The sequence below is a fragment of the Malus domestica genome, chromosome 09, assembly GCF_042453785.1.
Source record: "Malus domestica chromosome 09, GDT2T_hap1".
Taxonomy (NCBI): domain Eukaryota; kingdom Viridiplantae; phylum Streptophyta; class Magnoliopsida; order Rosales; family Rosaceae; genus Malus; species Malus domestica.
Genome location: NC_091669.1, coordinates 14,758,700 through 14,826,264, shown reverse-complemented (window position 1 = coordinate 14,826,264; position 67,565 = coordinate 14,758,700). Strand labels below are relative to the sequence as shown.

Below are 67,565 nucleotides of genomic sequence, written 5' to 3'. Positions count from 1 at the left end.
TAAATTTTTAGTCACAAAATAGTTATTCAGAAACAGCTTCTTGAATAAAATACGTATGAAGATCGTCAAAAAAAAGTTTTAGCGATCAATTTATATATTTTTTTGTAAATTTTATATTAAAATTTTAATAAGTAATGCATAACATGTGTACAATTGCTAATTGACAACCAAAATAATATAGCAAAACTATAAATAGCCGTTTGAATTAGTCAAAGTTGATCAACTAAATCATGATGGAAGTTCATCAACTATCTATTAATTAGTGTTGAAAGAATTCAAGTACAAAGTTAGAACATCCCAATTTTTTTTTTTAAGAAAAATCCTAAAGAGATCGTAAATTAGAACCACATTTTGTATATCTCATGATGTGGAGATTGATCCAACTATCAATTGTCACATTATGATCTATAAAATATAGTCTACAAACATGGTTTTTCTAACATTTTTCTTTTCTCAGAGCAAGTCCACCCCTAAGGACTTTGTGTCAGCACCCAACCCATTTATCCACTCCAGTGAACAGTAACAGTCTCAAATGAACAGTAATAGGCCAATGCATCTCCATCCCTAAAAAAATGCGTTGGCACCCAGTGAAAAAATGCGCTGGCACAAACGATCTCCACCCCTACAAAATGCACTGGCACCCAGCTCATTTAAAATATTTTTAAATTTTTTCTGAAAGAATAAAAAAATAAAATAGTTTTAATTTCGGATAGGATTTGTAACCAATCTTGTAACGCCATGTGTCATTATCTAAACGTACTATTTTGTGAATAGATTTTCGCTAAGATTTTCAACCAATCCTGACACGCCACGTGTCACTTCCGTTTTACAATAATTTAGTCAAGATTTCGATAAGATTTTCAACCAATCACGTCATGCCACGTGTCATTATCCGAACGTACTATTTTGTGGATAGATTTCCGATAGGATTTTTGACCAATCCCAACACACCACGTGTCACTTCCGGGTTACAATAATTTAGCCAAGATTTCGATAAGATTTTCAACCAATCACGTAGTGCCACGTGGCATTGTCCAGAACCTCACCCTTTCTTTTTTTGTCCATATAAAACCTACATCCCTACATCCATCCTCACACCAAGCTCAATCCTTCTTTTTAGCTCAGAATCTTTGTTCATCGTTTTCAAATCTTGAGTTCTTATTACAATGTCTTCTTCAAGAAGAGTGTATAAATAGTTGCAGGAGCAACAGAAAATGTTGTTGGCACAACATGCAGAATTGGCCAATCTCGAGGAAGGTGGAGGTGGAGATGAGGCTTTCTTCATGGAGGAGGATGAGGATGATCACCATAGAAGGTAGAAGGCCTCACATTCTCGCCGTGTCATGGAAGCCATATGTTAGATAGCCAAACCAAGACGTGCTGCAAACCTCGATAGAAAAAGGGAAAAACGAGGTAATGATCTATTGGAAGATTATTTTATTCCTAATAGCATATTCCCTGATCATATTTTTAGACGTCGTTTTAGAATGCAACGAAATTTGTTCGACAAAATCAAGTGGGTGAGATCGCGATGATGGGAAAAACTACTGTTCTGGAGTCCTTGATGCGATTTTGCTCTACAATTGAAGCCCTCTACACCAAAGAATACCTTCGAACACCCACGCCAAGGGACATGAGAAGGCTTCTGAGGAAGGATGAGATGCGAGGGTTCCCTGGCATGATTGGAAGCATCGACTGCATGCACTGGACTTGGAAAAACTGTCCAAATGCGTGGCAATGAGCATATGGTGATAGAAAATGAGCCAAAAACATCATTTTGGAAGCGGTGGCTTCATTTGATACATGGATTTGGCATGCTTTTTTTGGTGTTCCAGGAGCTCAGAATGACATAAATGTCCTTGCCCAATCCCCAGTGTTCGACGAACTGCTGCAAGGAAAATCGCCGAGATGCACATATTGGGTTAATGTTACCCAATACGAGGGATCATACTACCTTGCAGATGGCATTTACCCAAGGTGGTCAACATTTGTCAAAACAGTGCCACATCCACAGACTGAAAAGGAAAAACACTTCGCAAAATGTCAAGAAGGGTGTAGGAAGGATGTCGAGCGTTGTTTTGGTATCCTAAAAGCTCGTTGGGCGATTGTCAGGGCTGCAGCTAGAATGTTTGATGTCGAGGCTCTTCGATCCATCATGATGACGTGTATTATTCTCCCCAACATGATTGTTGAAGATGAGTATGATTATGATGCCGTTGATGAATATGAGCCGGATCCGATGAACAACTCAAGAACACGTATCTACTGTGCTCATGACCGGACCGAAGATCCAGTGCAACACGAGCCATTGGAACGCGATGGACGTTACAATGAATTGATCGTTCAGCGGTATGCTGATGTGCAAGAGCCATACTGGCACGTAACCTGCCAGAATGACTTGATTGAGCACCAGCGGGAATTGCATGAAGGCGAAGATAATTAAAATGAGGCTTGTGGTTGAAGAATAAATTGTATTTTTTTTTAAAGTTTATGTAATTCTATGTAGTGTGTTTTATTTTTAAGTTTATTTGGTGAGTTTATGTAATTCTATGTAGTGTGTTTTGTTTTTAAGTTTATTTGGTGAGTTTATGTAATCTTATTTGGTGAGTTTATGTAATTCTATGTTGTGTGTTTTGTTTTTAAGTTTATTTGGTGAGTTTATGTAATCTTATTTGGTGAGTTTATGTAATAAGAAATGACATAAAAATTACATGAGAAATTACATAAGAAATTAAATAAAGTTCAAAAGAAAAAAAGAAATAACATAAAAATTACATAAGAAATTAAATAAAGTTCAAAAAAAAAAAAAACATAAAAATTACATAAGAAATAAAATAAAATTCTAAAAAAATAAGAAATTACATAAAAATTATACAAAGTCTCTTGAGTTAGGATATGTGGTGCTAGGATCTTGGTTGCCATGACTTGTGTAGCTAGAACCCCCTTGACTTGTTTCCGCATCTCTTGCACGCCTCATTCATATGACATCTCTTTTTTCCGATGCACAAAAATATTTAGAATTCGGAGACAGTCCTACTAGAGACTTGCTCATAGTGTCACGATCTGCTTAAGCTATCCTTTCTTCTCTAAGCATTTCATTTTCTCGATGAAGTGCTTCTCTAACCAGCTCGTTCTCTCGATTAACTACTTCTCTTTGTCTCTCAACCGCCGCATCACGGGCCTCAGTAGCTGCTATTATTGCTGCCAAAGCAGTAACTTTTTCCTCATCTCTAGCCTTTTCCCGTGCCATGTTCATTTCACCTTGGCGAGTAAGTTCCTCCATATATTTAGTGTAGTCATTTTTGGAAGAACTACCTTTTTTCTTTGATGCCTTTTTACCTTGAGGCCTGAGGGACTGATGAGTCGGTTGGGTCTCGGGCACTTGTTCAGGCGTCCCTTCCGTGTCTTGAAATGTGTTGGCTTCTTGTTCGGCCATGTCTGGTTCTGGATAACTATGTAGACCCATACCGTGCATGACAACTTCTGGACCGGTTGCCACAATTTTGTATTTAGGGCAATCTTTGACAATTTGCCAACATTCCCATCTGGTGAATGATTTGTTCTAGTTCTTTGAATTGTAGAATGCTTGAGCTTGTAATGTCTATAAAAATGTGGGATAAGATAGTGTTAAAAAATGTGGGTGTAACACAAATGAATAAATTCAAAATATTGATACGGGTGGAAAACATATAAATTACATAAAAATGACATAAGAAATTAAAGAAAAATTACATAAGAAATTAAATAAATTAAAATTTTGATGCGGGTGGAATGCATATAAAAATTACATAAGAAATAACATAAAAATTACATACGAAATTAACTAAATCAAAATATTGATGTGGGTGGAATGAGTATAAATAAATAAAAATATTATCACCTAATCCGCTAAACTTGTCCCACTACGGAGGTTACTAGAAGCATGAGAGATGACGTTTTTCCAACAAGTAAAGGATGCGTTGAGTTTTTTTCCAACGACCTTGAAGACCTTGACTAGTTATGGCGTCTTTTCCATGTACATCACAAAACGCTTTCGTAATTTTACTCCACATTTCTCGTTTATCCATCTCATTACTCGTAATCGGGTCATGAGTAGTGTGAACCCAACATTCACACAACGTAACATCTTCAATGAGCTTCCATGAAGACATTTTTTTCTCTCAAAGTGTAGAAAATATTGAAATGTAGATAGTATAGAAAGTGTAGAAAATATTGAAATGCGGTGTAAAGGTTGAAGATGAGGGTTAGGTATTTATAGAAAAAAAAATAACATTTTAAATTTTTTTTGTATTTTTTTGTATTTTTTATAATTTTTAATAAATTTTAATAGAGTTAATTAATCTGGACCGTTGGATTTGAAAAATATTCAAATCCAAGAGCTAGGGAGTTGCCACTTGGCCAACGGTCATATTTCTTACCGTTGGGCCTTTTTTTATTTATTATTTTTTTACTTTTTTGTGAAAAAACGTGAACCGTTGATCTGTGATCGGACGGTCTATTTTAAAAGTAAAATTTAAATTTTTTTTACCGTTGGAAATCCAACGGTCTAGAAAAACTAGCCGTTGGAAATCCAACGGCACATAGCACGCCACGTTGCCTCCCCGGTGAGAAGTGAGTGTGTCTGTGCGCGGGCCCAACCTGTCGGCCACTCGCGCCCATTCGCGCGTCTGGTGCAAAAAAAATTTAAAATGCCGTATGACGCCACGCTGGCGTCAAATGGACCGGTCCACACCTCAGTTAATTTTGGACTGGGCTAGAGACTGGCATGGGCTGGGTGCCAGTCAATTGGGTTCGGCTAGAGGGGATTCACTGGGGGCTGGCCCTTTTTTTCGGCTGGGTGCTGGGCAAAAAGCCCTCCAGTGGACTTGCTCTCAACGATGTGTTTATAATAAGGATATGGAAATCAATTGGTATCAAACTCCTTGTATACAAGATTTACCTAAAATCTCTCACCAACAAGTGAAGAACAATACCTTAAACAAAATAATTAATCTGAAAATTTTACAATGGACTAGTCTATAGCATGAATTATATGATGAACTGACTTAATGTGTAATTAATAATTAAACAGATAAAAATTCAACAATTAAGGATATCAATACATACTATGCTCCCGTTATTAATCTATTGAGAAAACAAACTCAACTGATGTATACACATCAAATTAGTTATTATGGTCGTCTTTGTTTAAATTTTTTATTTGCATTTTTAATTAATTTGTGCACTAAATTGTTTAGGCTTTGCCTCCCATAACTTTCACACCCCTAACACAGTTTGTTCAGACATTAAATACTGGTTTGGAGTTGTGGTGCTTAAAAAAGAACAATTTATTAAAAAAAATTGGGACATCAAATGTGTTTGGGGTTGCCATTTGCAATAGAAAAACATAGAAAAGTAGAAGCATAATTTTACCATGCTTCTTAAAAAAAAAAAACTGTTTTTATTAAAGCATGCAAGTTAACAGTCTTTATTTAATGAAATTTTTAAAAAGCAAGTATAGCCTAGCTCATTTATGTTTAGAATTATTTGAGCGACTACCACGTAACTTGGATTCTACTTGATATTTAACTCAGGTCATACCTTGTAGAAATTGAGTTAAGTTGAGTGGAAGTGAGCTTTATTTACACTGTGATTCGCAATATAATGGACCAATAGGTCCACTTGGTCGAAACCGAAGTAGGGAATAGCCAACTTCCCTACTTCACATCTTTACTAATAACTCCATTAGATTTCGATAAAGTGGGTCACTCATTTACACCTTTTTATCTTGGAGCTACATATATATGACATCTTACCTGAGATGAAATGACATATCAACTATATGATTATCTTCAATTGTCTTTCATACATGGCCTCCTTATTCTTCAAATGTTTGTCAAATCACACTAATTTAGTTATTAATTAGTGTAGAAAGAATTCAAGTTCAAAGTTAGAATATCCCTTTTTTTATTTAAGGAAAATGTTAGAGAGATCATAAGTTAGAACCACATTTTGTAAATCTCATGATGTGGCAATTAATACAACTATCAACCACCACATAATAACCTATAAAATATGGACTAAAAATATGGTCTCCGTAACATTTTTCTTTTCTTAATGATATATTTATAATAAAGGATATGGAAATAAACTGGTAGTAAACTCCTTGTTAGAGCGTAAATTTTCAGGTACTCTAATTCTCCACCAACAAGTAATCTTGAACACGCTGAGAAGCCTTAGACACCATCTTTGCTAGCCCTTAATGAAGGAGGAGGGGGACCTACAATAAAACATTATGATGCTCAAGTCAGTCTTTGTTCAAAATGATTGCAATATTTCATAAATTAATCTCGTCCTTCCTTCTCCCTACTAATGGGATTATTACCCTTTTATAGGCATTCAAGTCTTGGGCTCCAGGTCTCACTCTCTTTCTATTTATCCATGTTCCATAAGTGCTCAATTGTAGATCCACTTCTCATGTTTGCCGTGTTAATGGCTTGTTTAGTAGAGCAACAATTTTTGGCTCCCACACTCCTTATATACGAGATTTGTCTAAGAACTTTCACTAGCAAGTGAATAACAATACCTTAAATAAAATCATTAATTTAAAATTTTTACAATGCACTAGTCCTTAAAGGGAGGAGTGTATATTTGGATGGTAGAACAGTATGGACGTGAGTAAAATTTATCTTACACATGTCATGATTTCGTTGGGCCACTTAAGAGAGTGAGTAAATTGGGTACTCCTAATGAGTACTCAAGTATTATCCTAAAAATATTTAAACAATGCATTGATAATGAAAAGAAACAAATGGATAATGCTTTAAACCAATAAAAAAACATTTAATAATTAATTAAATACGAAAGTGTTGTCAAATTTGACAGCAAAGGAGAGAGATGTCATTTCATATCATGTCACATCAGATTTGGCTTATTGGTTAAAAAACATTATTGCTATCTTTTGTTACTGTTATTACTGATTTGGACATTTTAACATCTCATATGGAGATGCTTTAAGGGTTAAGTTTGAGATTGTGGTACTTTAAAAAAAAATAGCATATTTAAAAATCTGGAACATTAAATGTGTTTGGTAAATAAGAATTTTTTTTTTAAGACTATTGTCATTGGCAGTATAAAAGTAAAGGAAAGTAGAAGTAAGATCTACCATGCTTCTTAAAAAGCATTTTTTTTAAAGCATGCAGATGATTAGTTCTCGTTTAATGAAAATTTTAAATAGCCCTAGCTCATTTAGGATTAGAGTTTTTTTAAGTGACTACCACGTAATTTGGACTCTACTTGATAGTTACCAATAAAAGATTTTCGTACTTATTTTTTAAAACTATTTTATAGTAGAGCTATAGTGTTAAAGTGTTAAATGAGTTATATAGTTGTTAGGGAGAAGAATCAGCGGGGGTTGAAATGCATATACATGGTTAATTTAATTTCTGCCACCACCGTAAAACGCAATTTATTATTTCTTAAAATCTTAAAATGGAGAAAAAAATTTAAAAATAAAAAGGATATTGGGCTAGAGAAAAATCCAAATTAACCAAGTTTTGAAAGGAGGCTTTAAAATGGGAAGGGTCCAAATTAACCAAAAATGGGCTAGAGTGGTCTTTGGACACAAAGCCTAATCCCATTAGGAAAGCCCAACCAAGTCCTAATCAAAACATTATTAACTTCCTAATCCATAATTAAGCAAGTTTATCCATAAAAACAAAGTGGCCACGTGTCACGCGGCAAAGATTATGGTGAGGGGGAAGGGGCAAATAATTCATTCAGCTCAGTGATGTTATCAGTCCCAATAGCCATTTTTGTCTTCTTTTTCTTCTCTCTCTGTCAGGAGTCATCTATCCCTCTCTTTCTTTCGATAGAGGCCCTCCCTGCTGGAACCCTAACCCTCAAATCTCTCGGCAAAACCCCGACTTTCTCGGAGAATCACGGAGGAAATGCAGCACCAGAGGCTGAAGCAGCAGCAGCAACAAGCTCTGATGCAGCAGGCTCTTCTCCAGCAGCATTCTCTCTACCACCCTGGCCTCTTAGCTCCTCCTCAGGTTCGACCTTTCTTTCTCTGTCTTGCTGCTCCAATTTCCCGCCCTCCGGCCTCGATTCTGTTTTCGGGTTCGATTTTGGTTTTGGTCTTCCGTCTCCGATTGTCTTTGTGTGTGATTGCAGTACGGAAGCTAGGGTTAGTTGAGTTCCTCTTCCTTCTCGTGTTTCGGAAGTACCGATTCCGAAAGAAGGGGCTTTCGGGAAATCTCCTTTTGTGGGAAAGTTTTGAATTTTGGTTTTTGATTGCTTCTCGGTAGTGAAAAATGAGCTCGGGGCTGTTACTTTTTGGGTTTTCTCTCATTCGTGTTTTGTTTCGGAGCTGAGCGGAGCTCGATTCTCGCAGATTCTGCGATTTGGTGTTGAATAAGATAAAATAAAATAGTTTTTCGTTTTGTTTTTTTTCAGAATTCTGAAATGGGGAAGAACTGTTTGCATCTTGACACTTTTTGTTATCTTTTTGTCGTAGTGGAATGGTATGTAAAATAGAAAAAGGAGACTCTATTAGCGGTTTTATTACTTTGTGGTTTTTCGAATTGTTTTTTTCGTGCATTGGTGCTTTGGTTGGTGGTGATTTCCAAGCCTCCAGTAAGTTGCGGATAACAGTTATCGGTATAGAAGTAAACCAAATACTCATTTGGCCCTGTCTTAGAATTATGATAAAGTTAACAGGAGTCGCACTTTAGGTTATCTTTAGTTCCCTTCCCACCATGTGTTTGTCTTGCATAAGCATTTTTTCCCAGATGGACCACTAGTACTTTAGTTTGTCGTTGTTGGGTTCCGGTGCAAATGATTTTGCTGTTAGGTTGAAGTACTCGTGATCTTGTTGATAAATAAGCAAGGGAATTAGTTTCTTTTGGTTTAGGTTTATTTTATTTTTTGCTTCTGGCTTTTTAGGTTCCTTTATTTTCTTTTCTTTTTCACATTTTTATTTTGCAGATAGAGCCAATCCCAAGTGGAAATCTGCCTCCTGGTTTTGATCCAAGTACTTGCCGCAGTGTGTGAGTGTTTGTCTAGACATTTTTTCTTTCTTTTTATTTTGCGTTTTTATTTGTTTCACCTCTATGCTTATGTAATTATTTTGTTTCTCTGCATTATCGTACCCTTGGTCGATGACTTAATATTATTATCTTCACTGAATAGCTTTATTATAAGTTTATCTTTTCCACGGTTGCTTTGCATTTGGCCATGCTATATCTTACTAAAGTAATAAAAAAATTCAAGTATCTGAAATTACCCATCCTTCTCATAAAATAACCCTTTCACTCGCTATGTTTTCTGTTAAACTTTTGTTCACTTTGAAAAATTTCAGGTACGTGGGGAACATCCATACCCAGGTGACAGAACCACTTCTTCAAGAGGTTTTTGCAAGTACTGGTGCTGTTGAAAGTTGCAAACTTATAAGAAAGGAAAAGGTAAGTTTGCAACGGTGCACATATTCGTCTGCGGTTTTTTTATCCGTTCTCTGTTCAACAATCCTCTCGCCGTATGAAAATTTCTGGACTCAACTAGTTTACTGTGAGCCTAACTCAATTCTACCATATGGTGATCATATAATTGATAATTTCTGTTTTTTTTTTGCCTTCTGCAGTCATCCTATGGGTTCATTCACTATTTTGATCGCAGATCAGCTGCTCTTGCAATAGTGTCTCTCAATGGCAGGCATCTGTAAGTACAAATATTAATTATGCTCCTTGCTAATTTTGTTTGCTTATATTTGTACTTTCTCTAAAATCTTTGATATGTGATCTTCAGGTTTGGGCAGCCTATCAAAGTAAATTGGGCATATGCTAGTGGTCAGAGGGAGGATACATCAGGTTGGTTTTCGTTTTTCTTTCTTTGAACCAATTTAAATGATGCTTTGGCATTTATCATTGAGGTTAGTTATAATACTGTCTTTCTGATGTGCAGGTCATTTCAACATTTTTGTCGGTGATCTCAGCCCTGAGGTTACTGATGCTACATTATTTGCATGCTTCTCTGTTTATAACAGTTGTTCGTAAGTGTCTTCTCGAGTGCTGGTATTCTTAGTTTCATATATTTTAATAAAACCTCTGATGACCAATAGTTAAGATGTGGAAGTCTTACGTTCATCTGCTAACATTTGTTAAGTTTACATTGTAATCCATTATGTGTTCTTTAGATGCCTAATTAGATTGTTTTGTTGGTTCTAGAGATGCAAGGGTTATGTGGGATCAGAAGACGGGGCGTTCAAGAGGCTTTGGGTTTGTCTCATTCCGAATCCAACAGGTAGTATTTTCGTGGAACATTTTACATTTTTTATCTTTCGGAATGTGTGGTGAATTCTTTTTTGTTAATAATCTATTGTGAGTCTGAATGGTAGTTTCTGATGGACTGGTAACTGAATGCAAGGGATTAGGATGAGTGAACTTAGGTAACGGCTTGATGTAATGACATCAAATTTTCTTCTAAAGAGTCAATAGTTTAGAGCCAGCCTCTGCCTTTATAAGTGTGTCGATTTGTAACTAAATTGATTCTCATCACTCTCACTTTTGTTTTCAGGATGCTCAAAATGCGATCAATGACTTAACTGGTAAGGATGATGTTCTTCTTCCTATTTAAAAATTATTGACAAGTTTGTTGAAAAAATGCATGTGGGGTAAGTACAATAGTTCTGGCTTCCCCTTTTGTATTCCTTCTCTCCATATTCTGAACTATCTTTTTGGCTGTGATATCCAGGTAAGTGGCTCGGCAGCAGACAGATACGTTGCAACTGGGCAACAAAAGGTGCTGCCGCCAATGAAGACAAGCAGAGTTCAGATGCTAAAAGTGTGGTGGAACTAACAAATGGCACATCAGGTGAGCTCACTGTGTTCAAACTTGTTTTTTCCCATTTCTAACACAAAAGAAGTTATGTCTAGTTTGACTGGAAAATGAGAGGAAAATAATTTGGTTTGTAGCAATTTCTTATACATTCTGTTTTGTGTAAAAAGATAGTCCTCTGCCCAGGACTCATATTCTGTTTTCATTGTGCAGAAGATGGAAAGGACACGGCAAACAGTGAGGCTCCGGAGAACAACCCTCAGTATACTACTGTTTACGTGGGCAATCTTGCTCCAGAGGCAAGAAATCCTCTCTCTCTCTCTCTCTCTCTATTGGACCGTGCAAACGTGTGCTGTCACACACATTACTTTCTGCTATGCCTTGGATATGAATTGATACACAAGTTTTTTTTGGCACAGAACTGAGTTTGAATTTTCTACTATGATTGCTTCTTAACTTGAGTTGGTGGTTTTTAATTTCTGGAAAGAGGAAAAGATGTGGAGAATAAAATGAATATCTTCACCACTTGGGGATCATAGAAATTCCAGTATCATTAAATTTTATTGGTCTTATTCTTACAGGTCAGTCAGCTTGATCTGCATCGCCATTTTCATGCTCTTGGTGTTGGAGTGATTGAGGAAGTTCGGCTGCAGCGTGACAAGGGCTTTGGTTTTGTGAGATTCAATACCCACTCTGAGGCAGCTCTGGCTATTCAAATGGGAAACACTCAGTCCATCTTGTGTGGTAGACAAATAAAGGTGTGCTTCTATGCTTACTACTAGAGCTGTTATAAATTTAAGTATTACCTTAACACCAAAAGTAGTGGACTGGATTGGTCGATCATCCTGGGACATCGCGTAGAGATCCATATGCATGTCTACTGTTCAAGTGTTTATTCTTTCTGTGACTCTGCATTGACTGTTGACTTTATTATGTAGTGTTCTTGGGGTAGCAAGCCTACTCCACCAGGAACAGTTTCAAACCCACTCCCTCCGCCAGTGGCAGCAGCACCTTTGCCGGGCCTCTCTGCAACCGACCTTTTGGCCTATGAACGGCAACTGGCAATGAGCAAGATGGGTGGTGTCCATTCCCTCATGCACCCTCAGGGACAGCATCCCCTTAAGCAGGCAGCATTGGGAATGGGCACAGCTGGAGCAAGCCAAGCTATATACGACGGTGGATTCCAGAATGTTGCTGCTGCCCAGCAGCTCATGTACTACCAGTAGTAATACATAAGGGTATCTGTTAAATGGCCCGACCTATATAATCTATTTCCTGCATTGTGCAGGTGTTATCTGAGTTATAAACCCCATTAGGAATCTTTTTCATTATTTCTCCCCCTTAAGCGGCGACGGTGAGGTTGTTACCGTACCCTGCCTTATGTGCTTGCTGTCTGTATGGGTATGTAACATGTATGATCTGTTTTCGACTGCGTTCTGATGAGTGGTTATTTATTAGAGGAAGTTGGGTTTTTCACACCTGTTCTCAGTCTCTTCATTTATCGTTTTGGCTACGAGCCTACCGTTGATTATAACAGTAAAATCGACACCCCTTGTTCGGTTGTTATTAGCCGAAAGCTATTTTCGAGTTGTGCAATATCGCTATTGGATTCACCGGTCACCTTCGCATACAAAACTCAGCATTTTCTACAAACTAAAGCGACAGAAACGGGGTTAGACGGAGTAGGCAGATCAACCAAAGGCATTTTGTATTAAACTACTTGTACCACGAAACAAAATCAAAACGTTCCGGGATCTGCAGGCTAGTGCCGGTGACAAGTCATTTACACCCTCTCGTGATATGCCACTATAACTCTGTAACTAATAGAGAGAACTTTTGGGTGAAGCTGATTCAGTCGGACTCCAACCTCGCAATGTAATTGTCATAGAACTTCCCTGCACGCTCGAGATCTCCAAGCTCAGTATAACAATCAGCAATCGCTCCATAAGCTTCTGTGTTTCCTGAGTCTTCTCCTTCTCGCTTGGAGATGTCCAACACCATAGAATGGCACTTAATAGCGTCTCGGTACTTGCCCAATCTTTGCAGTGAGGCTCCTGACAGAAGCAAATGGCAATTAATAAACAAAATCAGAACGGATTTCCAATATACAGGCCAGCTCAATTAGACAAACACAGTTGGAACTGCTGAACATCGTCGATACTGTCTTCTGAAGCTAAGAAATTAGGCTCATGGAACAAGGGGATCAGAAACGAACCTAAACCTCTTGCAGCCTTCTTTTCCTCAATTGGGTCCTTCATACTTTGGGCAAGCTCAAGAGCTGTCTTAAACTCATCTAGTGCTTTCTCCGTTTCTTGATTTCTCAAAAAATTCTTCCCAGCTTTCAGTCGAGAAATCAACTCGTGCTTCCTTGGCTCAACTATCACCTCACTCTCCGGTAGTATTTTTGCACCAATCGGTGAATAACTCAAACTAGGAGCATATGACTCGATCTTAGCTTGCCTCCTTAGAGATTGATTGATTTGACGCAACTGTTCATTCACTCGCTGTAATTCTCCTTTCCTTTGCCGAGCAACCAAGCCTATCATAGAAGCACTAAACTATCAACAAACTTCTCAACATGGCTATAGTATAAAGATAGTGTTGAAACAAATAAAATCAACAGAGAACTACTTAAAAAAGTTTCAAAAGCAAGCATGTAAACCCAATGGAACAGAATTAATGGTAATTTAAAAACCCAGTAAAATCGTACCACCAACAGTGGCCCCTACAAGGGCTACAAATAGCAGTATAGGCATGCTGAAACCCGAGTCGTCAGCCTCGCATGCTTCCGCCAAAGCTTCCAATGGTGTTGTCAACATTAAGGAATTGCCGAGAAGAAGTCCCATTGCTGGGAATCTCAACTTTACATCTCCCTGCACAAGTAATAATTTCCACATGAGAGTCACGAAAAAGCATTGTTGAATACAGATCAGCAGATCATACGGGATAGAAAGTAACAACGCAAAAAAATAGAAATTCGGACACATGCATATTCATGAAACTAGCCAAATTCAAAAATACTGTATATCCAATCCATTACATCCGACGATGCATTTGTCAATCTATGAAAATCAACCCACAGGGGGATTATATACACATGACTTGAACGAAGCACCACAATGCATATGCTCATCATGTTTTCGCCGAAACCTCCCAACAGAATACGATTTCGTGTTGTCAGCTTGAACACCATCATATATAATATTGCCTTTACTCAAGTTACAAAGTAGGCAAGGTGACGAATATGAAAAACCCGAATCAACCAAAAGAATGCACAAACAAATCAGAAACATCTGGTGCAGGAACTCACCGTCATACCTGACATTTTGATTTTGGCAACATATGGTGGATCTCATACACTCCATCTACAGCATTTCCAAATGATGAAACAAGCTTTTCGACTCTAAACGGATGAGAAGGTAACTTCCCGGGTTCTAACAATGAAAAACACTTTTATGTCTGTTTGGATCAAAACTTGAACTTTAGGCTCAAGGAAGGAGCTGGCCCGAAAGGAGGCCCAAAGGGAAAGATAGCCAGAACCCAGTCAAAGCCCACAAGGCAGAAAGGGTCTTTTCTGACTTAGTGCAGCTCATGAAGACCACTTGCTTACCTACCCAAAGGCCAAGTGGTGTGGACTGATCAGCTACACAGCCCATAAAGCACTTTACGGTGGCATCACATGTAAAATAGTTGATGAGTCATCATCCTCACACCACATTCGGGCAAAGGCTGCTGCTACAGAAGACCAAGCCGAGTTGTCTATATAAGAAGAAAGAAAAACCAGGAATAAGGACACTCAATCAAACAAACAGATGCAAGCACAAACTTTGCTCAAAGCCAGATTTGCCTTCAAAACAAAGCTGTAGTCAGCCTTCATCCCTCTCGGGACAAGCCTTCATCCCTTTCGGGATAACCCTCTCTCCAACCCTTTGTAATAGCTCTGCTACCTTGTTCAACCTTGCTGTAGTATCGATTCATCTTTTGTAATCTCTCTCTCTCTCTATCCCTCTAAGCTTTCAGACCTTTGACAAAACTACAAAGATAGGAACCTGCAAGACGAGCAACCTTACCCGATAAGGTTTAACCTTGCCCGACCTTCTGTGCTTTGTTTTTGTCTTTTCAATATGTTGTATACTTCCAGTTATATGCAAGTTATTTCTAGCAATATGACTATTAAAAGGCTTTCTCAGTACTTGAATCCGATTTGAATATATCTTCAGTGTTCAAACTAGATCCAAGTCCTAAGCCCTCGGGCATGTAAATCTGATCAGTTAAAAGTCCTTGGCCTCAAGGCATAAAAAAGAACCTTATGTGGACTTAACCCATCCACGACAGTCCTTGATAAACGAGAAGTCCGAAGTTACTTGGGGCACAAGTAATCGACCTACCCTCTAGTTTTATTTCTATTATATCATGATTACCATAGAACGCTTGAGCATGGAATGGATTCTGATGGAAAGCCTCAAGGGCCTCAAGGCCTGCACCTAAGGCCCCACAAAGGCATCCATTTGGATTCATTCCGTTCTGCGATCTAAAGAGTCTAAGTATAAGAATGAACTCTGATGGGAAGCCTCAAGGCCTACACCTAAGGCCCCTCAAAGGCACCTATTTGGGTTCATTCTACTTCTTGGACTCGGGTAATCAGAAGTATAATAGTTAGAAAACTCCTGCAATCACGAGAACAAATATGATGTGTTCGAGCACTGGTTTAGTTATTTATGGGAAGCCTCAAGGCCTACACCTAAGGCCCCACAAAGGCACCTGTTATAACTAACACGGTTTCTTGGATACATACATATATACAACTAAAACGCGACATCCATTTTACATCTGCCATGCTAAAGATGGCAGTGGCACGCCTGAGCACCTAAATGTTAACCTTGATTGTGAGCCTCAAGGCCTACACCTAAGGCCCCACAAAGGCACCTCTCAAAGTTAACGCTGTCCTTCTCTTTCAGCCTTGCCCGACGAGCCTTGCCTGAAGAGTCTTGCCTGACGAGACTTGCCCGACAACGCCCGACAGTGAAGCAAAAGCCCGACAGCAGCCCTCAACCGGCGCCAACCTCCGGGGGAGCTGTGTGCTCGTCGGCCAGGAAACATCCCCGACGGAAATTCCTGACGCGAACATAGTTTTGGCACGCCTGGTGGGATCACAAACTTCTTAATCTTGCATGTCCAAAAAGAAAAGCCATCAACTTGGCAAAAAGAATCCGAAGGAAGGTCTTCTACAAATAGTAGATCAATCAGAAAACCCTTCCTCCCCATCAGGACAAGTGGTCCTAGAAAGCCCAACCGCATCTGAGAGATCGGAAGGAAAGGGAACTAATGAAGAACTACAGGCTACAATGATCCAAGTGCTAAAAAGCATGGAGAGAATCTCCTTGGAAACCAAGGAGAAGTGAGTAGGCTCTGTACACTAACGGGGAATCTACAGAGAAGACTTGATTTGGAGTTCTCTACTCCAAAAGGGGCTCAGGGAAGTGGGATGAGCCAAGTTGTTACGAGAAATGAACCAATCATTCCCTTATTCCCACTATTAGAAGAAGAAAAAGATAGGGGAAAGAAAAAGGTAGTTCCTGAAGGGAGTCAACCGGTGATGGAGCCAGTTCTGGAGAAGGAGCTTCCCAGCTTCCCATTATTATCATTCAATAATAGGAAGCCAAGCGAGCAAGAGAGAACGAGGTACGGAATGCCAGCTATGATGGGAGAGACCAGCGGAAATGAGGGTTCCACTACTTCAGATAAACCCCCACCTTATAGGCCACCCCCGTTGGTGAATAAAGGTGGAGGAACTAGTTGGAGGAAGCCCGAACCAAGGAGGGAAGCAAGTGCGGGCAACGACCAGAGCCCAAAAATCGAATCTACTCTCCTCGGGCATAATGATATTCTAGCTACTCAGCAACTGAGGGAGGAATTAGCTGAGTTGAGAAGGACGGTTGCTCAAAATGCTCAACCGCGAGCTCGCCCCGTGTTCAGGATCACTTTCCAAAAACCTTATCCTGAATATATTGACGAGCTAAATCCATTCCCTCTCAACTTCAAGATGGCCGCATTCCTAACATTCACGGGTGAAGACAGCAGTGTGTCCTCCAGGGACCACATTTTCAAATTCTCCAATCATTGTGCGGCATATGAGGACAACCCAAATTACAAATTGAGGTTGTTTGGGAATTCATTGGCAGGGTTAGCATCTCAGTGGTACTCTCTATTGCCCCCTAACTCTATCGCCAACTGGGGGCAAATGGAGATGGCTTTCCATGAACAGTTCTACAGAATAAAGCCAGAATTGACTATCAATGACCTTGTTGAAGTCAAACAATATGATCATGAGTCTACTGAGGACTTCATGATGAGGTTCAGGAGAATAAGGATGAGATGCCAATTTCCCGTCAACCAAGCGCAGCTCATATCGATTGCTCAAAGGGCTTTGAAATTACCTTTGAGGAAAAGATTTTATGATGCACAGTTTAATGAGCTGCAAGAATTGGTAATTGCTGCCACGAAGTATGAGAGGCTGTTGCAAGAAGAGCAACAAGTGAAGCACACTTCCAAAGTTCCTCCTTTCTACAAAAATAAGGCTGCAATTCATCGTGTGGAAGTGGGAGAAACCAGGCCAGAGCATGAGGGTGGCCGTGATGAATAGGACATGGACGTGTGTGCCGCTGAGATGACCACACCTTTCAAGCCATTGACGGTAAAGGGGCTAGTCCAACCTGTCAAGGATCAGAAGGTTGTAATGAACGATGGTGGTTTTGTCCCCATAAAACCACCCAAGTACCAGAGTTATTCGTTCGATCTATCCAAGGCACCTGAGATCTATGAAGAACTGGTACGGGCAAGAGTAATCTTGCCCGACAATGCCAAAAAAATGCCCAAGCCGGAAGAACTCAGGGGGAAAAAGTATTGTAAGGTGCACTATACCTTCAACCATTCCATAGTTAATTGTGTCCAGTTTAGAGATTGGATACAAGATCTTATAGTGAAGGGGAAGCTGTTACTTGACTCGCCCCAAGCCAGTATGATGGTAGATACTAACCCTTTCCCTGAGGCTCCTATCAATATGATCAACCTCATTTTACAAGAGCCAGGGTCACCATTTGGTACTGCAAGGAAAGAAAAGGGCCCAGGTTGTCCCAACACCTCTGCATGAATAAAGTGCCATGAAGGGGATCAAGGGACCAAGATCAGGTCCTAAGATTGGTGTTATCAGGGGAAGAAGAAGAAAGTAAATAAGGGGGGCAAAGAGCTGCCCAAAGTCAATTCAAAACAGTACCAAAGAGCAGAGCAGAAAGCAAATTACATATTCATTCCAATAAGAAAAGAGTTACAAATCATCCTATTCTAAAAAATTTACATCTTCACATAGGGTGATTATTCGAGAATGATATGTTTTCATAATGGCAAATATCCTACTGGGTTCGGCCAAAACAGTATGGTTATTTACAAGTTGAGACCGGGCACGCTCTAGCTCCGAATTTGACTTCTCCACTCCCTCAATTTGATTTTCAAGGGTATCTAGAAGAGTTGCTTGTTCTGCTTTAAGAGCAACCAATTGCTCCTCCAGCTGTTGGATTTTAGAAGTAACAACTCTGACCCTTTCTTTTGTCTGCAAGCTTTCTTCCATCAACCGATCAACTTGGGCAGAGGTGCTTGATTCTTTCTCCATGAAGCATTTTGCCCGATTAGCCTGTCTGTCCGCTCTCTGGTATTGTTCCCTAAGGGCTCTCAGGTTCTCAAAGAAAGATAGAAAAGAATCATGTTGAGGTTTTGATAGCCGACCGGCTTTGAAAGACTCGGTTATGATCTTTTCAAAATCACAAAGAGCCTTGAGGTTGAATGAAGCGGTGAAATCCTTCTTTGCCCATTCCTGAAGGACTCGCTGTTGCTCTGAAGAAATGGGGGTGGTTGAAGAATGTTTTGAAGATTTCAACCGTGTCTCAAGCCGTCCAAGTGCTTCAAAAAGTCTGGGCATCTTAGCAGGGTTTGGAGATGCGGAAGGAGGAGGATCCTGCACTGCAGCTTTCTCTAATGGAGGAATGCCCATTGAGGGGGCAATTTCTGCCTGCCCGATCTGCTCAATTCCAGAAGGGGGAATCACAGTACCTCCAGAGGATGAGTGAGGATGGGAGCACTTTGATTTACAGACCAAATGGGGAAGGGAAGTTTCTCTTGGAGCTTGCTGCAGAAAGCCAAAAGACCAGGTCAAGACAATTTGAATACAGTTTGAGGCAAAAGAGGATTTGGAGAGATGAAATGTACCTGACTCAGCCCCGGGGTTTCACCAGGAAGAGGACTAATTCCTGGTTGGCGGGAAAATTCCTCACCACCAGCAGGAGAGTGATGAGCTGCACCTGAACCTGTACCAGTGCCCTAGAGGTACCCAAAGATAGCAGTAATTGTCAGTAAATAGAGCATAAGAGAAAGAACAAGAAGAAAATACTCCCATACCTGAGTTTGGTCTTGAAGAGGAGAAAGAGGTTTATCAACTGTCGGGCAAGCAAATACCCGCGAAATTGCTACCTCTGAGGCTACAGGGATCTCAGGGACTATGGGTTCATTATCTGAAACCACTATTGTAGGAGGTGGCTCATATACCGGAGAAGGCTGTAGAGAACGTGAGTAAAAGTTAGTTGGGAAGCAATGTACAGAAGTTCAATATGGAATATGTGACTCACCAAGTTACTGTCCTCATCCACGAAGTGCAACATAACTCCTGTAGACGGATCGAATTGAGAAGAAGGGGTTGCGTCCAGAGCAGTAGAAGAAGTCATAGACCTCAGAGGAGGGCCATAACAAGGCAAGGAAGCAGATGCTCCAGCCTAAAAATATTCAGACATTAGGTCCAGAAGTTGGAAAGTTACCCAAGAATTAGAAGAGAAGAAAAAACACCTCTGAAGGGTCGACCTGGGAGGGAGATAGGCTTGTCTCTCGGGCAAATTGTGGAGAGGCTTCGGGCGGAGAGAGCTTTTCCTTTCTTACGGCCTGAGTCAAATAATCAGATTTGGAGTTATATGAGAGCAAGAAGAGGCCTAAAGAAAAATATATAAATCATACCTCAAGTTCTCTGAGGGCAGTATTTTGCAGTTCTTCGGCCTTTTTGAGCATTGCAGCTCTCAGTGGTTCCTCCTTAGAAGCAAGGATTGGTCTTTTAGATGCTTGGAGTCTTGATTCGCCGGTAAAGGAGACAATTAGATAAAGGAGAAAGGTAACAGTTTGATGAAGAAAAACAGAAACTCACTTGAGGATTGTTGCTTCTTTCTGCCTGCCTCAGGAACTAGAGCAGATGGGGCTGATGACTTAGGAGGAGCGGTAGTTCTTGCTCTCTTACTTTTTCTAGTAAGAGTTGGTCGTGTGGTTTTGGGTAGAGGTACGGGATGAGGATCTGAAGGCTTAATCACAGCCGCTTTCTTTCGCTTAGGTGCTTTAATAAGTACCTCGGGTGTTTCTTCAGCTCCTAAATCCCCAAAGGATTCTGAAACATCTGCACCCTCCCCAGCTTCTCGTCTCCCAGCCTCTGCGGCAGCTCCATGAAGAATTGCAGCATCAACAGAGTCATCCTCGGATTCAATGACTTCCGATTCAACATCCACTGGAGCTGCAGAATTAAGCAAAAGTAAGGATAGAAGGACTCCAGAAAGGAAGCAAAATCAGATTGAAAGAGAAGTACCTATCAGAAGTGACCGATTCTTCTCTTGGATCATCTCCTTCCAATTTTCAAGTTCGCCCGAGCCAGGGTATGACTTAAGTGAAAGTTGGTTGAAAAGGCGATCGTGAGTCTCTTTCAAATCTCCTCCATACTTCTTAGTCCATTTGTCTTCCCACCAAGAAGAGAAGAGCGAGGTGCACTCAAAATTGAGAATGATGGACTTTCAGGCCGCTTGACTCATTACGTCAAGACTGCGTCGGGCAGCTCGAAATGTCACTTCAGATGGAGTTGGTAACCGGAATGAAGTACCACAATGGACAGAGTCGAAGAACGGGACAGGAATGGCCTGTCTAAATCCTAACTGCCTGCTCCAGAAGTTAGGATGGTACACTTCCAAGCCTCGGTCATATCTATTGCCCCGAACTCCCCAGGCCAGGTCTCTCGGTTGAATGCAACTAATAAATTTCTCCCTGCAAAAGGGGGTAGCATCCTCGCCAGGGGCATCTTGAAAGACTTGGTCAGAAAACCAAGGATATCTTCTCAAGACCGACGCACCCCATTCTAAATCTGATCGAGTCCTACAAACTCTGAAGAAATAGAAGCAGGCAAAGGTAGAATGATCTATAGGGGCAGCTTCAGCCAGGATTCGGGCAGGGGCCACACCCTCCGGGAACTCCAGATTAGCAGCCCGAAATTCCGGAAAGTACCATTGAAGCCAAGTTTGTATCATCCATATAGGTCCATTCAAATTGGTCTCAAATGGCTCGCCTTGAGTCATTTCGAAAAGAAGATGATAAAGATGGGAAAGGAGGAATGGACTTGTAGCTACGTCATCAAAGTTGTGAAGAGCTTCTACTTGTTGAGCCAGTATAAGAGGAAATACATGTGCTCCTGATCTTTATCAACCCGAGGTGAGCCCACCCCAAAATTCTCCTTTACGAAGGGGATGAATCCTTTGAAGGAGGTCCCATAACTCTTGAAAGTTGAAGAGTTATAGTTCAAAGAGAGGAAGGCAGCCGATGAACTTGAGCTTCCAGTGGTAGAGGATGGAACCCAGTCTTGAGTAACGTCCACTATCCTGCCCGAGGGCCTTAAGCCGAAAACCTAAGCCATGTCAAGAATGGTGGGAGACATGGGGCCCATACGGAAGTCAAAAGTATTCGTGCCCGAATTCCAGAAAAGGAGGGCAGAAACAAGCAGTTCGGGCTTAGGAAGAATAGAGGTCTTCGAAAGCATGATTAACTCATAAATACCATTATTCATCCATTTCCTCTTAAAAGTAGGCTCTAAATCATCAATCCATTGAGCCCAGGCAGGATCGTTCATCAGAGGAAAGCCTCGACGATATGATGACCATTTGGAGGAAGAGATGCCCGACCTAGCCGAGTAGGGATTTGGGGAAAACCAGTTATCTCTAGGCATGTTGCTTTCCACCACTGAAGGGACCCGAGAAATCCAGGCGGGACCCAATGATTGTACCCCATGCACCTCAAAGAAAAGCTCGGAATGCAGACCTGCCCGAGGGCGATGCAGCCCATTGAGTAGACGACGCAGAGTGGCGATTCCTTCGCCAGATTCGTAAGAGGGTTGGGTTTGGCTTGATTCTGCAGTCATTTGAGGAAGTTCGAGAAGGGAATACCGAGGAAGATGACGAGGGCGAAACCTTAGAGAAGGATTTCTTGCTGTGAACACAGGGGATTGAGGAGTTCAACCGCAAGGGGTTTGTGGGTTTTATAAAGAGCCTTTTTCAATCAATATTGGCGCCTGGAATTCCAGGCTAAATATTAATTGAAGGGGGCACTGTTTGGATCAAAACTTGAACTTTGGGCTCAAGGAAGGAGCTGGCCCGAAAGGAGGCCTAAAGGGAAAGATAGCCAGAACCCAGTCAAAGCCCAGAAGGCAGAAAGGGTCTTTTCTGACTTAGTGCAGCTCATGAAGACCACTTGCTTACCTACCCAAAGGCCAAGTGGTGTGGACTGATCAGCTACACAGCCCATAAAGCACTTTACGGTGGCATCACATGTAAAATAGTTGATGAGTCATCATCCTCACACCACATTCGGGCAAAGGCTGCTGCTACAGAAGACCAAGCCGAGTTGTCTATATAAGAAGAAAGAAAAACCAGGAATAAGGACACTCAATCAAACAAACAGATGCAAGCACAAACTCTGCTCAAAGCCAGATTTACCTTCAAAACAAAGTTGTAGTCAGCCTTCATCCCTTTCGGGATAACCCTCTCTCCAACCCTTTGTAATAGCTCTGCTACCTTGTTCAACCTTGCTGTAGTATCGATTCATCTTTTGTAATCTCTCTCTCTCTCTATCCCTCTAAGCTTTCAGACCTTTGACAAAACTACAAAGATAGGAACCTGCAAGACGAGCAACCTTACCCGATAAGGTTTAACCTTGCCCGACCTTCTGTGCTTTGTTTTTGTCTTTTCAATATGTTGTATACTTCCAGTTATATGCAAGTTATTTCTAGCAATATGACTATTAAAAGGCTTTCTCAGTACTTGAATCCGATTTGAATATATCTTCAGTGTTCAAACTAGATCCAAGTCCTAAGCCCTCGGGCATGTAAATCTGATCAGTTAAAAGTCCTTGGCCTCAAGGCATAAAAAAGAACCTTATGTGGACTTAACCCATCCACGACAGTCCTTGATAAACGAGAAGTCCGAAGTTACTTGGGGTACAAGTAATCGACCTACCCTCTAGTTTTATTTCTATTATATCATGATTACCATAGAACGCTTGAGCATGGAATGGATTCTGATGGAAAGCCTCAAGGGCCTCAAGGCCTACACCTAAGGCCCCACAAAGGCATCCATTTGGATTCATTCCGTTCTGCGATCTAAAGAGTCTAAGTATAAGAATGAACTCTGATGGGAAGCCTCAAGGCCTACACCTAAGGCCCCACAAAGGCACCTATTTGGGTTCATTCTACTTCTTGGACTCGGGTAATCAGAAGTATAATAGTTAGAAAACTCCTGCAATCACGAGAACAAATATGATGTGTTCGAGCACTGGTTTAGTTATTTATGGGAAGCCTCAAGGCCTACACCTAAGGCCCCACAAAGGCACCTGTTATAACTAACACGGTTTCTTGGATACATACATATATACAACTAAAACGCGACATCCATTTTACATCTGCCATGCTAAAGATGGCAGTGGCACGCCTGAGCACCTAAATGTTAACCTTGATTGTGAGCCTCAAGGCCTACACCTAAGGCCCCACAAAGGCACCTCTCAAAGTTAACGCTGTCCTTCTCTTTCAGCCTTGCCCGACGAGCCTTGCCCGAAGAGTCTTGCCTGACGAGACTTGCCCGACAACGCCCGACAGTGAAGCAGAAGCCCGACAGCAGCCCTCAACCGGCGCCAACCTCCGGGGGAGCTGTGTGCTCGTCGGCCAGGAAACATCCCCGACGGAAATTCCTGACGCGAACAATGTCAATATGCAGATGAGTTTCAAATTAAGTAACACCAACCAATTCTTGCAACAAAATAATGTACTAACTACTAACCTACGATGCATGGACACGGACACAGAGATACGACACGACCCAAGATACCTCAAATTAACAAGAAGAATTGTTGTATGACCACAAGGGAATACCACATGACACGGGTATACACTGTTTATATCAATGTGCATATGAGTTTCGATTAATACAATCTTTTGGCTCTCTAAGGAAATGCAAGAAAATCACAAAATTCAATAACTTTGTCTCCTCACATTTCCACTCGTACATTTGATCATGCAAGCTTATTAATTCATTTCAATTTAGGGATTAAACAAATGGAAACTTTTCAAATTTTCTTTTCCTTGACTTTCTCAGTAACCAAACAGAAAGTAAAATTTCCCAAATTGGAAAACTCATGGTCACTTAGAAATTCGAAGTCACATTAGAAATTGAAAGCATTTCTACCAACCAGCTAACAAGTGAGCAAAAACAATGGGTGCAGGTGGAAGTACTGACCGGAAATATTGGGTTTGACGGAAATTTGATCGGACGGCAGAGATCGGCTGGAGTTCTTTGGGTGAGTGAAGAAGCAGCAAGAGAAACGGGGCACCACTGCCATTAGGTTCGGATAAACGTTGGTGTGTTGTTTCCAGGGGGATTTTCGATGGACTTGGATTCTCTGCCCTCCCAATTTGGTGCCCTCTCCGTGCCCTCCTGTTTGTGTGGTCACGGTTAAGCCACGTCAATATTTTATATTACTATTTTTTTTTGTCTTATTATTTTTATAAAAAACAATATAAAATGTTAGCATGGATTAACCGTGACCACACAAAACAGGAGGGCACGAGGAGGGCACCGAAATGGGAGGGCAGAGAATCCAAGTCCATTTTCGATATAAGCAGTCAGAATCTGTCTATATAAAAAAAAATAGGAACTTTAACGAAATGCTCCCGGTACTTTAACGAAAAATCACATTCTTACACTAAAAAGACAATCTTGGTACTATTCACTTTACTCTTTATTTTGTCCTTATCATTTAAACTCAAAGTTTTCAAGTCATTTTCATTAGTTTTCTTTATAAAAAATGGTTTTATTTACATTACTGCCGTTGGTTATCCGACGCGAGCACAAAGGATTTTATTTTGGATATATTTGGTGGCGTAATGTCGGTTAATTGTTTAGAGTGTTCTTAGGGCTGGTTTGATATTATTGTATTTTGAAAAAAAAATTGTTTTTGGTGTGGTATGAAATAAGCTCATTTTTGCTGCTTCACGTTTTCAGTTTTTTTTTAACCCAAAATTGTGAAAATAAGCTTTTTTAAGTGTTTACCAAACATTTTTTTGAACTCATCTTTTTTTTATACCCACTTTTTATAAAAGCACCTCAATATTAAACCAGTACTTATTCCACGAGTGTTTCATCTCTCCGTCAAGTTTTTAATGAAAATTTTAATTATAAGTTTGTTTATTTGTAAAATGACCTGCAAGAACCTTACAAGATTTGTAATAATATTAATTTGGGCGTGAAAAGGTAACAAGGGTCCTAGATTTACATTGGGTTGTGAAAAAAATGGACAATATGTAAGTTGAATTTGGAAACAAAAACCATAAAAAAATGAGGATAGAAGGAATTCTGAAACGAAAAAGTATGGATGCCATTTTAAATTAAAGGTAATAAGGTAGCAACTTATGATGATTGATTTTGGTGGTAGTTATTGAAGTGCATAATCACACAGCATAACAACATTTGAAGGTTTATTCATTTGTTGTAAATTATTGTCGGAAGAGACTTCGTTGTTGAGGAAATAATATTTCAATCTGAAGGAGTAATAGTATGTGGGAAATAGCATAGTAGAGATTATTTCAGAAATAATAGTGGATGAAAAAATAACATTTAATTTTTAAAATTTTTATGGTAGGCGAGATTATAATATGAGTGGGAAAATAAGACTTTGGATTGGTCTACCAACTTAATTGTTTTTTCTTTCTTTTACTTGACATGAAACGTCCATTACACCCTCTGTAGCTAGTAGAAACCCTATTATTTTTTGGAAAAGAAGTTTCAAAATTTCATTTCACAGCTAAAAGGCAACTCATTTAGAAAGTAGGAAGGCTCTCCTCATAAATTACATCACAAATAAAATCGAGAGGTTCCTCGAACATCTGAATAACGGAGAGCAAGGCGTGGATGGTGATAGGTAGCCTCATAGCTTGGCTGCGGACATGGGAAGAAGAAGCTTCAATTTTAACTAACAACAAGAGATACAAGGATTTGGCTTCAAACCTAAGGAGGGAAGGAAAGAGGCATGGGAAATCTCCGGCCACCATATTAGAGCACGAGATACAATTTGATCGGATAATACATTGGAACCGGAGCATAGTTTTAAATTCCCGGCGTTCAATATTGCCAACAAAATCATCATGAAGCCTTCAAACTCATATTTTTTCAGTCTCTAGTTTGGTTCAAGGATCCATAGATAAAAGGATTTGGCTTGAAGAATAGTGCGGGGATGCTCGGATTAGATGATATCATAGTTGGGGTTTCATCATAAAATTAATTGGCAATATGAGAAACAGTCAAATTACTTATAAGCACATGTAAAGCCCATTTTTTTCATTGATGTTCACTCTTAACATAGCTTCTCACTTGTGGCGAATTTTCAAGCCTAACACATAAACAACACAAATTAGGTGATGTAGAGCACGTGTGGCGGTTAGCTTCACACTGAGACAATTTGTTCTGATACCATGAAGAAAGTTGAGATTACACCATAAAATTGATTGGCAATACGGGTAGACCAATTGATTGTAAGCACATGCAAGATCCATTATTTTCTCGATGTGAGATTTTAATTTTTTTTTTAACTGCTCTAATGAGCATCGTTCATAATTTCGTGGGCTTTATATTGGTGCACTCGGTAAAAGCCCAAACGGCGTTGTCGTCCGATCGCCATCCATGTCTCTCTCTCTCTCTCTCTCTCTCTCTCTCTCTATCCCCGAAGCGGACGAAGGGTTTTAACTAATTAAACCCACACACCCTCCTTCGGATTCCCGCGCTTTGAGCTCCTCTAGGGTTTAAGCTTGGCTCCTTCAGAAGCCACTGCGAACCCTAGAGTTTTGAATGCGACGTCGTTTTGGCGCAGATGGACGTAGAAATGGACGCTTCTCCAAGCTTCTTCGACCCCGAAGACCTCACAATCAGAGAGAAGTTTCGTCGATACGGGTTCGGATCCAGATTTCCCAATCTAGCTGAATTTACCGTGGGTTTTTGGTTGATTTGGGGTTTTCTGTGATGAAGCTTGATTCATAAGTGGATTTATTAGTTTTTTTTTGGGTGAAATTAACTGAAAATTGATTTTACTTTGATTGGTAAATGTTGGTTCAAGCATTAGGGTTCTGATGTCACATTGTGCAGCTTTAATTCTAATGAGGCATGATGTGTGTGTACTCCATATGGATATATTTTGCAGTTCATATTCAAATTACTTCAATTTCGCAGTATTGTTACGAGCTTTTGCTTTTGCATGTTTGAAGTGAAATTTTCTGGGTGTTTTTGGAACTGCAAATTGTATACATTTTGTGGTTTTTACTTATTGATTTAATGTAATGCCAGGAAAAGGCACTTGACTTCAAGCATATCGCCCCACCGAGAGAATTCAGCTTCTAAATACAGTGAATTTAGACTACTATATGATGGGCAGAATATCCATAGCCCGACCAATGCTGCACTTCTTCTCGAAAATATTAAACATGAGGCTGAAAGCATTGATGCTGATCACTTGGAAAGAACTTCTTTCTCAAGAAGGAGGTTGCCCATTGATGGTGCCGATATGGATGATGGCGCTGGTTCAGTCCACCATTCAATCAAACTTTTGAAGCATGAGGAGGATTCACTGGCTGATGATGGAGATCCAACCTTTAGCCTTTTTGCATCGCTACTTGATTCTGCTCTTCAAGGTGTTTGAGCTAGACATACCTAATAATATAGTACTGAATTTAGATATCTGTTTATTATGTTTATATCCATTTTCAATATTTCTTTTGAGAGTGCTTCTTCTCAGTTTTATTAATTATATCAACTTTTCCTGATGAGCAGTTTGATGTAGCATTTAATTGACTAACCTATTTATCTTTTTGGTGGTTTGCAGGGTTGATACCTTTTCCTGACTTGATACTAAGATTTGAAGAAGCCTGCCGAAATGTTTCAGAGTCGATTAGGTATGTTTCTGTTATTGAAAGTACTTTTTAAACTGGTATGGAAGCTGTTAGTACCGCTATACGCATAAATGCATCTTCTGGTTTCTTCTACAGGTATGGTTCCAACATTAGGCATCGTGTTGTAGAGGACAAGTTGATGAGGCAGAAGGCTCAACTCCTGCTCGATGAGGCTGCTTCCTGGTCCCTTCTGTGGTACCTTTATGGAAAAGGAAATATATCTCTAACTTTGAAGTTTTATTCTAATGCTAATCTATTTAAAAAAAAACATTTTTTAGGAAAAAACTGTTTGAAGTGAAAACTGCGTAAATTTTTGGGTGTTTTATAGGTTTATTCAACTATTTACTGAGTTGTTTTATTTTGTAGTTGTTGGAAATAAAAATTAATTTCTTTTGTTCCCCTTAGGTTAATAATATTTGCTTTTGGTTGCAAGTCTTACACTTATTAGCTTTGAGTTTAGTGTGACAGTTATTCTTCTTCTTGCAGGGACTGAAGAAATCCCAAAAGAGTTCATCTTGGTAATGCATCTTTCTTGTCATTAGTTGTTTGATTGGAAAAACATGTGAATTTACCTATTTTTTAATAGAAAATTTAATATATTACGAAGTACAGGGAGGTTAGCCAAAAAAGCAAAAAAAACTCATTTAAACATATTGACTCATGACAGTTGCCCTCAACATCACACTTGGAAGCTTGCCAATTTGTCGTAGAGGACCATACGGCACAATTATGTTTACGCATTGTTCAATGGCTAGAAGGCTTAGCCTCCAAAGCACTTGACTTGGAAAGAAAGGTTACCACTTACTGCTATAATTTCCCCAGAATATCTTTAATTGTGCACACTGATTATTCTCTGGTTAATATACCAATCTTTTATTATGCAATCTTTTAGTTCTAGTATCACACCATGGCATGTATTGGCCTGTTTACTTGGCAAAGACAGTGAGCTTTCGCTGGTTATTGTAGCTTTTTGTGTATCAGGAGGAAGTTTTGAAGATTGAAATTTTAATACTTGTAGGTGAGGGGGTCTCATGTCGGTGCCTGTCTCCCAAGCTCTGGAATTTGGTATCATACTCAATGCTATCTTAAGAAAGGAGCCTCCAGTACAAATACCATTCATCACTTGGATTTTGATGCTCCAACACGTGAACATGCTCAACTACTACCTGATGACAAAGTATTTTTTGTTCTCTCACAAATTCAAGTTTTCTTATATTTTGAAGTGCCTTTGCCCTATTCCTCTTCACTTGTAAGTGAGAGGTCTTAGGTTCGATCCTCGCCTAAGGCAAATTTCAACCACATTATTGCTAGCCCATTGTGAGGCTAAGCCCACCCCTCCCCCTAGTGTAGATAATATCGTTTGTTCACAAAAAAGAAAATTATAAACTTTACAAATTAATTATCTGTTATAAAATGGACTTTCAAATTAACTAGGTTGTGTAGAGGATTTTTTCTATGACTGCCCCTCATGCTTTGCTATCCTGAAGTTGCTAATGGATTAATTCTCCTAGTGGACTTCACTGGCATGAGGTTTTGGCACAAAGCTTACATTTGATCAATTGAGCATGTAAGGAAGACAGTATAGTACGTAAAGGATTATATATCAAGTTGAAAGTAGAATATTACTGGCATTATATATTTTCCTTTAAGAAGAAACAAAGAATATCAAGATGTAAGCTGCTGTGTGGAAAGATGATGGTCTTTATAACATTATGAACTTTCTTTGTGTGTTGTCTGGAAAATGCGTTTAAAATTATTGAAAGTACTTTAGATCCTGTGGAGTTGTAACTGATACAGTGCGTGTATATTTGTGCTGCAAGACAACAAGGATTGGTCTTCCCATAATTGTGTTAGGCTCTACATTATTTGTATTGAAGGGGCCAGAATTTGTTAAGTACGAAGTAATCAATTCAAAACCCAGCTCCAACCCTCACCTGTTCTTTTTGGCTAGTGATGCACAAATCTACTTTTAACTTTAGTTATCAACTTGTAATTTTTCTATGTCAAAGAATGTTACCTAAAGGGGCTTTGTGACATTTTAATTATCTGCTAATTTCTGTTGGTTCAGAATTTCTGCCATATGTAACTTCTATTTTTTCGTGCATGTACGTTTCTATCAGATAGAATTTAACAGTTTTACGCCTGCAGAAACAAGATGAATCTCTGTTGGAAGATGTCTGGATTCTTTTAAGAGCTGGAAGACGGGAAGAGGCATGTCACCTTTGCCGGTCTGCAGGACAGGTTAGTGAAGTTCTGAAAAATATGGGATAATACTTTATTTTATGTTAATGTTGCTCCTTGACACCTGCTAACATTTTGGTAGCCATGGAGAGCTGCAACTTTGTGCATATTTGGAGGAATTGATGATTTTCCTTCAGTTGAAGCTGTGGTGAAAAACGGAAAGAAGAGAACTTTGCAAGCCATTGAGTTGGAAAGTGGCATTGGCCATCAATGGCATCTGTGGAAATGGGCATCATATTGTGCATCAGAGGTAGAGTTGAAAGGAATTGGCAACATATTTCTGTCCTTTTGTATGGATTTCATACATTGTAAATACTGAATATGAAATATTTTATGTTCTGCTCCCTGGTCTTCTCATTGTTCTTGATGTTATAGAATTATCTGTTGCTTTTTATTCCTTTCTTTGCCCCCGAAGTATTTTAACATGCTAAATTTCGTTTCTATCTATGTTGAAGAAAATAGCTGAGCAAGATGCTGGGAAATATGAAGCAGCAGTGTATGCAGCTCAATGTAGCAATTTAAGGCGCATGCTTCCAATCTGCACTGACTGGGAGGTATTTGTCCCCTTGACCCCAAAGTTATAAGAATCCTCAAAATCTTTTTTAATTTTTTATATTGTCTTAACTGCTGATTTTTAATATGGGTTTCTGTGTGATGAGTCAGTAGCTTTTTTTACATTTACTCTTTAGTGTTTCAAATTATGGCATGCTACAGTCCGTTCATAACTTCTATCAAAAAATAAAAACGCCAGTTTTGTATGGTGCGAATGTTGTTATGCTTGCTGCACTCTAAAATTAAATACAAAAGTTTATGAAAATAAAAAACACACGCCACAGGGCCACAACCTGAGCACCCTCTGTCTCCACTCCCTCCCTCCCTTCAACTTAAAAGTAGAATTGAAGAACCCTTGACTCTTCCTCTCCCCCATCCTTCAATTAAAAAGAGTCTTAGAGTACTTGAATACAAAACTCAGACAGTTTTCTTCTTTTCTCTTGCTGCCTTCCCAATTTAACTAGGGGTTTGTTGATTTTTTTAGTGGTTGACAATACCCTTTTGTAATGGCAAGACTGCCCTAATTTAGATGCATTAACGATAGAAAGGAGGGCGATAGTTGGGCTGGTGGGAAATATCAGCGTGGTTTCAGGGGGAAGGGGGCTTGCAGTTGGTGGGTTTGGGTTTATTTATTTTTTGAGTATTTAGTGTTTCAGTTTTTCAGTAAGAGTAGAGTTTGTGAACTCAGATGTGTTAGGGTGTCACTAGAAAAGCTTTTTTTTTCTTTCCCTTGTAACTGCACCTTCAGTTTTAGACACTTTTCGTAAATCTAACCAAGATAGTTGCAGTCAGCATGCTGGGCTATGGCGAAATCATGGTTACATGTTCAGGTGGATTTGGAATTGGCTCATTTGGAACCGGGAAGAATGGATCAATTTAAAAGCATTGGAGATGCAATTGATGGAAGTCCTGGACATAGTGACGGAGCTGTTCAGCCTTCAAATGGACCAGGAATTTGGCCACTCCAAGTTTTTAACCAACAACCACGACAACTTTCAGATCTACTCCAGAAACTTCAATCAGGGTATATATACAATGCAGTTTTCATTCTGATTTTGAGCTGTCCTTTTCTGCGGTATTGCTTATTGTTAATGAAAGAATGTTTATTTGAGATGAAAATTTTAAATTGTTTGGATTAGGGAATTGGTTCATGAAAGTGTTACTCGAGGATGCAAGGAGCAGCAACGTCAAATTGAGGTATCTTCAAAAAACAATTAGTTCATTCTCTTGTTGTTACCATGGAAAATAGTTCCACCATATAGTTTCTTTGATTGGAAACTTTTTTGTATTGTTTGATTCAATGGGAAATTTTTCTCTTGTGGAAATTTCTTTAGGACATGCATTTCTTTTTTGATAGAAATGTATTTTTGTTAACAAAAAAAGAATCCCTCTAAAATCTACCAAACAAACAAAAACAGAGTCAAAGAAAATGTTATGGATAAGAGTTTCCCAAACGCTTGTGCTAGGTTGAAGCCTTGATCAAATGTAATTCTCAAACATTTGTGTTAGGTTGAAGTTGAACCCTTGACAAAAATATAATGAGAAGATAATCATATTTTTTTGAAGAGAATTTTCTGAAGAGATGTTTTCAAAAACAAATTCTTTCGATGGAAAACCTTTCCTTAAAGAAATTTGATTTCTTCCAAAACAAATTTCTATGAAATTGTGTAAATGTTATCGCTTGAAATATATGTGCATGTTTCTTCTTCTTGACAAAAGAATTGCAACGTGTGTACTATTCCTTTGTAGAAGTCCTCACTCCTACTTGTATTTCATACTTCAGGGCCTGCTTTTGTTTCTTTTCTTTTTTATTCAAAGGAAGGATATAAGTTTTCTGTACTTGTAACAACAAATTGCTTGACAGATGAAACTAATGTTAGGAGATATCCCACAATTGCTGGACCTGATATGGTCATGGATAGCCCCTTCAGAAGATGATAAGAGTTTCTTCAGGTAATGTTGGTTAGTTGCATTCACCTCAGTTCTCTGACCTCATATGCGTTAGAGACGACTATGTTTCAGAGGAACAAGTGAATTCTTTGTTCCTGGGCCTTTCAACATTTGATAACATTTTGTATGACCAAATATCAATGCAATGCAAGTTCTTGAAATAGATGATCACGATATAATGATTCTCCATGTTGCTTTGTTGGTGATTTCTTTTGTACATGAATGTCTTGGTTTCAACATATTTTTGTGACATCGGTTTCGATATTTTTTGTAAACAAATTTATTGCAGTTTTACATGTTCCGCTGAAACAAACAAAATAAGTAGTTCTCTAGTTTCATAGGATTGGTTTAATGACTAATGGGCATTGTTTTTTTTATTGTCAGGCCTCATGGAGATCCTCAGATGATTCGATTTGGTGCTCATCTAGTACTTGTGCTTAGATATTTACTTGATGATGAAAATAAGGATACTTTGAGAGAGAAGATTATGAATGTTGGTGATCTCATTATACACATGTAAGTAGCTTCAAATCATGTCTTTGGCAATTGTTATGTGATACGGTATGAACTATTGTTGAATAACATTTTGTGAAACCGATGAGTGTGATGAACAACAACACGAGAACTCGGGGAAGCAATATGGGACAAAGTTTGGAGGAACCCTTGAATGGGCTGAGCGTGTAGAGAGGGTGGTTCTCATGTCCTTCAAGACAGCTTGATTTTTGTCTTATTTTTTGGCTTAAATGGACACGAAGATTTCTGGTGTATTGTAAGAGGATTGTGTGTGTGTGGATGCAATATTTTGTTTATTGTTCATTAATGGTTGGTGAATCTGATTCTAGGTATGCCATGTTTCTCTTTTCCATGCAACATGAGGAGTTGGTGGGTATATATGCTTCTCAACTTGCACGCCACCGTTGCATTGACCTCTTTGTGCACATGATGGAACTGAGGCTGAACAGCAGGTTAATGTTTCTGTACAATGTTCTCCCATTACCTTTTTAACACAAAACATGTAGGGTATTCAAATTTGTAAAATGTATTGTAAATTTTTGTTAGCAAGATATCGCAAATTGTAGGGTATTCTATGCGGGGTCCTATAATTTTTTTCTATGGATGGAGGGGACATGAAGTTTTGTTTATTACCTGGTATATAATATATATATATATATATATATATTATTTATTATTTATTCTATGTCGTCTGTTAACAGTGTGCATGTCAAATATAAGATCTTCCTTTCTGCTATGGGGTATTTACAATTTTCTCCGGTGGACAACTCAAAAGGAAGTTTTGAAGAGATTGTTGAGAGGTATTTATGTTTCTTCTTTATCCTACTTTACTTTTGGGACGGGAAGAAAGCAATTTGATTTTTCTATACCTTATTCTACTTCTAACAAACTGTTTAAACAGGGTTCTGTCAAGATCTCGGGAAATGAAAGTTGGCAAGTATGATAAGTTATCAGATGTTGCAGAGCAGCACCGGCTGCAGAGCCTTCCCAAAGCTATGGTTATCCAGTGGCTATGCTTTACACCCCCCTCCACAGTTACTAATGTCAGGGATGTCAGTACAAAACTTCTTCTACGAGCTTTGACACACAGGTAATGGTTGTACCATGTTGTATAGCTCCGTTTATGTTTGTGGAACCTCAAGCTGGTTTCTGGTCAGTACATAATTCTAAAATCATCTAACAGCACGAAAGAATAGTTCAGTTCTTTTCTTTTTGTGATGTGTTAAGGATGATGTATACTTTCTTGCAAGAAAACAAAAGGTGATTTATATCTTAAAGTTGTAGTTCTCGTCTTGGTGAGGATAGTTTCCCTAATTGTTATACTGGTTCCGTGAGATTCTTTAGGTGGTATTTGTTGTCCCTAATTGTTGTACTAGTTCCATGAGATTCTTTAGGTGGTATTTGTTGCTGATACATTCTCATTGCATCTTCCTTGCCTGTCCTATTTTGTTTCTATCTGTGATTTCCTCACTTTTAACCTCCCATTTTCTTCTTATAGCAACATATTGTTTCGGGAGTTTGCCCTAGGTTCAATGTGGAGAGTTCCTGCAATGCCCATTGGTGCTCACACATTACTTAGCTTCCTTGCTGAACCTTTAAAGCAACTCTCAGAATCTTCTGATACCGTGGAGGATTACAACGTTTCTCAGAACCTGAAAGAGTTCCACGATTGGGTAAGCTTCATTTGTGTGTGTGTGTGTGTGTGTGTGTGTCTCTCTCTCTCTCTCTCTCTCCAGTTAACATTGCCAACTTATTAGTAATTTAGTATGTTATCAAATCCTTGTGAAATTTTATATAACATTTACATATGTGGATGTTAATTTGTTTTTTATTTTGAGCAGAGCGAGTATTATTCTTGTGATGCAAAATATCGCAATTGGCTCAAAATTGAATTAGAGAATGCAGAGGTTCCCCCCCTTGAACTCTCAATGGAGGAAAAACAAAGAGCCGTTTCAGCAGCCAAGGAGACTCTGAATTCATCTCTGTCATTGTTACTGAGTAAGCTGATTATTTCTCTTTCTAAATGTGAAAACAAGCTGAGAAAGATATCTGGATTGGCTTGTGTTTGTTCAAACAAAATTTCCCAAGGACAACGGGTTTAGATCCATTATTGTCCTTTTTTTTCCTTTCTCTTTTTCACCTTTTTCAGATTTAATAGTTGCTTGACATGTAAGTAAGTTGTCTTTGTATATAGGAACTGAAAATCCTTGGTTAGCTTCAGCTCAAGATCATTTGTATGAATCTGTGGAACCTGTATTTGTTGAATTGCACACCACCGCAATGCTTTGCTTGCCATCTGGTGAATGTCTGCCTCCAGATGCAACCGTGTGCACTGCATTAATGAGTGCTCTTTACTCTTCAGTGAGCGAGGAAGATGTGTTGCATAGGCAACTAATGGTATGTTTATTTGTTTGTGGAAGCTGATAGTAAGAAAGGATAAAACAAACGTGTATTGATAGATTCTCAAAACTAAGAATCAAAGTTTCTCTTTGTGTGGGTTCTCATTGGTGAGAACAATAATAGGGGTTTACACTGTCCAGAATATTGTCCCTTTAGCTACCTAATCTTTTATGCATTAACCTTTCTGTTTCTTTCTTCATTTTTCTTTTGCTCACTAACAGGAATCTTTTTGTTCTTCTGTAGATAAATGTCACCATATCCTCAAAGGACAATTACTGTGTTGAGGTGGTGCTTCGCTGCTTGGCAGTGGCAGGCGATGGTCTTGGGTCACAGGAAAACACTGATGGGGGTATTCTTGGTACTGTAATGGCTGCTGGCTTCAAAGGTAAGCAATATTATTGATACTGGAGTTCTGTTGTTCTTTGCTCAAGGTCCCTCTCTGGTTTTCTTTGATCTTCCAACTAGAATTTTAGGGCTCGGGCTTTTTGGCTGTGCTCAATGTGAGTGAATCTTATATTGGAAATTCTAGAAAAAAGCAAAGGTTAATAAATGGATTGTTCGGCAGCTCTCTATGTTCAACCTAACACAATCTTCACAAATTGATCAAAGTGTGGTCACGTTGCTAGAGAATCAAAATCAAATGAATTCTAATCAACAACTGACAACAAAAGTTCTTTACAAACAGAAGAAACATTGTGAAAGTATAACAGGATAATTGAAGGAAAAAGAAATGTACTCTTCAAATGGTGAATGAAAGAAATAGTAGGAGAAAAGGTGATTGAACTGAATAATTTTCATCGCAGGTGAGTTGCCTCGTTTTCAAGCTGGAGTTACCATCGAGATTTCGCAATTAGATGCCTGGTATTCGAGCAAAGAAGGTTCCTTGAAGAGCCCAGCAACATACGTTGTGCTGGGTCTATGTCGTAGGTGCTGTATTCCAGAAGTCATTCTTCGATGCATGCAGGTAACCTTCTTCCCAAGTGGCCTTCTACTTGAAATTTGTTGAATGATTACATACAGTAACAAGAACTGTGCACACCTTTTAATTGTGTAATGTATGTCATAATATGCAGGTCTCGCTTTCACTTATAGAGTTGGGTGTTCCACCTGAAAGCCATGATCAGTTGATTGAATTAGTTGCTAGCTCCGAAGCTGGATTTCTTCATTTGTTTAGTCACCAACAACTGCAGGTAATAGATACTTCTCATTTGTTCACCAGGTAGACAATTTATAACTTGAGGCTTTAAGCATATTGTTCCTTTGTCTATCGATCTCCCACTTTTAAACAATCGGATGTAAATGTCTACTCTTCCTTCTAAAGGCACTTTTGTATCGTAAATTAAACCCCTTGCCATCAAAATTTCAACCGATAGCCATTGCCCTCTGGCCTCCGCCATACCATAACCTTCACTTCTGAGTCTTGACTTCACATCATCCACAGATTCATCACTGAACATGTGCTGGGCCTTAAATTTGTCAATTTTGGAATTATGTACTTATAAAGTACCCCGTAAGCTTATTTGATCATTCGGAAACTTCCGTGGAGCTCCCTCTTTTACTTTCCCCTTTAGCATCCGCTGATTAACATGACCCGACTTATTGAACCACCGTCTCATCTGCAGGAACTTTTATTGTTTGAGAGGGAATATTCCATAAGCCAAATGGAGCTTGAAGAGGAGCTTTCTTCTTGACTTGTTGGTCAAGGCTAGGTTTCTTGGTGCTTACTGCAAGGCTGATAGGGTTGTAAAATGGTACGTTCTGTAGTTTTACCGTCACAGGTATTCCGGATCACCGACCAACGACAGCGGCACCACCACAATTTTTTCTACATTTACCCCGCTGAACCTGAGATGCAGATGTGACAAATATGAAGATTTTATCGTTTGTGTAGGTTTTTGTTAGACTTGTCTATGTAGGTGGCTGAAATTTGAATGATAAAGATATGAGAGGTTTCTCTGGTGTTGACAAATATCGATGTTATTATTGCTATTATTCTTATATCATTTTTGGAATTGTTGTTACACGCAACCGGATGTCAACTGTGTCAACCAGAACCTTCAGTCCTCTTCTATGTAACAACTATGCCAACAGATTTTATCTTCGGACAAACTTGTTTATCTTTTGACCTCGGTGGTATTCGTACATCTTTTTTTTTTATCCTTTCAAATCATTTGATTTGACGATAAAAATTTTAGAAAGTAAATGAAAAATATAAGAGAAGAGCGGCGTGGATAACAGGACCTTCTGCTTAATCGAAAATGCAAACAAATAAAACACAAAAATAGACACCGGCACCACTTGGGAATTGGGATCGCTCGCAGCCAATGAGAGATGTTATAACTTCCTCCCAAATCCTAATCATATAAAAATCAAATCAGACAACATTAACAGTAGAAAAAACACAACCTTTGTCCAACGAGCTCCACAACTTCCCCCGTTTCTCTCTTTCTCTGCCCTACTTTCTGTCAAATTCAACACTAACAAATTACAGACACACAGATTCCAATTAGGGTTTTTGTTTCTCTCCTCTTCTCCTCTGTTTTTGTTTATTTTTTCATTAATTTTTGTTTGTTTGTTTCCAAATTTTATCGTCCTCCAATTAACTTCCCATGATCCGAGCTCTCCTGCATCCCAGCAACGACCTCGGATTCAAATTCTGAGAAACTCAATCGAATTCCGACCCAATCATGGGTGTTTCGTTTAAGGTTTCAAGGACCGGTACTAGGTTCCGTCCGAAGCCGCCTCTGCAGTCCGAGGCCGACGTTGCCGGTGATGACGTGTCCGAGACTCCCAATAACAGCAGCTCCCGAGCTGTCCCCAGAAAGCTCGAGGTAAAGTTTTGAGATTGGTGAATTTCTCTCTGTTTGGTTGCTGAGAAAATGTGGGGAAATGAGTGGCAATGTGAGAAAAAGAAATTGCTGATAATTCAACTTAATTTATTACTGTAATTTAGCGGAGTGTTTAATTTGTTGCTTTGCTTGTGTGATTACTTTACTGGGGTGTTTTTGGCTGTTCAAGTTGTACAAGGGAAGAATTTACATAAAGGTTTACAGCTATTTTCGATCTTTCGGCATTGGGGTTTTGCTCACAAAGTGTGTCCAGGCGTTTTGCTGAGCCTGAATTTGAATATCTATGTCGATTCTGCTGAATATTATTTGTTTTTGGGTGGAAAGTGGATGTTGAGATCAAAGCACTTTGTTTTCAAAGTGGGTACTTAAATTAATTGTTGAAATTAAAAATTTCTGATCCATCACCTCGAGTTGAATGTTGAAGCTATATCCGTATCCAGTTAATTCTTAATCCCCCAAGGGCTATGGAGTTATTCTTTTGCTGCCCTTGATCGACTTAAAAGGTGCACGGAAGGAGACGCAGAACAGAATCCACATTATTTTCCTTCTTTCTTGCAACTGAAACAGAAATGAGCATTACTTTTTACTTATTCTGATATGGAATATGCAAGCGGAAAGCTTTCATTGTAGTTTGATTGAGAACCCTTGAATAAGGAGAATGAGTAGAGGGTTTGATGTGCCGTTTGCATTCTATCTTTGTTTTTGACTAATTAGATTCTCTTATGGTATGTACAGGGTGAGAATGGGGCCAGGGTTTCTGGTCCACCAATGTCTTCTGAAGGGCTTCTCCTATCTGCAGGTTTGTCACAATTTTTTTAGGGGATTAGCCATTGTTTTTATCTTGATTTTTCTTTCCTTTGTTTTGACAGAAAACGAAGTTTCCTTCACTTTGAATCTCTTCCCAGATGGATACTCTATTGGAAAACCATCAGAGGTTTGTTAAAAAGAAATATAATTTTGGATAAGATGGAAACATGGCTCTTTTAAATCTTGTTTCTTATTCTTAAGCCCTTCTGTATTTATGAATTTTCAGAATGACACTTCTCATCAAGCTACACATCAAGATGTTCCAAAGTTGTTACACCCATATGATAGGACGTCAGAAACTCTTTTTTCGGTAAATGTCTAGTTATTTGAATTTCCCCCTTTATTTCTTTTGAGTGTCCAGTTATGGTTAGAATGTTGCAATTTTTCTTTGGAAGATCAGTAGTTGCATGCAATATAGTATGGCATAAAACTCTTCCATTAAAATTTTGATATAAAGTTTTCGCTGTTTTGTTTATTCATTTAACTCCAGAAAACTGACTGTTATAATGATGGACTTGACCATTGATGAGCATGTATTACGTGCAATGAGTGTGTAAAACCAAACAAATGAAAAAGAAGAAAGAACGGTTTTTTCAAAAGGCGCTTCATCAATTTGTTATTTGATTTAACTAGTTTACAGGTCACTTTATGCCACCTGCAACTCCTTCCTTGTCATCTGCATCGAAATTACTATCTGGAATTTCTTGCTCTGTAGTTTTTTTTTTTTTTTTTTTTTTTTTGGTACTAAGATTTTCTTCCTTTTCCATTTGCAAATATATCTGGAGGCAATTGAATCTGGCCGGTTGCCTGGAGATATTCTAGATGATATACCTTGCAAGTATGTCGATGGAACACTTGTGTGTGAGGTGAGTTATCTTGTTCCGTAAGATTACCTATGCAAGAACAGTGAAATAATCTAATAGAAAAGTATTTCGAAATGGGAATAGGACAACAAACATTAACTAATTTTTACATTATTTAGCTATACTTTGTTTTTAAAATTGGTTATATGTGATTTCTTGCAGATTCGTGATTATCGCAAATGTGCTTTTGAACAAGGGCCTAGTAGTCCCTCTACCAATGGATCCGTCATTGTAAATAAAGTATGCCTTAAAATGTCATTGGAAAATGTAGTGAAGGATATCCCGCTGATCTCAGATAATTCTTGGGCTTATGGTGACCTGATGGTATGTAACTAGATGTCTCCCATCCCTTCCAAATAGTTCTCTGTAATATGTTCGAGTTGTGATGTCAACATATAGTATTCACTTTAAATTGCAGGAAGTGGAGTCCCGAATATTGAAATCTTTGCAGCCACAACTTCATTTAGATCCAACTCCCAAGTTAGACAGGCTCTGTAAAAATCCAGTTCCCACAAAGGTAATGAAGTTTCAGGTTTAGTTGATGTACTTCACCTGGATGATTTGATGCATTTTAATCATATCAATTTTTGCGTTTGCAGCTCGATTTGGCATTGACTGGTATCCGGAGAAAGAGGTTGAGACAGATGCCAGAAACTGTTGCATCTAATAGCAAGACACATGGGAAGAAAGTTTGCATTGATAGAGTTCCAGAAAGATCTAACAGTAGGTTGGGAGATTCAGGAACCCTTCCAGCCAATATGATGCCACACGCCCATGAAAATTTGACCGATCAAAATGTGAGTACAAATAACTTGTTGGCCCTAAGATCCAAGAGTTTTATGACCGATGCTTCTGTTCCAGCACCACATTTAGCACCGAACCAATCAAGGTATCAAATGGGGGTCGGAACCCCAAGAAGTGTGCAGGACGCTGGATCAGGAAGTGTTGTCAATGCATCACCTTCCCCTGTTGGGCAAGACATGATGATCTCGTATACTGACAATGTGAACAGTAATGTCCCTCTTCTTGGAAAGAGAGAGCATCAAGATGGCCAAATGTCACCCTTATCTACTTTTAATAAGAGACAAAGACCCACACCAGTTGGCCTTGATGGAATGCAACATGAGCAAATAGGGCCACATATGGATACTTTCCATGGATCAGATATGAACTGGAAGAATAACTATTTGCAGCAGCAAGCAATGGCCAAAGGAATTCAGTTTTCAAATACAGGAATTCAGAAGTTCTCCCAGCAGATGTTTGATGGGGCGGTGAGTCAGGACCCTGGGACAATGCCATTTGTTGTAGGACAGCCAAACATGAGATATGGTGCCAAGGAAGAGCCGTTTGATATAGGTAAGATAGACGGGTCAGAGCTCAGTGGGATTAAGACCGATGTGCCGATAATGGAAGGAGACACAAGCCATCTCGATCCATCAAGGCTTCACCAAAGATTATCACAGCATGCATTCATGAGATCTAATTTTTCTCAGCCATCCTGGAGTAATCTTGGTCAGAATATGGAGAAAGATGCAAGAAAGGATGACCAACTCCCAAAAAGAAAATTAGCTCAAAGTCCTCGGGTATCTTCTGGGGCTTTAGTGCAATCCCCATTATCATCAAAGTCGGGGGAGTTTTCTACTGGTTCTGTAAGACCCCACTTTGGAACAGCTGCAGTAACTTCTGCTTTAGCGGCATCGCAGAAGGAGAAGGCAGCAATGACCTCAGTTCCTACTATTGGAGCCCCATGTTTGACTTCCAGTGCTAATGAGTCTATGCAACGGCAACACCAGTCTCAAGCTGCAGCAAAACGGAAAACAAACTCGCTCCCTAAGACCTCAGCAATGACTGGTGTTGGATCTCCTGCCAGCGTGAGTAATATAAGTGTTCCACTAAATGCAGGCAGTCCTTCTGTTGGAACTCCATCCTCCGCTGATCAAACCATGCTTGAAAAATTCGCAAAAATTGAAGCGGTCACCATGAGGTATAACCCTATTTTTTACCTTTTGATCTAGGGTAATAATGGTACTAGTTTTGAATTTATATAAATTTCTTTGCACTATATTCCCAGCACTTTATTTTCCCTCTCTACCTACAAAAGAATGTGAAAGGTGGATGGAAAATTGCAATTTTTAAAATGTGTGTGTTCCTTAATTGTGTAAGCATTTATCAGGAAATAGATTCGACTCAAGGAGATAATGGTAGACTCTACAGTCTGGCTACATGATTTTCTCTCCTAGTTTTTGTTTACTTTCCCCTCACGCAGTGTTTTCTAACTTGCAAAAATTTCTGGACAAATTTCTTAGATCTTATCTACTTTGGTGGCGAATGACTTATCAATTATATAGCAATAACAGATTCGTTATTTTCAACCGGGTGTTGTTTCAGGTATCAGCTCAACAAAAAAAAGAATAAGGTTGATGATATCAGGAAGCCAAATACATTCCCAGATCAACATCTTCGAGCCTGCCTCTCAAATGGTTCCAATAATGAGGATTTCAATGATGATTCATGTGAGAGACGTTTGTCGAAGTCACTTGTTGGTGGAAGCATGAATATCTGCAAAATTAGAATTTTGAATTTTGAGAAGGAAGAGCATATTGTTCAAGGTGCAGTATATCCTATCAATCAGATATATGCCCTTTGTTTTAATATATTTATTCAAAATCTGGGCCAGATATTTCGGTTTGGTTATATATCTAGTAGAATTCCTGTCTTCCCTATGATTCTAAAGTCTACTTTTGACTCTGCAGGAAATGGTGTTTATCTTCCCAAGCAACGAACTAGGTTGATCGTGTCAGAGAGACCAAATGATGGTACTGTAGCAATGTACTACGGCAAAGTAGAAGATGGTGATTTTCTGTCTGCCGAGGAACATCTTCCTACTTTGTCCAATACTGTAAGTGTTATTGTACAAGTTAAACTTTGCTGTCTGAGGTGATTGTCTGTTTGATTGAACTCAGTGTTACCAGACATAGTTGAGGCAATCAACAAATTGTGTTGTCATCCTATCTTACCGATGATTCATTTTCTCAAAATATAAATTTACACAAATACTTGTCTTTTGTGGTTTCTGATTTTTTATTTTTTTTTATAGCATTTTTGCTATTTATTTTGTTATCATTTTCACATTCCTGTTTCAGACTTCTTTTTGCCCCTTCGAATCTGCTATTGGCTTGTGGGATTTTCGTGCTTGTATATTCTTTGATTAATCTTTCCTACCATTTTCTGCCGTTGGTTGCACAAAATTTGTCACCATATATGTCCTAAAATATTCTGTATTAAGGAGCTTGGTGCGGCATTCACAGTAATTTGTAATCATATAGCTGATCAGATCGTATTAAACAACTTTTAGTAACTTTGGTTATGTAAAAGAGCTGGACTGGAATCTCTGTTGGGATGACCTTCACTATTTACCATTCCTTGTGTTTTCTGTTGCTGACGTATATATCTAAACTCATTCCTGTAACAGCACATGGCGGATTTGCTTGCAGCACAGTTCTGTTCGCTGGTATGTTTTTAATGGTCTTGAAGTTAACTAAGAGTTTAAATTACACTTTTAGTTTGTGATTTATGTTATCTTCTTATTCAGATGGTGAAGGATGGTTATGTTGTGGATGATCACATTCAATTAAAGCCAACCCGCATGACTGTTGCCCCAAGCAATCAATCAAATGCTGCTGGGCTGCCCCGTAACAACTCAGCAGCTGATATGCAACAATATGCAGATTCAGTTTCAGGCCAGCCGTCCAATGAGGTTGCAAAGTCAGTTAATGGCGGTAATTCATCCTTAACTTCATCCCACAATCTTCTACCAAGCACAAGGATGTTGCCTCCTGGAAACCCTCAGGCTTTACAGATGTCTCAAGGGCTCATGGCTGGGAATTCGATGCCTCAACGCCAACAACAGCTTGAGTCACAACCATCACTCCAGCAGCAGCAGCAGCAGCAACACCAACACCAGCAGCAGCAGCAACAACAACTACAGCAGCAGCAACAACTGCAGCAGCAGCAACAACAGCAGCCACAGCAGCAGCAAAGCCAACACTCATTGATTCAACAGCAGAATCCCCAGCTCCAGAGATCAATGATGATAGCAGCAAATTCGCTTTCACAGTTTGGACAGAATTCCAATATGCAATTACCCATGGGGAGTAATAAGCTTACCCCCTTGCAGCAATATCAGCTTTTTCAGCAGCAGCAACAGAGTTCACAAATGCAGAGAAAAATGATGATGGGACTTGGAACAGCTATGGGAAACTTAGGCAATAACATGGTTGGGCTTTCCGGAGTTGGAAACACCATGGGCATGGGAGCTGCAAGGGGAATGGGATCTGCGCCTATGACGCCTATTTCTGGAATGGGCAATGTGGGTCAGAATCCAATGAATTTAAGCCAGGGTTCAAATATTAGCAATTTAACCCAGCAATTTCAACCCGGAAGATTAACACAAGCTGCTTTAATGGCATCAAAATTCAGGATGCCAAATAACCGAGGCGGCATGTTAGGCAGTCCTCAGTCAGGCATAGCTGGGATGTCAGGAGGCAGACAGATGCATCCGGGATCTGCTGGTTTCTCAATGTTGGGTCAGACTCTGAACCGAGGTAATATGAGTCCGATGCAACACACGCCAGGAGTAGGGCCCATGGGTCCACCAAAGCTGATGGCGGGGGTGGCAGGGACGAATATGTACATGAATCCGCAGCAGCAGCAGCAACAGTTTCAGCAACAACAAATGCAGCAGCAGCAGTTGCAGCAACAGCAACAGCAATTACAGCAGCAGCAGCAGCAGCAGCAATTGCAACAGCAGCAGCAAGAAACGACTTCACCACTACAGGCTGTTGTTTCGCCGCAGCAGGTGGGCTCTCCCTCGGGAATTTCACAACTGGCCCACCAGAGCCAGCAGCAACAGCAGCAGCTGCATCAGCAGGCTAGCCCACAGCAAATGAGCCAAAGAACTCCGATGAGTCCACAGCTGAGCTCAGGGGCAATGCATGCCATGAGTGCTGGTAATCCAGAGGCTTGTCCCGCAAGCCCACAGCTAAGCTCTCAAACGCACGGCTCAGTCGGTAGTATGGCAAATTCTCCTATGGACCTTCAAGGTGTGAACAAGAGTAACTCTGTTGGTAATCCGTAGCAACAATATCAGATCTTCGGGGGTGTTCTCAGGAGGAAATAGTTCAGCCGCTTCTGTCGGAAGCCTCCCCCTCAAATCCCAAAGTTAAGTCGACATTTAGACGTATTAGTCCTTATTAACACAGTAAACTTTACATACATTGTTCAAATAAATTTTGGCAGAAGAACTATGAGCTTAGTACATGATATCACCTTTTTTCCGGGGCAAAAAGGTGAATATACATTTACTGGAGTGCAATGGTTTGTGCTAGAGGGGGCTCAGAAATAAGATCCATCTCTCTGCTGCTCTACAGGTGTATAAATTCTTGGGGATTGGCTGGTGTTTATAAGTGAAGGTTGAGTGTGAAAGTATTTGCAATTTTCTGTTTCATTTTTTTATTTTTGGTGTGACCAAATTATTTTCTTTTTGGACTTAGTATCCTTTCCATGGGAGAACCCCACTTAAGATTAACGTATTTTTACCGTACAAACAGCGTGATCAGAATCATTCAATGTGTTTATTATCATCTAAAGATCATTTATGCAAAAAATTATTCAAAGTTCAAATCACCCATCTCATAAAAAAAAAAAAAAAAAAAAAAACAATTTGAGTTACATTAGCTAGTTTACAATTTGCAATTTCTCCCAAAAGTTGAGAACTAAAGCATGGAGTTGAGTTTATGATCTTTATTTCTTTGGTCAAAGAGTTTATGATCACCTAGTGTTCTCACATGGCTCCTGGTAATATCTTTGACGCTAGGACAGCAAGAGAGGGCCATTGTCAGCTCAAACTCATCCTCGAGCATTTCGATCACCCGCCTCACTCCCCGTCCTCCGCCTGCTGCAAGGCCGTAGATAACCAGCCTTCCAACCTGCGTCGACATTTGCAATTTCTCACATATGTATCAATAAGGCCAGGAACAACAAAAGTAGAACTAGTTTTAAGGGTTAAACAGTGGTGGATGGATATGATTCTTACGAGAACAGTTTGTGCACCGAGGGTTAACGCCTTGAACACGCCTTCCCTTGCCTTACTCCTCCATCGAAAAGAACAGGATCTTTTCCTCCAGCAGCATGAACCACCTGAACACCTTATCATACAACTTTCCAATTGATTTCGTAACAGGAAAAAAGAAATGATGAAGCAGCGGTTGATAGAGTTGCACTCATCCAGGACAGAAATAGTGGGAGGAGTACAATCGAATTGGCGGCCTCCATGGTTCGAGACAACAATCCCAGCAACTCCTACTTCCACGGCCTTTCTTGCTGAAATATGGTAAAACAACAGCCGTGATCAGAAGGGCTAATCTCGACACACGTCGACTTAAAGGATCAGTTGATCTTACCATCTTCCATGAGTAAGACCCCTTGATTAGAATTGGCATGTTCGTAATATATTTCAGCTGTCCTATGTCCCGCGTACTCAATCAATCGATGCAATAACTAAGCGTTCAAGACGAAAAGAAATAGCTAGCGTACGAAGACATGCACAGAAAAGGAGTATAAAACTTATGCGCTTCAATGACCAAACAAGTGTCATATATATATGCACATTCACTTGGATCGTATACAGATATAAATGTCGCCTATTTTTCTCTTTATTTTGTGCACTTCATGTATATATCTGCTCATCGTTATGGATATATCACAATATACAGATTTACGCTACGCAAAGTTTCATCAGCGCAAAAAGTTTACTTCCAAATTCTTCAATCGAGCTTCAACCCTTCTGCGACAGTTGTGACCGCATTTGCTAAATGAGATGCATAAGATATTATTCAATGAACAACATAAGTGTCAGCAAAACAACATATTTGTAATAAAATAGGATGACACAACCGATTCTTTATGTCTACCATCGACCAAATCTGGGAGCATCGACAGTTAGGAAAGGCTTGGTATCCAGCTTTTTTCAGCTCTGCGAGCTATCTCAGCTGATATTCCCTTGTAAACCTGTTCAGAAAACCGTTCCGTTTGATAGCTTGATGAGCTCTGATAGGCTGGAAGGGATAGTAACTAATAAAATAGAAATCAGAGCAACCGAAAATTGAAACGAGCTCAAGCGAGAACAAGTACATATAATTGAAAGAACCGAACAGCGTTGCAGCTGGAAGCAACCTCCTCCACGGTACAGGAAAACCTACTGGACAAAATCTACAACGGAAAAGCTACAATTCAAATGGTAAACAACGCGTATTAGTTTAATGCATGTCGTAAGTTACTCAAACATATATCATTATGGTGTTACATGAACCTGCTGTTCTAGCAGTAGCAACCTCTCCTGTATTCGATATAAAAGAGCTGGTAGAAATTAGTGTCCTAACCCAATCTCAACAGAGAACTCTTGAAAGGCGGTATATAGATTTTAGATCTTCGGGGTGAGCTGGCTGCTGCCTTGTAGTACGAGCAATCATTATCGGCGCCGAGATTTTGTACCCCAACACAATATTTGACATGTATATTCAGCTAACTTCGACAAAAAAATCTAGGCCGCGACCTGGAACAAAACACACGAATCAGTCGGTCGCGTAATATTATACCGCACTACTTTACAGTAAACATCAGCAGGCAGTTTACATGATTCTGCAAAATGCTTCAACGTTCTCCTGTAGCATGTGCTCGTCCTCAGCTCCCCCTGTTTAGTAATCGCAGTGCAGTATGAACTGATGAAACTTATTTGAGAGTTGGAAACTTAGTTGCTGAATGGGGCCTGAGAAAGTGGAAGAGCATAGAATCATGAAATGCGTGTTTGGCCAATTTTTGTTCAAAAGTGAACTTTTCTTTTCGCTAGTGGCCACTCTTGATATTTTAAGGATAACAGTCTGCGTGTGAAGAGAAATTTTTTTTACACGACAAGGTAACCTCATTTCATTGTACAAACGTTATATACAGAATCAGTCATTCTTTTTGCCATCATGTAAAGATCATCTATAAATGAATAAACAGTTCGAATTATAACGTTTGTATGTAAAATGACGTCACACCGTCATGTGTAAAGAAGATTTGTTTTTTCTTTTTTGGCTACATCTAAAGATAATGACTCTTGAAATGCAATTAAATGGTGAAAGCAACTTGGATGGTAAATTGACCTAAAATTCTCTATGCATTGACATCATGGTTTAAATTGAAAAAAATTTACTTTTCAATTTTTCTTCTAACTTGATCCCATTTATTGTTATGATTGATTATTTAGGTATAAACTGCTCCTCAGAGATTTGGTACGTTGCCACGGTCTGATAAAATCTAACATCGAAGCGATTAACCAATATGAGACTAGAAACCAAACGATTTAAGTTAAATTATACCTAAAGCAATCAATCATATAAACGAATGAGAAGGAGAAAAATAATATAAACAAATGAGACCAAAGCTAAAGAAAATCGAATAGAAGTGGAGTTTTTTCACACGAGTCTTGTCTTTAAGAAAGTTAAATTACGACAGCTAGTTTTAGAATCTGCAGTTTACTGATGATTTCACTCCATCCACGTCTCTGCATAATATTATTTTCTCCTTCGGCACACTTTTGATTTATTCAATCCAGAGGAGGGAAATACATAGGGGCGTTGAGGAAAAGAAAATAGGTGTGCGGAAATCACTTTCGGTAAATTAAATTAGAGCATTGAATGGAGTTTATCACTTTCTGTTTTCACATGGCTCCTGGTGATATCCCTGATGCTAGGACAGCCAGAAAGGGCCATTGTGAGCTCAAACTCGTTCTTCAGCATCTCGATCACCCGCCTCACTCCCCGTTCTCCGTCTGCTGCAAGGCCGTAGACAACAGGCCTTCCCACCTTCAGTGAGATGTGCATTGATCAATGAGAAAAGCCACAATAGTAGAAGCAGTTTAAGGAAACATATGAGGAGATTGATAAGCAATGTGGTGGATATGATTCTTACAAGGACAGCTTGTGCACCAAGAGCTAACGCCTTGAACACGTCTGTTCCTCGGCGTACTCCTCCATCGAAAAGAATAGGAACTTTTCCTCCAACAGCATGAACCACCTGAATACATTATGGATAGAATATGGTGATTGAACATTCTTACGAAGTTTTCGAGTCAGCTTGTAACAGCAAAAAAAAATTTGCACGTTTCTAATGTGGAAGTTACACCATTTTCGTGTCTTAACAAGTTACGCCAGAAAAAAATGATGAAGTAGAGATAGAGTTGCACCTCTTCCAGGATAGAAATAGTGGAGGGAGTATAATCGAGTTGGCGGGCTCCATGGTTCGAGACAACAATGCCAGCAACACCTACTTCCACAGCCTTTCTTGCTGAAATATGGTAAAACAACAGGCATTCAGAAGGGATAATTGGGGGTACGTCAACTTAAACAATCGAACCAATGTATCTCAAACATGGGGTTGTTTGAGTAACAAAAAGCACGCCCTGTTTTGGATTCGTGAAGAATTAGAAAACATCTTCTAGATCTTTCGGTTTGAGTTTTATATGTACAGAAGGTAAGATATCAAAATATGGAGCCCTGATCATCAGTTACCATCTTCATGAGTGAGTACCCCCTTGATTAGAATTGGCAAGTTTGTGATAGATTTCAGCCATCCTATGTCCTGCACACGCCAACAACGCAATAACTAAGCATTCAAGAAGAAGGAAACCACCTAGCACATCGGCACATAATAAGTTCTCTAACAGATTGTCTACAAGCATATGAAAACGCAATCAGACGAGTCTACTGATTTATACCTCCCAGCACAGAGAAGCATCATAGGCCCCTTTGGCAAAAGCTTCCAAGTTCGACCCCTTATCCTGCAGAAAAAGTGTCATGCGTGTGGAGAAAACGAACCTTTCACTTGGATGATACAGCTGAGAAACATTGCACATTTGGACTAAGGTGTTCAGGATTTAACTATTCCACTCACAGTGTCTACTTTGGTTGATATAAGGCCTTCGAAATTCCTCAATTGAGGTGCTACCATTCTGCAGCAGTTGTCACAATCATGTTTCAATCGAGATGCACAAGATATAATTCGATGTACCACATAAGATTTAACAGAACAACATTCGACATGATATATTATACAGAAAAGTTCCCTTTCCAATCATACTTTAAAAGCAACAAATTGCAAAGCATGGAGAAATAACAATCAAAGAAAAAAATGGGGGTTGACAAACTTATTCTTTATGTCTGCCTCTCTTCGACCAGGTCTGGGAGCATCAACCGTTAGGACAATAGCCTTGTATCCATTTTCTTCAGCTCTGCGAACTATCTGAGCTGATATATCTCGCCTCTTGAAAACCTGTTCAAACAAAGGGTACCGTTTGACAGCTTGAGATGTGATAGGAAGGATAGAGACTTAAAAATGAAGGAAATAAAAAGAAATATTACTGTAAAACAAAATTAAGCCGAAGAGTGAAAAAATACATATAGTTGAAAGAACCGAACAGAATTGCAGCTGGAAGCAACCTCCTCCACAGTGCAGCTAGATATACTGGACAAAATCTACAACGAAAAATACTACAATTTATATACCATACAACGCATATTCGCTCAATGCATGTCGTAACTCATAGAATACCATTATGGTGTTACATGCAGCTGCTGCTCTAGCAGTGGCAACCTCTCCTGTATTCGATATAAAAGAGCTGGTAGAAATTAGTATCCTAAACCAATCTCAACGGAGAACTCTTTGGAAGGCAGTTTAGATTTTAGACCTTCGGGGTGAGCTAACTGATGCATAGAAGTAGGAGCAAGCATTATAGGCGCTGAAATTTTGTAACCCAATACGGTAGTTGACATATCTATTCTGCTAACATCAACGAGAATTCTAGGCCGCAACCTGGAACAAAGACACAGGTATCTCTCATGTAATTATACCATATTTTCGAGCATTTAGCAGCAGTAGAACTAAACATTTACGTGATTCTGCGAAATGCTTCAACGTTCTCTTTTAGCGTGTGCTGGTCCTCAGCTCCCCCAGTGTGAAAATCATAGTACATTTTCGGAAGCGCTTGCCTAGCCAATTCCTGGTACTCATTCACATTGACGGGTTCGGATGCCATTTATCCTGGAAACATAAACATTTACAACTCCTAGATTTCGAGCAATCCACCATATAATCACTGACAACTACAAAAACGTATTTTCACTTGGAATCTCATTGTTTGATGAAACATATTACGCTAAAACAATCTTAAAATGTCAAATATTCAGAAACTCCTGAATTTTAGATTTTCCTGCCTCAAAAATATATGCAGAACAGCATGAAACTTCAGAATTAGCACTAAAACAATTAAGAGAGCTGCTTGAAATCCATTAGACAAAGAAAGCATGATGATCCATCCACTCAAACCAACACAGACTAACCTGTGAGTTGAAATTTGCAAAACCCTGATTTGTTGCTGGTTAAATTCTTTGCTGAATTTTGGATGAGAGAAACGGAGAACCGTGCTTGATCGACTAGTTCTGTTTTTGGGACTGAGCGAATATCTGATCATTTTGACCCTTTTTAAGAAACTTATTAGGTAAAATTATATATGTGGGGCCCAGACATGTTGGCTTGGAGCTTATTTTGGCACTACCTAGGGTTTACTTTCTATTTTTCCATTTTTTGAATAGTGAAGCGCTTTCAACAATGTTTCAAATAAGAAATGGGACATGATTTTGCAATAGAACTGTGATATTTAATTTTTTTGTGCTTCTAGCAAAAGCACTTCCACCAAAAGCCCTTGCGAGCGGAAGTGATTCCTACTTGACAGACCGTTAACCGTCTTGAGCAATAGAGTGGTTTGAGTTGTTACTAGGTGCAGCAGCTCCAGCAAGCAAACTTCGAGTGGGAACTGTGATCAGATGCAGTTGCAGTAGGCAAAAGAATCCCTTGAGATATTTTGATGCTTATGAAAAAATCAAAGCATATGGTATTTGATACTTGTATCTAAAAGATGGTGCACAACTAAAAGCTTCAACAGGAGACTTCACGGTTAGTATAACAAGGAACAACGAAAAGAGCTGTTTCAATTGCAGAAAAATAGCGGGAACCACATATCTCGGAAGCTACTGAGCTTCACCAAAACGTTGTTCACCAGTCACAGAGAAACAAAATAATATCAACAAAATTGAACTAGTTGAGCTAGATTTCTCATGTTCATTCAATCACTATGTTCCTCCAGAACCGCTATTGCTTCCTCTAAAACCACCTTTGCACGTGAGGCACCTGTCTTCCATCATCCTTCCGCTGTAATTCTCTCTCATTTCATTGGAAAATTTGCCGCTGTCTCCATGATAACTCAAAATTCCTTTGCTGCGGAGGCCACCTCTCTTCCCTCACTTCATTTTCATGAGAAAACTTGCATCTCTTTCCGTAGTAACTTTGCTGCTGAGACCACCTCTCTTCCCTCACTTCATTTTCATGGAAAATTTGCCGCTGTCTCCATGATAACTCAAAATTCCTTTGCTGCGGAGGCCACCTCTCTTCCCTCACTTCATTTTCATGAGAAAACTTGCATCTCTCTCCGTAGTAACTTTGCTGCTGAGACCACCTCTCTTCCCTCACTTCATTTTCATGGAAAATTTGCCGCTGTCTCCATGATAACTCAAAATTCCTTTGCTGCGGAGGCCACCTCTCTTCCCTCACTTCATTTTCATGAGAAAACTTGCATCTCTCTCCGTAGTAACTTTGCTGCGGAGACCACCTCTCTTCCCTCACTTCATTTTCATGAGAAAACTTGCATCCCTCTCCGTAGTAACTTTGCTGCTGAGACCACCTCTCTTCCCTCACTTCATTTTCATGAGAAAACTTGCATCTCTCTCCGTAGTAACTTTGCAGCTGAGACCACCTCTCTTCCCTCACTTCATTTTCATGAGAAAACTTGCATCTCTCTCCGTAGTAACTTTGCTGCTGGGACCACCTCTCTTCCCTCACTTCATTTTCATGAGAAAACTTGCGTCTTTCTCCATAGTAACATCGACCCTGAGCATAATGTCGGCACATTAGCTTTTGCCCTCGCGGACTCGTGGGAAGGAAGTGGTTTACACTTGCCAACGGCTGTCTTTGATGACCCTGGAATGAAATTCCTTGGACAGTATGAGCATTGGATTTGTTGTCATAGATGTTAACCAGAGCCTCTCCGGTTCTATTATACACTCTTTGTATGTTGTTTGGATTTCTACTCGTATCCAAGTTCTGAGAAGCTTGGTTGAAATACCTATCTTGCATTGTAGTGTTCCTTCTCAGTTGAGGCTGAAATGTCACTTTTCTGGAATCAACAAAAAAGCCCGAGCTTATAGCTGGAGGTCCTGTGGCTGGTTTTTGTGAATAGGCAGTAGATTCTGATTGGTGAGGTTGAGTTGCTGGTTTTGATGAATGAGAAAACAATCCCAACTGCTGAGCTCCCGCTTTCATGTTTCCTGAACCAACAGATATACCAACTGGTTGATGTAGGTTTGCTGAGTTAACAAATGAAACAGATTGTTGAGGTTGATGAGATGATTTCAGCACCGAGGTTGAGTTCAACTGAGACTCGTTCTTTTTCGGTCCTCCCTTTCTTGAAACCCTGAAGTGCAGAAACGACAACACGGATGAGTGAAGTGAGACAAATTAGTAAATACAGACATAAAAACTAGTTTCTAGTGCAATCAGATCTAATACCGATTTGTCTTGAGCACTTTCCTCATTTCCTTCTCTTGGACCCGTGCTTCCCTGTCAGACCTAGCAAGAGATCCCCTAGAGTGCTTTTCCATCAAGACTTTCTGCCTCTCCCCTTCATCTTCCCATTTCTACAGTTGACAGCAAGATTTAATTATCTTAAAAATGGTTACCAATGACAACGATGACAAAGGAACAGAAGTTGCTTAGAGCAGACCTGTCTCAAAGTTTTCAACCGGTACAGGTTCCGGCCCTTAATTAGGAGGGGATGGAGTGGAGGAAGTGGTTTCTCCCCTTTGCTCCAGAGTACTTCAATCTGCTCAGCATTTACAAAAACAGCACTTTTAGCATATGAAAATAAGAACTTGCTTATTGAGCTCTAGGTGTCTAGCTACGAATCTGGAGTCAGCTAAAAATCTGGTGCTTATTACTTTCCATCCACTCTAATTTCATGCAAGCTCTATTTCAATCTAAGAATACATATGCACCTCGTTAACAAAAATCATAAGATACTTTGACTCACTGTAAAGGTGTGCTGCTGTTTAGCAGCTCCATAGCTTTCTTTCACAATCCTACCTGCAACAATCCTTGTTCCACATGGAGGGCCTTTTCCACTCCGCGATGCTATGTCAAACCTGCAAAATAAGAAAAGATTAAGAATAGAATACCAATGCACACGGTAACAATTTGTGCGGCTAGTGGAATAGAGAATAGCAGCACAGATAATGAACATTCACTTCATCCTAATTCCCTGTCTTAATGAGAAAGAGAATAGTTCAGGCCGCTTCAAATCAACTAGAAAATACTTCGATCATATTCCAACAGTTCCCATTTTTAAACAAAGAGCAAATGCTGTTCCAGTTTATCTCCAATTGTAAAAGGAAACAAAAGAACACAAATACAAACAACGGCTTACATTTCATAAACATGTTGTTCAAACATGACGACATCACCAGTGCATGCATCCCCTGGACATGATCACATTACTCTTCAGTTGTTAAACATAGAGGAATGAAAAATGTTCAGTACACCCCTCTCAGTGAAAGCAAATTCAACATACAGAATGAATGATATCATTGAAAAGATGACCTTAGGATTTTCGGGCAGCGGGGAACAATCCTTGTTTTGACACATGGCCTTTGGACCAAAGATAATAATGATGGTAATAACAATATGCCATAAACTTATCAATTATATACCTTTACAATTCAAAACAAAGGTAGATGCCGGGTACTTCTTCTCACCCCCACCATTCAAAATCCTGCAAAAACACAAGCAAACTTCAGAAATGGGGAGAAAAAAAACTCAGATCTCCAAAAGCTACCAAAGTGGCTGAAATTACTCTAAATGCTCCTTAATGCGCAGAATAAGCGTGTCTTTATTTCCGGTGAGTCTCAACCCGTTCTTCCTAAGGTACAGCTTACATTGCTCCACTTTCAGTTTCTCAATCTGTCTAGCTGCCACCAAACAATCACACAGAAACCAAACTTATTTTGAGAAGAACAGAAACCAAACTTATCAAAACTGACAACGACCACATTTGTGCATTTTCGCAATCGATTGGGCCAAATTGACATCTTATTGACCTAAATTAGCCCACAATTCACAGAACCACATTGGTACTTAAATTTCTGGGCTAACCTTCAATAATCTTTTGAACATTTTCAAAGCTTTGTCTATCCTTCTCGTCCAGCTCAGGCACAACCACCTCCTGTCCATCAACTTCTGCTTCACTACCGACATCATTATCCTTAACAATTCTGCAAATCGAACAATACCCATTTCAATTCCAACCCTTAATCACACATTAATCATAGACTAATTCAAAATTTAAAGACAAATGGAAGAACCCATTAACATAGATTTCTTTCAGGTAAACCAGACACTAACCGAGCCTTTGATTTACCCTTGATCGAGAGATTTGAGAATTTGGCGTGGGTTTCTTCGAGAATGCTGTAAGTCGGGTCCTTCATTGACTCATCCGAATCGTATTCTGGGTCGGACTCGGACTCTCCGATTTCCCACAAGTCTTCATCTTTTTCTTCGTATCGACGATTTTTGGATTGCTCAGGAGCAGCCATTGATGGGTTATCTTGGTTTATTGCTGAAACACCAGAAAGGGTTCTTTTGAGCTAAAGGTTTGGGCGGAAAGGTGGGAAATTGACGATTATAAAAAGGGGAATTCTCAATTCTGAGACCACGCTGCACACACCTCAAAGAGGGATGTTTTATACGACCGTTGGAATCATCTAACGGTAAAAACAATTTAAATTTTGAAATTTACAGACTCACAAGCCTTTTCTTTTGCTAGATATTGAGGAAGGGGCCCAAGCCCACGATAAATTTTTTGATCAGGCACCTAATTATGTGACATGTTTGATCAACCTTACAGATATGTTTCGAAAGCTAAACTCAAATTAATTGTAAAAGTCATCCGGTCATATTCGGGGTTGCATTAATCACGGTATAAATGTGACACGTCTGATTCTCAAGTTGGGCTATTTTCGGTTCGCTTGCTGTTACTAGGGGAATCCTTATAAGTTTTTTTTCCTCAGCTTATTGATATGCTTAAATTCGGGTAACCCTGCCTGGCTTGGGGTCGCGTTAAAAGCTCCGTCGAAGCAGAGCAATGATCTCGATCGTCGTGGCGTTCGTCCCCGCCTACGGATCAATTGACATTTTTCACAAATTTTACGAAACAGAGGCCATTTTTCTCATATTCGTCATTCCTTGTCTTAATTCCGAAACCGGCAAGCTGAATCCCTAAATAAGAATCTTTCCAAGCTCTAGCTAGGTTTTGTACTTCATCTGACTTCATCTGACTTGATCCCCAAGCCTCCTATGTTACAGGGGATGAAAAGGCAGCAACTTGTTAGGAGTAGGTTTAGCTCGATATTTTTTTTTTTTGGTGTTGATATTGTACTTGTGCTCATGACGACAAATATGACGTCTTTGTTTTTCGACACACATTGTTTCCAACCAAATATTCTCTTTGATAAAACATGGGCACTTCACGAGTAGTGCTTTTGTCAACACACAGGGGAGGGGGGAGGAGGGGGCGGGTTAGAGTGTGCTACAAGTTTACGATATATTGACGGAATGCCGGTTTATAAACTCTAGAAAATGATGTGCCTGCAGGAATATTCAGAATGCCGTAGAATATCTTTTAGGCATCCTTTTTAAGTCAATAAATAAATACTTGGGGGGGGGGGGGGGTCAAGAACTATAAAATATGCAATCCTTGACATTCTATCCGTTGCTTCACTGCAGTAAATTGCGAAACAGCCAGCGTGCTGCTTTTGGCAGGCTTAATTTTGCAGATGCTGATGTAGCAGTAGCACTGCGTTTTTGTTAAGCAGAAGCCAAACCAACTAGTAAGTCTTCCCAATCAATTTTAGTTTCTAGGGTATGGGGATAGAGGTGGAGTTGTTTGAAATTCTTTGTCGAGTGTTATGCCGGAATTTTTTTGTGTGGGAAAGAAACTTACCTGCAACTGAGATATTACTGCGGCAGTATCTCAAGCCATTCACGTACCCGTTTTAGGGAACTGTTATCACTAGTCTCCTTGTTTGGGGCACTGCATATGCCTGCCTTTTCTTCATGAGGGCACCAGAGTTGCTAATTTTTAGGAAGAGAGAATTTGTGTGAGGAGGGAAGTTAAAACATTTTGGCTAGACAGTTCAAACATCTAACTTCCCTTATTTAAATGGTCTTCTCAGTTCCAGGATTATAATATAGGGTTTATAGAGGGTTTTTGGTTCTCTATGCATGCTTGATTTGGCTTCTCAATTTTATTTTTCTTATATATTGCGACCCTTTTTTAGATTTTCCATCCGGGGAACTTGTTGGTTTTGTCTCTGTGAATTTTCTCATTGTCTTCAATGGCTTCGTCTTCTGCGCGGATACTTTCTGCTTGCATATCTTCTGCACATGAAAAAGACCACCCTATGAGGTCCTCTATGTTTCAGTCTCCTAAGAGAAAGTTTCAGCGGGCGAGGAGAAAGAAACTCATTTTGAAATGCAGCTATGGCGTCGGTGTTGATTCTGCTAGCAATTTGAGCTCTTGCCTAGATTTTGAGCCGTGTGACAAATATTACAATTTCAAAGTAATGTATGACTCTTTGGCCTTCTTTGGATCAAAAACCATGTCGAGGACTGGAAGGCGAATGCACATGAATGGGGTTGTTCACTCTGGTAAATTATACATTCGTTTCAGAAAGTGACTATTTTGTTTGATTGTCATGGATTTCCTTGTAGTTCAACTTAATCCTTGTTGCTTCTCTAAGTACCTAAAAGGCCTGATGACTCTTGTTGGTTTTGATCTGCCAATTTGAACATGTTGTTAGGCAAAGCTATCGCTATGCCAGTGCAAAATGCAGAGGAAGTCACAACAAATAAAAAACTTCTAACGAAACAAAGGCGGGTTGTTGTTACGGGATTGGGTGTGGTAACCCCTCTCGGGCATGATCCAGATGTCTTCTACAACAGTCTTCTTGAAGGTATCAGTGGCATAAGTAAGATAGAGACTTTTGACTGCGCGCAATTTCCGACAGTAGGTTTTCTTTGCCTCAGTTTCATTCTGTTGCATTGTATCTACATTTGTTGACTCTAGTTTTCCTTTTACAACAGAGAATTGCTGGAGAAATAAAGAGTTTCTTAACAGATGGATGGGTCTCACCGAAGATCGCTAAGAGGGCAGACAAATTTATGCTTTACTTGATCACTGCCGGGAAAAAAGGCATTGGCAGATAGCGGGGTCACAGAAGAAGTTAACAGAAATTTAGATAAAAGTAGATGTGGAGTCATAATTGGCTCTGCACTCGGAGGCATGAAAGTAAGTTAAGCTTTATATACAAATTAGCTACAAATTCAGATAGACTAGAAAATTTCAGTTTTGACTATCGCTCGAGCCTTGAGGCACGATGTGGAATACAGCACGAAATTTATTTTCGTGTGCGGTATCTAGTTACTTCAAAAGGTTCAAGAACTAGGTTATGTATCTTCTACTTGTTACCTACTTATGATAAACTCTGTCAGGTTTTTAATGACGGAATAGAAGCATTGAGGATTTCGTACAAGAAGATGAATCCATTCTGTATACCTTTCTCGACAACTAACATGGGTTCTGCCATGCTAGCAATGGATTTGGTACGTTTAGAGGAAGTGTTAGAATCTCCGGATAGGTTTTTGAAACGTTGTAGCCATATCTAAGTTGTCGAATGGCAGGGTTGGATGGGCCCTAACTACTCAATATCTACAGCTTGTGCAACAAGTAACTTTTGTATGCTGAATGCTGCATATCATATTTCGCGAGGTGAAACCGTAAGTTTTCACCAGTTTTTAGACAGACATAATATACAATGTTCACTTTTGGATCATTTAACTGAATGCTCTTACCAAAACTTGCTGAAATTTGCAGGACCTGATGCTTTGTGGTGGATCCGAAGCAGCTATTATCCCCATAGGTGTACTACTTGTCATTCTCCATATCGTAATTCAGTTTACAATCCCTGCAGCGTGTGAACTTACTCGAGTTTCATGGATCATTAAAGTGCAGGCTTGGGAGGGTTTTTGGCGTGCAAGGCGCTGTCTCAAAGGAATAGTGAACCGACCAAAGCTTCATGCCCTTGGGATATTGTAATGCATCTTCTCTCAGCCTCAAACTAGGATTTTCGTATCCCTCATCCCTAACTTGAAATTTTATTTGCTATTTGAAAAGAATCGCGATGGATTTGTCATTGGAGAAGGAGCTGGAGTTTTGCTCTTGGAAGAGCTAGAACACGCTAAGGTTTGCTGCAAATCATTTTCTGTATTTTTCCCATGGATCATTGAAGTTTCGTGCATCCACATATTTCCGGCTCAACCCCTCTTCTTCCCCTCTCATTACAGAGAAGAGGTGCGAAAATCTATGCCGAGTTTCTAGGTGGAAGCTTCACTTGTGATGCGTACCACATGACTGAGCCTCATCCTGACGGTATGTATCAAACTCTTTTAACCACCAGAATTTCTCCATGCACGACGTGAGAACAGACGTGCATCAATATCGCATTGATATGTCGAAAATGACTTGATGGTTTGCTCGTCACCCTCCATCTTTATGTCTAAAACCAGGGACAGGAGTTGCTCTTTGCATAGAGAAAGCATTGGCTCAATCTGGGGTCAACAGAGAAGATGTGAATTACATAAACGCGTATGCTACGTCAACACCAACGGGTGATCTGAAAGAATATCGCGCTCTAATCCGATGTTTTGGAAATAATCCAGAGGTGAAAACGAAACATGTTTCTTGTCATTGAAGTTATCGGGTGACTTTGGTGCTGAAAAACTATTTCTGGTTATTGCAGCTAAGAGTGAACTCCACAAAATCCATGATTGGTCACCTCCTGGGAGCCTCAGGTGCTGTGGAAGCTGTTGCAACAATCAAGGTGAGTCAGCCTCGAGTTTTAATTTCGTCATTCGTGACAGTCTCTACTTTGTTGGACGAGGTTATGAGATCAATTATCATGGATGACAATTGTAGACTACAAAAAAAGAACAACTTGTTTCTTTTGGCTTGCAAAGAAGACTTAAAGAGTAGATTCATTGTAATCAAATCTTGAAAATGTAGGCTATACAGACGGGAAGCATCCATCCGAACATCAATCTCCAAAATCCAGACAAAAGCGTGGTATGCATCTCTAGTCGTTTATAATCAAATTTTACGTTTTCACATAATATTTTCAATACATTTTGTTTCTAATTTACATACTGGAAATGGGCAGGACATGAATGTGCTTGTCGGCCCAAAGAATGAGAAGTTGGACATAAAAGTTGCACTCTCCAACTCATTTGGTTTTGGTGGACACAACTCTTCTGTATTATTTGCACCCTACAAGTCATGAATACTACAGATTAATTTGTATAGATGTCAAATTTGGAAATTTGAAAACTCCATCATCCCATATCGTTCTACAAAATATTGGCCAAAATCCATTAATGTGAGGGCAAATTTGTTTTTTGATTCTTCTGCCATTTTTATTAAAAATAAGATCCTTTCAATCTATTTACTTTTAGTGAAATTTTGTTGATAGTGAACAACGTTGTATTCTTTGTTAATCCAAGCAATACTGGAGGGGAGAGAGATTAAACTCGGGACCTTGTGTGCACCGATGAATGCCTGAACCGAGCTACAAAATCCCAGCCCTTGCAGGGCACTAGAGTTGTCTGAGCTCGTTTGGTCTCGTACATTGGTTCTGTATTGCTTTGTATGACACGACTCAGCTCGTCACCAAAGCACTTACAAAGTTTTGTGCGAGCTCATTTAGGTATGGCTCAACGGGTTAAAACCGGCAACTAAAATCGCTATCAAGAGAGCGTTTGCAGAAATTGTGCACAACAGAATGTATTGATTTCGTCGATCTTGTAGATGCAAGACTAAGATCAATTGTGTATGGTGCATTATTTGTGCAAGAATCATAAACAAGGCAATCGACAGAATGCGCGGCACCAATGCGCTCCTGTTGATAGGTACTGACCAAACGCCACAAATAATATTAGACGGTGAGTGAATTTTGACATTGTATATATAAAACAGCAAAATCTACTCCCTTGTACTTAGTAGTATGATAACTGATAAGATCTGACTCCTCAATCTGTTATTTTGAGGGGTCTCTCTTCCGTAAGGGTGGATATGTTCCCACCAGCAGAGGTTCTTACAGAATTAATTTTCTCAATCAAACTCGGCGTGACCAACAAAAGTAACCCCGAAACATCTTTTAAATCTTTCACGAGGATAAGGCGGCCAATCTGAAGTTCCCAAGTCCCGTATGGAATGGAAACAGTCCAGCGCAACAAACAGAAGCCCGTCAAAATTGCCACAAATTCAGAACATAGATGAAGCAGTTTGATCACCAGAGCTTTGTTTTGACCCAGAAAAGGAGGAAAACAACTCCAAGCACAATGGCAATAGGCGCGTACTTTCGGATCAGAGCCTACAATTAACAAATGTGTGAAATGATAAGTTTCCGCTACATTACTTGGACAATAGAAGTTACATATGACATAAATTCTTTGACATAAACAGCTCAATCTAGAGAACTCGTGGCAGATTGGAGAAGGCAATATTCCTAATTCAAACAAATGTGGCTAGAAAGACCTACTTCGTACAAAGAAATACTCAATTATTATGGCTTAGCAATAGCACCGGCATACAGCACCATCAGTAAACAGGCACTTGAGTTTAATAAGCCCAGTGGCATGCATAACTAACAGCTTTTGAACAAGTATTCAAGTAAACAAAACAAAGATGTCATGAAAATGCCTCAGCCACAACTGCATTCATACTCGCCACAAGACATTACAACTTGATTGAATTTGAGACGCACAAAAGATGTCCAATCCAAAGAATATGGTAATGGAAATGATTGGACGCTACATCATTCATACAGGAATCAAGGATGGGGTGTAAAGGGAAATCATATGATATGTAATGTTTGGGAATCCATATAATATTAGTTTAAACTCGTGCCTATCATGGCTAATCAGATAAGACTAACCTGTCGATTCAAATCTCTTGCTTTATCAGCATATATGCGAGATTCTGATGTTAAACGGCTCGACATTTGACTGACCTCTGCAAAATTGAAATTCAGGAGGAAATTTATCACATATACACAAACAAACAAACTTCCATCTAGAAGCAAATAGAGAGACTTACGGTCCAACTTTTCACCAACACCAAGCACTTCCTGAACATTGCGAGTCATTATTTGGTGGACTTCATACAGCTCATCATTCAACTTTGCAATATTCCGCTGAGTGTGAGTGTCCTGGTACAATTTCTTTGTTTTCTGTATGAATGTATCTTTTAAACACAAAAATGTGGAAGGAAATCAAACCCAGCAAAAGGAGAACAAAAATGCAGATAATAAGTACACAAGTCTAACATATGATATGACGGACAATAGTTTATGGCAATAGACCTACCAAATTTAATGAATGCATAAGGTCTTGCAGCAGTTTCAATTTGGGTCCCATTAACACGCTCAAACTCATTCTTGAGATCTTCAAGGTATTGGAAGGCAAGTTTCTTTGGATAGGCACGGTCACACATTGTCAGGTAACACACACGTCCTTCGATGATATAGCTAAGAACAAAGGTCAAGGTAATAACAGTTGTGTGCTCTTCCTCTAACGATAACAATCAATAACATAGCATTTATATAACGGCATCAATAAGACAATTACTGAATGAGCAGCTTAAGTTTTAATGACAGCAACAGCTACATGAAACTAACATATTGTCTTCCAATATAAAATTAAGTCAACCGATTTGCAACAAACCTAAGACACATTTATCAACAAAGTTTCACAATTATCACTATTGGTATTGCATCTAAATCCTGTCCAGGAACTATAAGGGGATTGCACGAACCTATAGCTAGTAAATTTATCAACATAAAACAATTTTTTTCAACTCCATAAATCATGAAGACGAAGCGACAAGGATACTGGAAAACAAAAGGTCCAGTTTCAACTGACATCCTTGAAGGCTCATTTTGTCCGGTTGACAAGTTCTTGAATAAAGCCTTGACTTGTTGTTTGTAGAATTCCGAGTCTTTAACATCACGGCCATCATCCAGTCCCTCTGCTAGTGGGAGACCATCAGTAACACGAGCAATCATTGTCAGCTTCACCATCTTCACTTCACAACTTCCTAGCAATGCGAAATTAACTGTGCCATGTCAAAATCATCAAATACCCGATCCAGGATAGCTTGAAAAAGCACAGATAACCCAGAAATACAACAATAATATACACACATTGTCAGACAGCGTTAAATTATCTCTGCATAATCTTCCTTCGAACAGAGCTTAAACATGCAGTCTTAGAAATTGGGCTTCCTATTCCAATACAGTCAAAACCCAAATCCCATCTTCCATATCCAGCAAAATTAAATCTCAAACGAGACTCAATTTTGTTTTTATGATTAATTGGTTTTTTTTAATACTGATTAATTGGGTTTTTAGCTAACAAAAATCAAAGACTGCCCAATTCTGAAATTCCAGTTGATCGATCCCCTTAACCATCTAAACCCCTTTGCCCCTAAAAACCCCTAAACTACAAATTTTGCCCAAATTGCTCCAAAATCATAAAAAGAAATGCAGTGCAATCCAAAAAAAAAAAACGATAAATCTGGGAAATTGATCCAAAAAACGAAAACTTGATTGCGAATTTGGAAAATAGAAGACGAATACCTGCTTATAGCATTGATCTGAGGAACGGTGAGGACGATGGTGCAATCTGAGCGAGAAGAATTGATTGAAGCTCTGGGAAAACAAAAGGGGTTTTCGAGGACCAAACAGAGCAAATAAGGGTTGGTTTTCTGAGTGGTATGAGGTTGCACGTTGAGGTTGAGACAGCGAAGAAAGAAGTTTCAAAGGTACAACATCTTGATGCAGTCAGGCTCGTGAACGACGACGAGTCGGGCCGCCCCATTTAAACATCTATGTCGGTCGGTATACAATTGAATATGGGCCGATGTCGCCCGACTCACTGACCAATTTACCTTAAGAAACAAATAGTTAATTTTCTCTCACTTACACGTGGCCGAAAGATGGTAAGTGATTTTACTTTCTAAGAGTATTTCTAGTGAAGTCCTTAAATAGGGACAACCATCGTATAAAATGAGTATAAAACAAATATAAGGACAAAATGAATTTCTAATTGATCGAAAAGTGAGTCCCTAAAGTATAGGGACTCACTAGATACATAGTGTATGTCCTCACATTTAAGTACTGTATAAAGACAATCTTGAGTAAAAAACGGGGCCCATAATCTTGATTGTAGCTTTTAATTAATTAAAAAACAGTTAACATAAACAAAAAATGTGCACCTTGATTGGAAAACCGTACCCACAATCCTGATTGAAGATTTTTCTTTCAATGCTTTTAATTTTAATGTTTTTAATTAATTAAAAAAAAAGTTAACATAAACAAAAAATATGTACCTAATCAAATTATCACATAAAACCATAAAAACTTCAAATTTAGGGATTCTACTAAAATGACTCTACCATTGAAGACAATATTTCTTTAGGAACACAAAGATTCCCTTTAAGTCCTTAAATAAGTACTCAAAAGTGATGGTGGGAGTCCATAAATAGGGACTTCCACTGTAGATGCTCTAAGGCTCCCAACGTTCAAAGATATGCAGATAATGAAAAAGCAACAACTATTTATGTTGGAACCAGAAAATCTACAAGAGACTGAGTAAAAGAAAATTTGATATGCACTTGTTTTGCAAGGAGAATTTCTTATTGAATTCAAAGATAGCTGACACACCCCGATCCGGAATGTCCACTAGGACTCAGAATCGAGCTGTGTTGGCTGACACCTGGAAGGTGACGAAGCTATACAATATAATGATGTGGAAAATGTGAATAAATTTAAACCTAAAAGTACCTAAAGACAAGAGTGTGCTGTGAGCGGGGATGAGCCCATTTCACACGTGACATCAGAGCATAAGTAAAGTACAGTAATGTGGGTAAGGATCATACCCTCGGAGGTAGCCACCTATACTGACATCCACCACGAATCCTCGTTGATACGAACTTTTAGCCACTAAAACTTGGAGGGTGAGTGGCCCTAAAAATAAAGTTTTTAATAAAAACCTTTTGAAAACATTATAACCCCTTGCTGTAAAACCCGTATAATTTTTCAGAAAATAATAATACATACATATATAGAAATCATGCTCGAGAGTAGTGAAAATCAAGTATATGCCATGTCAAGTATCTCAGCAATGAAATAAGTAAGCTATGTGAAATAAATCAACGTAAAATGATATGCTAGCAAGAGTCACCTAACGTGACCTGTACGGCTGAATCTATAACTCATTAATCAATTCCTGCACATGAGTCGGAACTACCTAATGTGGTCTGTACGACAGGCTAGGTGTAAATAAATACGCTCAAGTGCTACGATCATGTGAAGGCTGTGCGAAGTATCGCAAGTCACCTACGAGTCGAAACCACCTAATGTGGTATGTACAATAGGCTGACACTTGCCTTGGATCTAAGGTGAGCTTACGGTGCATGAGGTGAACGATCACGTGAAGGTTGGCCTTGGACTCGGGCAGAGCACTAGCACCGGGGTGCATGATAATGAGCACTAAATGCATCTAAACATAACCGTACACACTGCAATCACTATCATCAATATGTACTCACCTGAAGCTTACCTGGGCGCTGCAGCATCATGCAATAATATGCATATATATACTAATGCATATACTAAAATGTAATGCAATTTACATGACATTTAAAAACGTAAATCCATTTAAAACAATTTATGGGAAAATGGAAAACATATATACGTGTATATATATATATAAATAAAACCAAAAGCCCACTCACCTGGAGTCCACGCTACAACTCCCTAGCACAAACATCAAAGCATCATGAACCATCGGCGCCTAGAACAATTATCAAATAATGTTTTCGAATTCTTATCAATAGAACATGTTTATACCATATTTAGGGCCTCGTATTTAGATCTCGTACAAATACTCGGGGGACTTAAATGTAATTATGGGATAAAGGAAGGGGCAAATATGTAATAAGTGAGGAGTCCTTATTCTATAAAAGGACCCCTCACCCTCACAATTGGGGGAGGCCTCACTCTCACTCTCAGAGGCCATTTCTGAAGCCTCTCACCCCCTCTCAAAGCTTCCTCACACCCCCTAAGCTCTAAGCTCTCTCTCTCCCTCTTCAACAGAGAAATATAATACAATCAGTGTGGACGTAGCCCAAACCTTGGGGTGAACCACGATACATCTTGTGTTATTTACATTACTTGCAGATTCACGGTCGGATTTACGTTGTACCAAGACCATCCGGTTTTGTGCATCAACATTTGGCGCCGTCTGTGGGAAACGACACGAAAAGCTGTGTCAGATTCTTTCTCAATTTTTCATCTCACCACCGTGAATCTGCAAATCTGCAAAAACCGAAAAAACCAAAGGAATCAAATCTCTCCTCTCTCTGTCTAGTAGAGCCTTCAAGACCCACACGGACTCCAACCCGTCCAAAATTCCTGAACCATCACCAAAATCCCAATTCCAGAAGAAAACAAGCTTTCTGTCTCTGCAGGTGCGCCAATCCATTGTGCCCCAGTGGCAGTTTCGAGGCTCGGAGATGGAGCCAAGGATGGTTTCGAACCAGGCAGCAGCAACATCTCCAGATCTGGAAGAGCGCGAGCCCAAAGAATGGGTGGCCCAAGAGGAGCCCGAAGTTCTCATCACATTCGGCTCCCTGCCACGTGGCGGGAATGATCTTAAGAGCATTCGGTGCAGTCGAGAGGTTTTCAACACATGGCAAGCTCAGAGATCCAAATCTCTCATCTCTTTCCGTATTTTCTAACCCAGATCTCGCCAGTAGCGTATTCGGATCTCGGGTTCCGAATTCAAACCATCCAATCTGCCGCCCGAATCAGTTGATTGATCGCTGTTGCTGTTGGGTTTGCCTCCCATTTACGGATCCAATTGAGCTTTCGCGGAGCT

General features: G+C 39.6%; 8 protein-coding genes and 1 pseudogene across 16 annotated transcripts; 5 read left to right on the top strand and 4 right to left on the bottom strand.

Annotated features, from left to right (window-relative positions):
* The first annotated feature begins 1,534 nt into the window (after nt 1–1,534).
* LOC139187790 (uncharacterized) lies at nt 1,535–2,443 on the top strand. The gene is made up of 2 exons (XM_070804384.1): nt 1,535–1,676; nt 2,196–2,443. Exons 1-2 carry the CDS (start codon nt 1,535–1,537, stop codon nt 2,441–2,443), a joined length of 390 nt encoding a protein of 129 aa, XP_070660485.1.
* Nucleotides 2,444–7,755: 5,312 nt separating this feature from the next.
* Nucleotides 7,756–12,288, top strand: LOC103443668 (oligouridylate-binding protein 1B-like). Its single transcript, XM_029108272.2, has 12 exons — nt 7,756–8,033; nt 8,968–9,029; nt 9,341–9,443; nt 9,620–9,696; nt 9,784–9,845; nt 9,940–10,027; nt 10,203–10,278; nt 10,552–10,582; nt 10,729–10,848; nt 11,026–11,111; nt 11,394–11,570; nt 11,751–12,288. The coding sequence occupies exons 1-12, from the start codon at nt 7,929–7,931 to the stop codon at nt 12,036–12,038; spliced, it is 1,275 nt and encodes a 424-aa protein (XP_028964105.1). The 5' UTR covers nt 7,756–7,928; the 3' UTR covers nt 12,039–12,288.
* A 215-nt stretch (nt 12,289–12,503) lies between these two features.
* Nucleotides 12,504–24,600, bottom strand: LOC114826993 (protein FLUORESCENT IN BLUE LIGHT, chloroplastic-like). Of its 5 annotated transcripts, none has more exons than XM_070805332.1 (7): nt 22,647–22,826; nt 19,867–22,558; nt 19,702–19,794; nt 19,488–19,631; nt 19,261–19,416; nt 19,072–19,182; nt 18,100–18,991 (listed from the first exon to the last, which is right to left on the bottom strand). In XM_070805332.1, the coding sequence occupies exons 2-7, from the start codon at nt 19,915–19,917 to the stop codon at nt 18,149–18,151; spliced, it is 1,398 nt and encodes a 465-aa protein (XP_070661433.1). In that variant the 5' UTR covers nt 19,918–22,558; nt 22,647–22,826; the 3' UTR covers nt 18,100–18,148. The 5 variants fall into 5 exon arrangements, with proteins under 5 accessions (XP_017189693.3, XP_008380783.1, XP_070661434.1 ...); XM_029108269.2 differs by lacking the exon at nt 22,647–22,826 and having other exon boundaries at nt 19,867–19,975; nt 20,051–20,192; XM_017334204.3 differs by lacking the exons at nt 18,100–18,991; nt 19,072–19,182; nt 19,261–19,416; ... (2 more) ...; nt 19,867–22,558; nt 22,647–22,826 and adding exons at nt 12,504–12,866; nt 13,028–13,351; nt 13,523–13,685; nt 14,131–14,246; nt 24,438–24,600.
* A 2,274-nt stretch (nt 24,601–26,874) lies between these two features.
* On the top strand, nt 26,875–37,819 carry LOC103443661 (nuclear pore complex protein NUP107-like). The gene is made up of 24 exons (XM_070805331.1): nt 26,875–27,143; nt 27,534–27,877; nt 28,069–28,138; nt 28,232–28,348; nt 28,623–28,653; nt 28,803–28,928; nt 29,154–29,312; nt 30,284–30,376; nt 30,459–30,626; nt 30,832–30,930; nt 31,717–31,952; nt 32,068–32,125; nt 32,793–32,881; nt 33,263–33,394; nt 33,721–33,843; nt 34,093–34,191; nt 34,293–34,481; nt 34,890–35,064; nt 35,233–35,389; nt 35,586–35,788; nt 36,035–36,176; nt 36,595–36,755; nt 36,865–36,981; nt 37,414–37,819. The coding sequence occupies exons 1-24, from the start codon at nt 27,064–27,066 to the stop codon at nt 37,480–37,482; spliced, it is 3,237 nt and encodes a 1,078-aa protein (XP_070661432.1). The 5' UTR covers nt 26,875–27,063; the 3' UTR covers nt 37,483–37,819.
* A 270-nt stretch (nt 37,820–38,089) lies between these two features.
* LOC103443662 (protein PHYTOCHROME-DEPENDENT LATE-FLOWERING-like) lies at nt 38,090–45,804 on the top strand. Its single transcript, XM_070805330.1, has 12 exons — nt 38,090–38,622; nt 39,376–39,439; nt 39,510–39,574; nt 39,674–39,757; nt 40,233–40,313; nt 40,473–40,634; nt 40,729–40,827; nt 40,910–42,294; nt 42,699–42,919; nt 43,064–43,209; nt 43,783–43,821; nt 43,903–45,804. The coding sequence occupies exons 1-12, from the start codon at nt 38,479–38,481 to the stop codon at nt 45,445–45,447; spliced, it is 4,035 nt and encodes a 1,344-aa protein (XP_070661431.1). The 5' UTR covers nt 38,090–38,478; the 3' UTR covers nt 45,448–45,804.
* Nucleotides 45,805–48,784: 2,980 nt separating this feature from the next.
* On the bottom strand, nt 48,785–51,993 carry LOC103443663 (peroxisomal (S)-2-hydroxyacid oxidase GLO4-like). The gene is made up of 12 exons (XM_008382553.4): nt 51,749–51,993; nt 51,302–51,449; nt 51,097–51,221; nt 50,961–51,007; nt 50,807–50,884; nt 50,557–50,681; nt 50,304–50,361; nt 50,128–50,190; nt 49,922–49,991; nt 49,597–49,697; nt 49,323–49,427; nt 48,785–49,216 (listed from the first exon to the last, which is right to left on the bottom strand). Exons 2-12 carry the CDS (start codon nt 51,442–51,444, stop codon nt 49,037–49,039), a joined length of 1,095 nt encoding a protein of 364 aa, XP_008380775.1. The 5' UTR covers nt 51,445–51,449; nt 51,749–51,993; the 3' UTR covers nt 48,785–49,036.
* Nucleotides 51,994–52,368: 375 nt separating this feature from the next.
* Nucleotides 52,369–56,226, bottom strand: LOC103443664 (zinc finger CCCH domain-containing protein 62). Of its 4 annotated transcripts, XM_070805329.1 has the most exons (11): nt 55,917–56,226; nt 55,668–55,786; nt 55,369–55,483; nt 55,226–55,287; nt 54,943–54,994; nt 54,550–54,661; nt 54,244–54,342; nt 54,030–54,157; nt 53,002–53,934; nt 52,849–52,920; nt 52,369–52,767 (listed from the first exon to the last, which is right to left on the bottom strand). In XM_070805329.1, exons 1-11 carry the CDS (start codon nt 56,105–56,107, stop codon nt 52,635–52,637), a joined length of 2,016 nt encoding a protein of 671 aa, XP_070661430.1. In that variant the 5' UTR covers nt 56,108–56,226; the 3' UTR covers nt 52,369–52,634. The 4 variants fall into 4 exon arrangements, with proteins under 4 accessions (XP_070661430.1, XP_070661428.1, XP_070661429.1 ...); XM_070805327.1 differs by having other exon boundaries at nt 52,849–53,934; XM_070805328.1 differs by having other exon boundaries at nt 52,369–52,920.
* Nucleotides 56,227–57,265: 1,039 nt separating this feature from the next.
* On the top strand, nt 57,266–60,982 carry LOC103443708 (3-oxoacyl-[acyl-carrier-protein] synthase II, chloroplastic-like; annotated as a pseudogene).
* Nucleotides 60,983–61,536: 554 nt separating this feature from the next.
* On the bottom strand, nt 61,537–64,547 carry LOC103443666 (25.3 kDa vesicle transport protein SEC22-1-like). 2 transcript variants are annotated; one of them, XM_008382557.4, is made up of 6 exons: nt 64,262–64,547; nt 63,516–63,720; nt 62,991–63,151; nt 62,722–62,868; nt 62,561–62,637; nt 61,537–61,996 (listed from the first exon to the last, which is right to left on the bottom strand). In XM_008382557.4, exons 2-6 carry the CDS (start codon nt 63,701–63,703, stop codon nt 61,913–61,915), a joined length of 657 nt encoding a protein of 218 aa, XP_008380779.1. In that variant the 5' UTR covers nt 63,704–63,720; nt 64,262–64,547; the 3' UTR covers nt 61,537–61,912. The 2 variants fall into 2 exon arrangements, with proteins under 2 accessions (XP_008380779.1, XP_008380778.1); XM_008382556.4 differs by having other exon boundaries at nt 63,516–63,738; nt 64,262–64,500.
* Nucleotides 64,548–67,565: the final 3,018 nt, after the last annotated feature.

Bases quoted from the DNA above. Each gene is read 5' to 3' on its own strand.
- LOC139187790 (XM_070804384.1), top strand. From the start codon at position 1,535: ATGGGAAAAACTACTGTTCTGGAGTCCTTGATGCGATTTTGCTCTACA. The intron at 1,677-2,195 runs GCATGATTGGAA...TGATTGTTGAAG, and splicing joins TGAGATGCGAGGGTTCCCTG to ATGAGTATGATTATGATGCC.
- LOC103443668 (XM_029108272.2), top strand. From the start codon at position 7,929: ATGCAGCACCAGAGGCTGAAGCAGCAGCAGCAACAAGCTCTGATGCAG. The intron at 9,030-9,340 runs GTGAGTGTTTGT...GAAAAATTTCAG, and splicing joins CCAAGTACTTGCCGCAGTGT to GTACGTGGGGAACATCCATA. The intron at 11,112-11,393 runs GCAAGAAATCCT...TTATTCTTACAG, and splicing joins TGGGCAATCTTGCTCCAGAG to GTCAGTCAGCTTGATCTGCA.
- LOC114826993 (XM_070805332.1), bottom strand. From the start codon at position 19,917: ATGCTCAAAAAGGCCGAAGAACTGCAAAATACTGCCCTCAGAGAACTT. The intron at 19,795-19,866 runs GTATGATTTATA...TATTTGACTCAG, and splicing joins CTGCCCTCAGAGAACTTGAG to GCCGTAAGAAAGGAAAAGCT. The intron at 19,632-19,701 runs GTGTTTTTTCTT...GAATATTTTTAG, and splicing joins CCCAGGTCGACCCTTCAGAG to GCTGGAGCATCTGCTTCCTT.
- LOC103443661 (XM_070805331.1), top strand. From the start codon at position 27,064: ATGGACGTAGAAATGGACGCTTCTCCAAGCTTCTTCGACCCCGAAGAC. The intron at 28,139-28,231 runs GTATGTTTCTGT...TTTCTTCTACAG, and splicing joins AATGTTTCAGAGTCGATTAG to GTATGGTTCCAACATTAGGC. The intron at 31,953-32,067 runs GTATATATACAA...TGTTTGGATTAG, and splicing joins CTCCAGAAACTTCAATCAGG to GGAATTGGTTCATGAAAGTG.
- LOC103443662 (XM_070805330.1), top strand. From the start codon at position 38,479: ATGGGTGTTTCGTTTAAGGTTTCAAGGACCGGTACTAGGTTCCGTCCG. The intron at 39,440-39,509 runs GTTTGTCACAAT...TTGTTTTGACAG, and splicing joins AGGGCTTCTCCTATCTGCAG to AAAACGAAGTTTCCTTCACT. The intron at 40,828-40,909 runs GTAATGAAGTTT...TTGCGTTTGCAG, and splicing joins AAAATCCAGTTCCCACAAAG to CTCGATTTGGCATTGACTGG.
- LOC103443663 (XM_008382553.4), bottom strand. From the start codon at position 51,444: ATGGCATCCGAACCCGTCAATGTGAATGAGTACCAGGAATTGGCTAGG. The intron at 50,682-50,806 runs GTATTTTTTCAC...TTGTTTGAACAG, and splicing joins TTCGGTTCTTTCAACTATAT to GTTTTCAAGAGGCGAGATAT. The intron at 49,428-49,596 runs GTGCAACTCTAT...TAATGTATTCAG, and splicing joins CTATTTCTATCCTGGAAGAG to GTGGTTCATGCTGTTGGAGG.
- LOC103443664 (XM_070805326.1), bottom strand. From the start codon at position 56,107: ATGGCTGCTCCTGAGCAATCCAAAAATCGTCGATACGAAGAAAAAGAT. The intron at 55,484-55,667 runs GTTAGCCCAGAA...GTTTGGTGGCAG, and splicing joins TGTTCAAAAGATTATTGAAG to CTAGACAGATTGAGAAACTG. The intron at 54,662-54,942 runs GTAAGCCGTTGT...CTTATTTTGCAG, and splicing joins GAACAACATGTTTATGAAAT to GTTTGACATAGCATCGCGGA.
- LOC103443666 (XM_008382557.4), bottom strand. From the start codon at position 63,703: ATGGTGAAGCTGACAATGATTGCTCGTGTTACTGATGGTCTCCCACTA. The intron at 62,869-62,990 runs GTAGGTCTATTG...TGTGTTTAAAAG, and splicing joins TTATGCATTCATTAAATTTG to ATACATTCATACAGAAAACA. The intron at 61,997-62,560 runs GTTAGTCTTATC...TGTTAATTGTAG, and splicing joins CAAGAGATTTGAATCGACAG to GCTCTGATCCGAAAGTACGC.